The sequence below is a fragment of the Cantharellus anzutake genome, assembly GCF_015039405.1.
Source record: "Cantharellus anzutake strain C23 chromosome Unknown EI90scaffold_110, whole genome shotgun sequence".
Lineage (NCBI taxonomy): Eukaryota > Fungi > Basidiomycota > Agaricomycetes > Cantharellales > Hydnaceae > Cantharellus > Cantharellus anzutake.
This window is the reverse complement of record NW_024067060.1, coordinates 176801-247331: the sequence shown is the minus strand read 5'-3', so window position 1 is coordinate 247331 and position 70531 is coordinate 176801. Positions and strand designations below refer to the sequence as shown.

At 46.4% G+C, this 70531-nt stretch overlaps 11 protein-coding genes across 11 annotated transcripts; 2 read left to right on the top strand and 9 right to left on the bottom strand.

The window, feature by feature from the left end:
• Positions 1 to 3897: 3897 nt before the first annotated feature.
• Positions 3898 to 5374, bottom strand: EI90DRAFT_3158747 (uncharacterized protein; the record flags this gene model as incomplete). The annotated part of the gene is made up of 4 exons (XM_039066188.1): positions 5018 to 5374; positions 4745 to 4944; positions 4548 to 4691; positions 3898 to 4500 (listed from the first exon to the last, which is right to left on the bottom strand). Exons 1-4 carry the CDS (start codon positions 5331 to 5333, stop codon positions 3898 to 3900), a joined length of 1263 nt encoding a protein of 420 aa, XP_038909449.1. The 5' UTR covers positions 5334 to 5374.
• A 3284-nt stretch (positions 5375 to 8658) lies between these two features.
• EI90DRAFT_3133952 (uncharacterized protein) lies at positions 8659 to 9660 on the bottom strand (the record flags this gene model as incomplete). The annotated part of the gene is made up of 3 exons (XM_039064613.1): positions 8659 to 9198; positions 9250 to 9369; positions 9418 to 9660. 3 exons carry the CDS (start codon positions 9658 to 9660, stop codon positions 8659 to 8661), a joined length of 903 nt encoding a protein of 300 aa, XP_038909448.1.
• Positions 9661 to 24860: 15200 nt separating this feature from the next.
• On the bottom strand, positions 24861 to 25412 carry EI90DRAFT_3133946 (uncharacterized protein; the record flags this gene model as incomplete). The annotated part of the gene is made up of 2 exons (XM_039064612.1): positions 24861 to 25137; positions 25198 to 25412. 2 exons carry the CDS (start codon positions 25410 to 25412, stop codon positions 24861 to 24863), a joined length of 492 nt encoding a protein of 163 aa, XP_038909447.1.
• Positions 25413 to 27129: 1717 nt separating this feature from the next.
• EI90DRAFT_3021370 (uncharacterized protein) lies at positions 27130 to 28288 on the bottom strand (the record flags this gene model as incomplete). Its single annotated transcript, XM_039057643.1, has 2 exons — positions 27130 to 27177; positions 27200 to 28288. 2 exons carry the CDS (start codon positions 28286 to 28288, stop codon positions 27130 to 27132), a joined length of 1137 nt encoding a protein of 378 aa, XP_038909446.1.
• A 1468-nt stretch (positions 28289 to 29756) lies between these two features.
• Positions 29757 to 30315, top strand: EI90DRAFT_3085309 (uncharacterized protein; the record flags this gene model as incomplete). Its single annotated transcript, XM_039062126.1, is given in 3 exon segments — positions 29757 to 30070; positions 30081 to 30139; positions 30150 to 30315. 3 exon segments carry the CDS (start codon positions 29805 to 29807, stop codon positions 30311 to 30313), a joined length of 489 nt encoding a protein of 162 aa, XP_038909445.1. The 5' UTR covers positions 29757 to 29804.
• Positions 30316 to 30942: 627 nt separating this feature from the next.
• On the bottom strand, positions 30943 to 31775 carry EI90DRAFT_207902 (uncharacterized protein). Its single transcript, XM_039052530.1, has 4 exons — positions 31584 to 31775; positions 31468 to 31518; positions 31263 to 31404; positions 30943 to 31201 (listed from the first exon to the last, which is right to left on the bottom strand). The coding sequence occupies exons 1-4, from the start codon at positions 31680 to 31682 to the stop codon at positions 31077 to 31079; spliced, it is 417 nt and encodes a 138-aa protein (XP_038909444.1). The 5' UTR covers positions 31683 to 31775; the 3' UTR covers positions 30943 to 31076.
• A 677-nt stretch (positions 31776 to 32452) lies between these two features.
• Positions 32453 to 33161, top strand: EI90DRAFT_3085299 (uncharacterized protein). The gene is made up of 3 exons (XM_039062125.1): positions 32453 to 32512; positions 32571 to 32733; positions 32790 to 33161. Exons 2-3 carry the CDS (start codon positions 32592 to 32594, stop codon positions 33065 to 33067), a joined length of 420 nt encoding a protein of 139 aa, XP_038909443.1. The 5' UTR covers positions 32453 to 32512; positions 32571 to 32591; the 3' UTR covers positions 33068 to 33161.
• Positions 33162 to 37006: 3845 nt separating this feature from the next.
• Positions 37007 to 38025, bottom strand: EI90DRAFT_3133944 (uncharacterized protein; the record flags this gene model as incomplete). The annotated part of the gene is made up of 2 exons (XM_039064611.1): positions 37007 to 37612; positions 37792 to 38025. 2 exons carry the CDS (start codon positions 38023 to 38025, stop codon positions 37007 to 37009), a joined length of 840 nt encoding a protein of 279 aa, XP_038909442.1.
• A 1351-nt stretch (positions 38026 to 39376) lies between these two features.
• EI90DRAFT_3133943 (uncharacterized protein) lies at positions 39377 to 40072 on the bottom strand (the record flags this gene model as incomplete). Its single annotated transcript, XM_039064610.1, has 2 exons — positions 39377 to 39456; positions 39511 to 40072. The coding sequence occupies 2 exons, from the start codon at positions 40070 to 40072 to the stop codon at positions 39377 to 39379; spliced, it is 642 nt and encodes a 213-aa protein (XP_038909441.1).
• A 1454-nt stretch (positions 40073 to 41526) lies between these two features.
• EI90DRAFT_3147369 (P-loop containing nucleoside triphosphate hydrolase protein) lies at positions 41527 to 42529 on the bottom strand (the record flags this gene model as incomplete). Its single annotated transcript, XM_039065522.1, has 3 exons — positions 41527 to 41621; positions 41655 to 42135; positions 42230 to 42529. 3 exons carry the CDS (start codon positions 42527 to 42529, stop codon positions 41527 to 41529), a joined length of 876 nt encoding a protein of 291 aa, XP_038909440.1.
• Positions 42530 to 43081: 552 nt separating this feature from the next.
• On the bottom strand, positions 43082 to 44560 carry EI90DRAFT_2943471 (uncharacterized protein; the record flags this gene model as incomplete). Its single annotated transcript, XM_039055295.1, has 1 exon — positions 43082 to 44560. A coding segment is annotated over one exon (1479 nt), but the record flags the coding sequence as incomplete, so codon positions are not given.
• Positions 44561 to 70531: the final 25971 nt, after the last annotated feature.

Below are 70531 nucleotides of genomic sequence, written 5' to 3'. Positions count from 1 at the left end.
ACCTATTATAACAACAAACAATACATATGAAGGACTAGGATGCAGCAATACAAATGGGAACCAGGGGAAATGGACGAAAACCATGAAAAACCACAAAACTATGATGGACCATGGCAGGAATTTTAGGGAACAATACACTAATAAGGCAGAGAGCTCTAACACATTTGTTTGATCAATTCTTAACTACTAGCAACTCTTTTTTTTGGTTCTAAACTTGAACAATTCCCTCATTTATCATTTCAAGTCTCATTTTAACTAAATGTCACTGGATAAAAATAGAATAAATCACCTGAAAGTCATAGTGCAGCTGTACATGAAGTTTGAATTCAGAATGACCAAGTCATAGTGAACTTAATGGTAAATAAGAGGAATTTGAAATAAAGAACTGCAACAAATGCAGTGCAGTCAAGTTCTAATTAAATCATTAAAATAGCTCAGGTGAGGAAGGACAATAAGGATTCTAGGTGCAGTCTGACTGTTAGAGACCGGATGCGAGATGAAGGAAATGTCTCCATGGTGGAGGGCTTCGGCCTCAGCGACTCAGACCAGGAGCGCTGTGCCAAGTTACATGTCCATGCCCTAATTTACTTACTGGCAGCGAGAACTAAAAAGGGGAATTAACTCTACTCGATTTTATCACTGGGGTGTAACCTATCTACAAGTTATGTATATATAGTTACAGCAAGGGCAGGCCCATGAATGGCAGGACCAAGTGGAGCAGAGCTAACTGTAAGGTCAGTATAGGTGCTGACCTTGTATCTCCTCACTCCTCAAGTCCATCAAAGATATGAGCTTGAATAGAGCTATATTTCAATGAGGTAGAGGAAAGGAGTGAAACTCCATTCATCATACCCCACATCATTTATATATGTAATTACATGTGTTGTATGTTGTTTATAGCAGGGCATTCCTTACACTAATGGAGTTAAATGTTAGCCGACTGGATATTACTGATGAGTCAGGTTACGGGGTTAGCGGAATGATGGGCTACCTAGAAATGGAAAGGAAGGATAGGCCCAAAGGTAGACTTGCAGGGCAAGCAAGTCAATTGCCCAGTGGGGGTGGGAGTGCGCTAGTGGACATCGAAGCTGTCTGGAGGCCTTCAGGGTTCCATACTTAGGGAGGTGTAGGTAATATATTGAATTGAGGGGGTGTTGACCATTGAGGGAGTCGGAGGTGATTGCAGAATACAGGGGCTCTGAGGTTAGTGATGAAGGAGCAGAGGTAGTCCAGAAGGATCAGAGGTAGTGGAGGACGATGGCTGTGGATGGATCTGACACTGACCGTAGCAGAGCCGCAGTTCAGTGCAGCTGAGTGCAGTAGAACTATAGCATGAAAAATTCATTTTTATTTAGTTTGAGGAAAATACACTGTAAATAAATCCTGTAAATATGAGGTAGAGCATGAAAAAGGAAGGCAACCCAAGGAGTATAAAAGGGAGATCCTTTCTGCGACTTTGCACCCCCTCAGAGAAGTTAACAAAATAGAGTATTATTTTTCTCAAGCATTTCTGGTTATCACTCCATGTCAGGGCATGCCTTCGGGTTGCTAGCGTAAGTAGCACATTGCCACATGACCCATATCTCCATCAGCTTCTACTTCTTTTCTTCTTCTTCATCTCCAATCTGATCCAATCTGTGGCTGTCAGTTATGACGCCACATGATCTTCTATCTTTCTTGATCTGATACTACCAGTTATTAGCTAGTTGACTAGTTACCACCTCTACCATGTATATATGACCATGTGCTGGTGTGGGCATGTCCCCCAGCTTTGATATCAATTAGGTTTCTGGGGCATCCTTTGTTGTGAGCACACACGACCCTGACACTCCAGTACAAAAAAGTTAAGATTGCCACTGTAGTGAAAGGCAGCAATTAGGGAGGGGGAGATATTTCAACAGGAGAACTGGTTAACACTCCAGATTTCAAAGTGTAAACACCAAACAGTTATTTTGCTACTGTTAAAACAAGCAATAAATATAAGATAAAAATAAGACAAGGCCAAGGGACACTTCAGACACGATCTAAACCCATTAACAGAGTAGAAGCTTTGAAAATTCACCACTTAGAAGATTTATTTCAGGTTAAAATCCAAATTTAACGATCCTACACAGAATTACACCCAGATAAATTGAGAAATTATACTAGAGGAACAGCTCCACAGGGCCCTGTTTATCTGTGAGTCATTTCTCAGAAATTTTAGACTAACCCATAAAATAGAATTAGCCAAAACACTCGGATTGGTACTATAATTACAACAGATCTACTAGTACACTTCCCCATCCTAACTAAAGAACCAGGGAACAGCTTGGTGGTGGTCTCGTTAGAACCTCCCAACTGATCTTCCTTCATTCTCTCCTTCACCAGTCAGTCCAGTTACTGTTATTAGAATTAAGACTATGTTGCGTGAAACTCAGACTCGTATAAGAGATCTAAGATTGTAAATACCTATGTCACGTGAAACTGCGACAAGAACTATACATGAGTTATAGGTAGAAGATATAAGATGGTTCTCACCTCAGACTCGTATAAGAGATCTGAGGGAGAAAAGTCTAAGAACTTCCTCCCTTATATACGTGACATTCCTGTCATTGTACAAAGGGAGTTTTAAGTTGAATAAGAAGGTCAAAATGCCCCCAACACCTCAAAGCGTCCCAGAATGACTGCAACAAATAACCGCCACACAACTTCCCGATGTAAACAAAGTTGATATTCTAATAACTGTAAGGGGTTGGTGTAGGTGCCAACCCTGGTTAGCCTAGTTCCTCAGGCTGCCAACAAAAGTAACTTGTATGAAGTTATTATTTGCAACAGTATGGGAGGAAAGGCTAAGTTGCTCTTTCCACTTTCCCACACTATTGTATGTACTTTGTATATACATGTTTATTACAAGACAATTATACAATTATGTAATGGGAAATAAGGGGTGGGATTACCACTCCTTACAGTTACTGAGCCAAAGCACATGTCAGGAACCTTCATTCTCGGTTTTGGCTGTGGTAATAGTAGACTTGGGAGTAGCTATAGACATAGGTCTTTGGGCAGGGGCCCTTTTCTCACACTTGGGATGGGGCAGATTTGTGGGAGGGTCAGCAACGTTGGGTTTGTGCTTTGCAGTTCAATGCCATGATATGAAGAGGGGGATAATCAAAACTGTACAGTCCTCACCTGACTTACTGTCACAGGCAGCGGAGTTAGGAAATTTCTAAAGGCCAAGTTGGGAATGACAGTTGGGCCATGTGAGTTGAGACTCACAACTTGACACAACTGGCTGTTTTGTTGCAGTTTTGTCCAGTTGCATTTGAGTTGAGAAACTCAAGTTGAGTCTGAGTTGTGCATAGTTATGCCTTTGTGAACCCCCCTATTGTATTCTTAGGTGTTTTTCACATTTTCCATGTTTTGACTGGAGACTTCCATATTTGGAAATTGGTCTTCATGATCTCCTGAAGTGCGGATCTCAGTTCCAATGGCCGGTTCCGATGGCATTGCCACCCTCATGTTGAAAAAAACAAGGTTACGCCAGCGAGGGGAGGTTATGGAAGTAGACCGCTCAGTCTATTAACCTGATGTAAATAACCTAATTCGAGCTTGACTTCCAACACCTCATGTGTCTTTCAACATATGTAGTGCGGAATACTCGATTCCCATTACTATTATAACTTCACAACAATTGGCCTGAAACTCTGCATAGTGCTAGGACTCGATTTATTATATTTTCCATGTAAATTTTAGGTGTTTCTCATATGCATTTCTCATGAATGTCGCAATGTAGCTCACTCATGTGGGTCAAGGAAGATCTTCAGTTTGGTTGCCAATGGGGGGATTGGGAGAATAGAGCAAGTCTGGGCTGGGTGGGCCAAACATGGTCAATCTTTTACTCATTAGATGCATGACCTACTATACACCTGCATCATGGGGAACCTCATCCACCCATTCAGTGACACGAGAAGTAAATTCCTCTTCAGCCGCACAAAAATATTTGCAACCAGCTGGGGTTTTGCTCCACAAAAATAGCATCCAATCATCCTCATCCCATCCTTTATAGCCAACCAGGGGTTCCATAGTCTCAACCATATCCACTTCAGCACCTTCAGTAACCCCCCCTGGAGCTGTACCACCACCATTTCCGTCATGCACGCGTTTTTGAATTGCTATGTTCCGATCATGAACCATTCGAGAGGGGCCACTGAGTTGATGATCTACTTGAACTTCAGGACGAGGAATGTTGTTGCGCTTTGAAAGCAGATGGGCATGACAACCCCACAGCTTGACAACTGCAGCACCATAGTTGTAATGGAGTATGAGGGAAGAGGGCTTGGATAAAGTTCCTCGCAAAAAGCAAGCATCCTTGTTTGCCTTGGAAATCAGCGGGGGATCATCATCTAGACATTGGAGTGAAAACCGTGCGCCGAGCGGATACTCTAACTCCATTGCATCTAGGGGAAAGTCAGAACCATTATAAGGTGGCACATCACCAATATCTAAAATTCTATTCGGAGTCTGCATGAAGGGGTTAGGAATATCCAAGATAAGGAAAAATGAAGAACCTTAAGAATTACAAATCGACGTGCATCTATGTGCCGATGAATATCCGCTCCGACGAAGAGCCCATTACGAATGTCGTTGATGGATATAAGGTTCGACACATCCTCTTCATAGGCGTTACGTCCGGCGATTATTAGACGGAACCACTTGGACGAAGTCTGAGGCCATGCCAGCGCAATGATCAGCAATATAAACCCACCTCGTCTCCGCGAGCATACGGGATGATGTGAGCTGCTTCAGGAAATGGGTCTTGTGTGAACACGCAGCGTTTATCGCGTTTATCGAGTTCTGCGCGGAAGCCCACCCGACCCTCAGAGAGCGCCGAGTCTGAGTATGAAACGTTACTCCGCAGTTTGATGACTTCGGGATCGATTGCACGCGCAAGCACATCCGTTCCATCTGTGTGGGTGGGATGGATGGTACGGATGGTCAGGTGAATGATCCAATAGGAGTTAACGAGAACGCGAAGGACCTGCCAGAGCACAAACATAATCATAGATCCCTTGATCGGCCAGCACTCCTCCGTCCCCAATATCTTCCCCCCGACGCGTTACTTGGCCTTCGATACCCAAAACACACCAACCAAGATAGCGGAGATACTTGCGAGGATGCTGGCACAACCGCGTAATTATGCGAACAGGTATGTCAAGGTAGAAGGCTCCATCGGCATCGGGGGGGCGGCAGAGAAGGAGCCAAATGTTCCCTGGCTTGGGGGTTGGACCCCTGGGGACAGGTCGATGTCGAGTGATTTCGACGTAGGCACGGTTAGGCAGTGTAGGTGAAGTCATCCTTGCTTCTGGTACGTTTAACTGGTTGTGCTGTTGTGTGGGCTCTTGCGATTCTCGTGCTCGTGTGAGGACGAAATCCGCAATGTGAGGTCTCCAAGGTCAGCAACTCAAGCTAGAGGAGACTAACTGGTGTTGAGTATGCGTTGCCACGCGTCACAACGTCGGGTGCTATGTCGTTCAGTCCCATTGCACCTATTACTCATCACGGGATCACTATAATATGAACCTATAAGCACCCCACCTGAAGTACCCTCTTAGATATACTGTACTCACACGACCAACTACCAGCAGGGTCCCGAGCGTGACACAAAATTTTGGACCCGCGGCTCGGTTTGATGGATGATGATGATGATGATAAAATATAACAATATAACAATAAATCTATCTTATTACCCCGCGGCCTCGTGATGACGTAGCAGTGCGGCTATCCCGTCCTAACACCGCAGCGTACATGGGGGGAATGTCTCTACAATGATGGGTATTCTGGTTGGTGAGATCGGGTGTTAATGTTCCTCGGGTTTTGTGATGTCCGTGTGTATTGTCGTGGTGTTGATAATGAGAAATAAGAAAAAGAAACTAGAAATTAGAAATGGGGTTACGGTCCTCCGTCTGTCCTGTCACCACCTTGGACAACCGATATCTAGACCTATAGAGGGGGGTTCTCAGGACGTTTGAAGAGGGCCTAGAGGCCTCTTTTGTATGGGAACATCCTAGGACGTCCTGAGATGTCCTGACAATTCACTTTCAATTCAAATGTTCAAGTAACGATGTCCTTAATTCACAATCCACTTCTGGAGCTGTGTGCACGCAGAATCATGAGTTGGAGTAATAATACGAAATAAAGAGGCGATTGAGAGGAATTTATCGCAAAAGACCCGATGGCAAATGGTTGAGAACTGATGGAGAAATGTGTGATTCTCGGTTCACTCAACACCGCACGGGAGTGGCATGCGTGGGAAATGACATGCAAGGTCAAAGTTCAGTGCCTCTCAGATGTCAAAAAAATACGAGAAAATATGTCAAGTTTACTTTGAGGACATGTATTGTAGTGCACAAACTTTCAGGACATTTGGACTACTATTCAGTGAGATAGGGGAAATGCACAATGTATTCCCCGCTCCTCCCATACTATCTTGCTCATTTCTCCACCATTTGGAATGAGACCAACTGCGTTGGAAAGCTAAGGTTTAGTATAGTTGAATGGTGTAAAGTTAGAACGGTTATGGGGAGCGGTTGAGGCTTCCAACACGAGTTTGGGTTTCCAGGCCACTTTCTTATTGTTCTGTCTTTTTCAATTTCTTTTATTAGTGTTTTCCATTTTTTAAACCCAATTGGAATGTTCTTGAAGCTACCATAGCATATTATTTCTGTTTGTTTCTACAGGGAAAGGTTCATACACTACAAAATAACTATTTTTATGGATTTTACACTGTAGCCACACAGCACACAGGCCCAGTCTTTCCTCCATTCTCACATCCATTTAAGACCCACATTACTCGCTCTTTCTAATTTTTTTCTATTTTTCTGAAACCATTTTCAGTTCCTAAGCAGGATTCTCATGCACAGCATAACTTTCAACTTCTTACTCGACGGTCTCTACAACTACGCATTTACACCCAACGTTCTTATGCCCGATCGATAGAGCACGATTATCTCTCCTACCATGCCAATTTTCGTGCTGAATGGACAAATATTAGTAGAGATTCTGATTCAACACCATGCTGAATCTCACGTGGACTTGACAGCACCTGTCAATGGTGGTACCTCAAGAACCACAGGGCCAATTTGAATAAAATTGAGCTTGTTGGAAAGCTGGAGGAGAGGAGAAGTTAGTGTGGCTCAAAGAAAGGCATGGAAAGGGACGGTTTGATTTCGCGTCGACCTTCTTTCATATCAGGCTGCTCCAGCAGTATTTCCCCCATTTCTCCCCCATTTCTTCGTCGATTTACACATATTTTGTATCATTGGAAAGCTGTTATCAAAATGAGTCGAACTAGTCTGTAGCGGAGAGATTTGGTTCGGCCGTTGTGGAGATCGTCAACTTTATTCATTGTGTTGCCATCAATCGGCATAACTTGTAAATATATTGACAAAAATGCCATCGATTTCTCTCAAACTTGGTACTATAGGAAGAATATTCTCCACGGGCACTCAGGATATTTTTCCATATTTTTAAGGCTCCTGAGAGACTCTGAATGTCGACTCTTTCCCTTTTCCCACGTAATCCATGTTCGGTGAATATTCATGACAACACATCTTGAATGTGGTAATATATATGCTTACATGTGACATAACATGTGTGTTCTTCATTCTGATACCTAGCTATGAGGTTATACATTTCCTTACAGAATGTTGGCCAGAGCTTGTATGTACTTGTAAGTGATGGATTTTCCAAATCGGTGGAGATTTGACAGAGATGCCAGCCTCTCAAGCTACCCATAGTACCGGATATGGTTATCTACAATGGCTTGTAAAATCTCCAAAATCTTTATAAGCATTAAAAATCCCCTTGAAAGCACCATGGCAGAGTATAATGCTCGAAATCATTGAGAAACATTGGCCATTCCCCCGCCTCGGCCATAATTCCCTTAATATTTGATTATCTTTTCCATTTTCCTGTCTACTATTTATGTAAATAGCTGTATGTACAACATCGCGGGGCACATAGTTATCAGGACATCCTCATATTTTCCCACAGTCCATTTTTGGCAGCAAGCTGCATCACCAGGACGTCCCAGGACGTCCACATTGAAATAGGCCATTTAGGCCCTATTTGAAGCGTAAAAAACACCCCTTGATAGGGTGGGTTAATTGGCTGACTAGCCTGGTCCTGTTGTAAATCCGGAATTCCATATATGGCAACCCGCTTCAGCGGTTCACTCGCAACCCAGATGTAATATAGAAATGAGAAGAGAAACTGTAACTAAAGAACATACGCTGCTAAAGCACCCATATTTATACTATGCATTGGCAATCCGAAGCTTACTATGCGCGGCATTTACACAAGCGCTTAGTCACATCCTCCACATTATCCTCCACATATGTCCCGATCTCCAGTGACTTGCCATTTCTAATATGTCCCCTGGGTCTCCTGCTCTGCTGTTGGAGAAACACCACGCATTAACCGATCTCTATTGTCACGTGATTTGCATGTGACTTCCGATTACTGTCCCATTACGACCATAGGTTCATGTCACACGTCACAGACACTTTTTGAACTGAACTAGAGTATGTTTTGTTACATGTCACAATGGGACTTTGAACTAACGAAGCAGGAAGTGGGCACATAAATTGTAAATACAAGTTAGAGATCAAGAAATCACTATTACCACCCCTCCCACCACCTATTGCGTGCTGCCAAATCAACAACTTTCTTCACCCTTCCCCCTTGACGTGCCGGCTCCAGATCCCAATTTGAATCAGGTGCTTCATTGCCATCATAATCATCACCTGAATCCTGTTCATCTTCTTCCCTACTGCAGTGCCCATCCAAATCGTTGGCATCCTCAGGAAAATTGGGGTCCAGCTCATTTGCAAGCGTGGGTTGTGGCAGAAGGGATTGGGTGCCGGGTTCAAGCATAAGGCCTTCGCGAACCTCTCCAGTGAGAGTATGTGTAAGTGCGGCACCATAGGGAATGTCAGAACACTCATTACTATTGGGGGGGAATGGAGGCTCATCCGATCCAACACCATTTGCACACTGAGTGTGATTTTGTGGGGCTTCTGGGGCTGAGCGAGGTTTTGAAAACTCGGAAAAGAGTGTTGGGTTGTCAACATGGAGCATCCTCAGGATGTCAAGCACTGCTGAACTTGTGAGACTGGAGTGTGAAAGATTGAATTTGCCTGATTTTGCTTTCTCGAAGGCCTAAGTGGAATATGCGGAAGTGCTGCATGAGATAGCTGTGAAGAAACACACCTTAAGGACAATGTGTGGTTTGTTTATTTCATGGAATGCCTTGATGAGGATGCAAACCATCCGCTGGCATAATTCTGGAAGGCTAGCCTCCACTGCAACAATCTCTTGTTGGTCTTCCAACTGCTTGAGGACATCATTAATTGTGTTGATACGATGTTCTCAATTGACTGCAAGCTTGAATGCCCATTGAACAACAAGGTCGCATGGCTGAAAGAGGCCAGTACAACCTCCAGGGACATAATCCAGGATGATCCATGGGAAACAGCTATAGATCCATTCACGAAATTCCCGTGATGTGTGAACAGCCCACACATCAAGTTTCCAGATACAATGATAATCATCAGGGAGGGTGAGCCTTCTCTTTTGTTCCAGGAAGTACGGCACCAAAATGTCTTCAACATATTGCTTCATTGTCTCGATAGTTGCCCAGTAGGTGTCTGTGTTAGAGACAACAAAGCGAAATCCTAATTTCATAGCCTCGCTGTAGTAGGGAGATGATGGGGGGGAAGAGACTTGGAGGAGTGGCCACGGAAAATAGTCTGAAGTGGCAGCAGAATACCACTTGCCGAGATTGCAAGGTTTACTGTAATTGTGCGCTTCTCCTCTTTTCCGAAAACTGCAACCTGCTTTGCACCAATCTCATTCCATGTTGAAGCCTTTGGATCAGAGTAAACAACTTGGGTTTGATCAGAATTCACGCAAAGTTCAGCAGGTATATGGTATGAGTGGATTGACCATGCCTGCCGAAGAAGTGAATTGTGAATGAGTGTTTCAGCATCACTTGGAGCCTTTTGTGAGGCCTGTGTAGGCCTCCGGTAGCTCCAATTCATGGTGTTGCAGAGGATTGCAGTACTGAATAGTAGCAACTATCAGACAGTGTGCATCACTAAGAGATATTGCAGCGCCTATCTGTCGCAAGCCCTTGAGTTTTTGAATAATCTCAGCTGTCATCTTGGGGTAATCATCCTGGTGAGAGAAGAATGAGAGAATTACTACGATAGTCCATCATAGTTGGAATGAATGACTTACCAAAATCCCTCGCCGAGTTGTTTTACCCCCTGGAGAATCTTGTTGTGCTGCCTTCCTCAATGCTTCTGCATTCCACCCTTTTCCTTTGATGATATGTCTCCCAATTACTTGTGATGAGAGTCTCTTGATGTCAGGGCAATAGCCCCGAACCCCGAGTCACATGTAAATTAGATACATATAGTCACGTGGGCAAGCGGGAACCTCCAGGTAACTGCTTACACACCACCGTAAAATACACAAACTTGTATCACTTACGGCCTTGTGTGCTGAGCTACCCTAAGACCTCACACTTTTTTAAGTGCATGAGGTGTGTTTTACAACACAACCCACAACTCTACAATCTTAACATCTGACTCGGAAGCGCCTATGGCGCCTAAACACGCCTGCAAGGGCAAGGTCGCATCTGCAGCGACACTAAAAAGAAACGAGCGGTTTATAAAGAAACCGCAATCTCCCATCATGGGAGATTCAAACCAAAAGCCATCGTCAGACGACGACGAGGATCAACATGATCCGGCATTAGCAACCACCTCAGGGCTGGTCCCTGAAGGTTTTAGAAACTTACGTGGAGTAAGTGCGGGGCAAAATACCCCCAGAACTCCACAACATACCGATCTAACCCAAGCTGGGGAAGATCCCTCACCTCACGAGGTGATCGACTTGCGCGAAAAATGTGTAAGTGCTGAATGATCAGCCCAAAAAGCTGATCGGATAGAGTCGCAGGAAACTCCAGGGCCCCACTATCCCCTGGAGTCCCCCCTCACATCCCCAAGTCAAGCCCCAAAGGCAGACAAAGGGAAACAAAGGGAAGAGCCCCCACGTTGGCTATCCAAAAAACTACTGGACTTGTTCCAGGTTCCATCTGAATGGAGGACGGAAAGTGAAGACCAACTTCTTCTCAGGCTGAAAGCCCGAGAAGGCGCGAAAATACGCCCTGAGAGCAGGATCTCCCAGAGCGCAGAAGCTCCAAAAGAACTTCCGCTGTTTACACTCCCACACACCATGCCAGACAAGGCAAGGTCGCCAACCTCGGAGGAGGTCTCCGAGATAATGAAGAGGAGGCAAACTGAAATGAGGGAGTTCGCTGAGGAAGCCTTATGTAAAAGTAAGGAAAAACCAGCGAACAAACCCCTCTATGAAAGGGAAGCACCCTCCACAATGGCCTCACCTAAACAAAGCGAGCATGGAGTGTTCACTCCAAGAACCCATTCTGGAACCCCCAGAAGCGGAAATGTCAACTGGGGAGAGTCTCTGCTCGCCCAACCAAACTTCCTCCTGGAAAACCAGGAATCGTGCATAATAAATGCGATAAACTCGATCCAAAAAAAGATCAAGGAAACGAACCATAATAGCACGGCTCGTCTAGAGATAACTCTAGAAAGAATGGCCAACGCAATCGACGCATTGACTGAAAAAATCAGCGAACAAACAGACTTGCTGAAGGAAATAAATTTCTCACAAAAAAGTGAGGAAACAAATAAACATCCCTGGACCATGGTCCAGGACATAAATAGAACTCGTGAAAAATTCACGAAAAGAACCACCAGTGAAAGCACACTGGAATATCATCAGTGACTTGACAGAGACGCTAAGGAGATCCTTCTCCCAAGGATAGGAGAAGACAATGCCGAAAGAAGGCATCGTTCAGAGATTAGGAGGAGAATTGGCATGTACCAAAGGTTCGGCCAAACGTCCACTTATGATGGACCTCTCAAACAGAGAGGTAACTCATTCACACCCTCTCAAAACAATGAGAGAATACAAATACAACTTCAGGCAAATTCGCCTGAAACCAAAGAAACGCTGAGAGGAAGATTTCCCCCAGCAAAAACCCCCCCAAAGGAGAGATCTCCATTGGATAGTGACCCCACGAAGGCAGGGGAGCAAGAAGAGTACCTGGAGAAATGGTACGAAAAGGCCATAAGAATGGCCGAAGTGAGAATACTCACTCCCTACCCAGAAGGAGTGAAGCCAGAAGCCCTAAAGAATGGGCCGGCATTCCCTGACAAGAAATGGTCAGGGGAGAACGACATGGAATCGTTCTGGCAGTGGTTCACAGAACTACTGGGATTCCTCGCCTCGCGAGGATGCAAAGGTCCCCAATTTGACGAAGTCCACCTGGACTGCTTGATTCGTGGATTAGGGGGGCCCGCGTTCGACCTCGGAATTAGACTCTGAGACGAAACTCTCCTCAGAGGAGACGAGGGCATGTTCCTCGAAGTTCTCAACATATTGATGAGAACCTTCATCAAAGCCTCCGCCACATTGAACGCGACAAAGAAATACCGCAACGTCAAATGCGAAGCAGAAAAAGGCCTAAAACAGTTCTACTTAGAACTGTCAAAAGCAGCGTCCCAGATGGTGACGCCGCCAGACCAGGCATCCTTCAACACCAGGTTCCTAAACTACATTCCCCTCGAATGGAAGAGGGAAATGATTGCTCATGATAGAATCAGAGCAGACTTCTCCTCAAACGAGGAGATGCTAAAAGCAATATCTCGTGTAGACGAGATAATTGACGGGCTGAAGATGTCTTCAGCCTACAAATCAGGTTACTATACCCGAACAACTACCACGGCAACCACGAGCCGCAGCAGAGCCCTCCCATCAGGAAAGAAGGCGGAAGAGCTGAAACCCAGATGGAAAGAGGATACATCCTCGAAAAACTCGAGGAAAACTGACCAAAAGTCAGTTCCAATTTGCGGCAAATGCGGCAAAATAGGGCAAACGAAAGATTGCCGAAGACACAATGTAACAAGCGATGAAAAACCAAGGCACATAGCTGCCATGGAGATCGCGAACTCAATGGATGAAGAGTTGAAAGGCTCATCAGATGAGAAACCAGAGAACAACTCTGGTAACTCCGAAGCATCAAGCTTCGAAGTAGAGGACCCATATGAAGGACCTCAATACTCACCCGACTCAGAGGGTGAGGAAGTCAACGTCGGGACCATAAGAATGGGCCCAATGTCAGTCGTCAACCATGATGACATAAATTATAGAATCAAACTGGCTGTAGCACACCAGTTAGAAAACATGGCAGACAAAAAAGTTGCCGAAGCCTTGGTGGAAGCACCAAGAAAAGACGCCTTGGGGAAATACACCAAAGTACCCAAGGAAAACAAGGACAAAGGGAAGAAGGACCATAAGTCCATCGAAACCCAGTCCCCCTTGTTTGATGCGAAATTCCGCATCTCAAAAGACGCGGGAAAATACCCCACAAACAGATCGCTCTCAACGAAGAGAACGCTAACGGCTCACATAAAAATAGCAGGCATAAAAGCCTATGCGCTATTCAATAGTGGAGCCGAAACAGACGCTTTATTGCCGGACTTTGTCCGCACGGTCCACATCCCAATTCTCCAATTGGAGAACCCAGTCGTCCTTCAAATGGGGACGAAAGGAACAAGATCACAGATCCTGTTTGGAACCAACGTGGACGTTGAGATCAATGGCCACGTAGAAAAACACTACTTTGATGTAATTAACATCGACAGATACGACGCCATCTTCGGCGCCCCCTGGTTAAACAAAAACCAGGTAAGCTTAGACTTCCGGTCCCACAAAGTGAGAACGGTGAACAAGGGCAACATAGACACCCTTGGAATAAGCGAAGACCGTGTGACGAGATCACACGGATGGAAAACTCGAGCAAGAGCTCGAGAACAACCAAAAAAGAAGCCCCCCTGACAGGGAGGCGGGATTGAAACACACCTCAGGGTAATCACAAGAAAATACCCTGAAGGTTGGCCCAATCCTAGTCCGGAAGGACTAGAACTTCCAGATGTACCACACCTGGAAGGTCTCTCCATGAACAACCCCGAGTTCGAAATACTCAGGGAGTGGTGGAGAGAAAAATTTGAAACCGTAATGGCGCCAGCACCATTAGAAATGCCTCCCTTGAGGGAGGTGAACCATCGAATCCCATTGAAGGATCCAAACAAGAAATTTTGGGAAAACACCCTGAGATGTCCCACAGCACTGCAGGAAGCACTAGCGACCAAAATAGATCGCTATGTAAAAGCAGGATGGTGGTATCCTGCGAACAGCGAGCGAGCATGCCCGCTACTGTGCATCTGCAAAGCAGATGGATCTTTGCGCACGGTAATAGACGCGAGGAACCGTAACTCAAACATGATCCTCGACATCACACCAATGCCAGACATGCGACTGATCCAAGAATCAGTTGCCAGAGCAACATACCAATCCAAGATCGATATGTCAGATGCATACGAACAAATACATGTGGATCCAGACGACGTCCATAGGACGACATTCTCCACGCCCCACAGGACGTACAACTCGAACACGATGCAGCAAGGAGACTGCAACGCTCCCTGCACCTTCCAGTGCGCACTGACCTGGGAACTACGAGGAGAAGTAGGCAAACACCTACACGTCTGGTTCGACGATATATTCACCAGCACAAGCTCGGTGGAAAACCACAATAAAGCACTATTGTGGTTATTCACTCGCCTAAAAGGGGCGAAATTCTACATAAGCTGGAAAAAATTCCAGCCATTTGCCCCAATCCTAGATGTTCTAGGAAGCCGAGTGGACGAACAGGGCATCCATGCTCAAGTGGATAAAATGGAAAAAATCTGCAACTGGCGAGAGCCAGTAGACCACACAGGAGTCCTAAGATTCCTGGGAATGGTAGAATATCTATCGATATTCATGCCAAACATCAGCGGTTACACAGGACCACTGCAAACAATCTGCTCAAACAAGCAGACATTCAGGTGGACACCACTCCACCAGAAATGCTTCGACGAAATCAAACGTCTAGCATGCAGGGCTCCGATCCTGAAGCCCGTCCAGTGGAACCCACCGGAAAGCCTCTCAGAAGAAGAGAGGACCAAACTCCACGTCTGGGTCATAACAGACGCATGCCCAGTGGGCATGGGTGCATTAATTGGACAAGGCGAAAGGTGGCAGACTTGCCGCCCGGCCGCATTCATGTCCAAAAAGTTCACCAACACACAACGTAGGTACTTCACCTACGAGCTCGAGGCACTGGGTGTCCTCGAAGCACTCATGAGATGGCAAGACGACCTCATGGGAGGCCGTGAATTCACAGTAATCATGGACCACAAAGCGTTGGAATATTTCAAAGCGAAAAACCACAACTCAGGGAGACACCTGAGATGGCAAGCCTTTTTCGCAAGCTTCAATTGCGAAATAAAATATGTGGAAGGCCACAAAAACAAAGTGGCAGATGCACTCTCACGATACTACAACTCGTCAATGGACAAGGATCTGCATTTCGATGACTATGTGTCGGTGGACATCCACCTGGACAAAAATGCAGAAGACATTATCCCCGACAGAATTGAGGAATACGAAGAACTGCTACTAAGCAGTACCCTGAGTAAAAACTCAGAGAGAAAGAGACTCGCAGTGATACATGCGAGAAATACCCTAGAGGAAGCTCTAGGGGGGAGCGCCCAAAATCTGGAAGAAATCATAATTCCAGAAGAGAACCTTCGAAAACAATTCGAAGAAAAAGACCTCATTGAGGCAATGAAATCTGGATACTTGAAAAGCCAGATCCACTGGGAAATCCTAGAGAACCCGGGGAACTTCAAAAACTTCTCCGTAAAAGATGGGCTGATAACCCGACTTGGAGAAGGAGGAACGACCCAAATAGTAGTCCCGAAAGGAAACTACGAAAGGAAGTCCATTCGGGGAATAATCCTCGAGAACATCCACGAAACACTTGGACACCTAGGATCCAAGAAAACAGTGGAAACCCTCCGTCGACACTTCTGGTGGAAGTCGATGAGAAAGGACACCCACAAGTTCTGCAGGTCTTGCGGAACTTGTCAAACGACAAAGAAAAGCACCAGGAGAAATCCCGGAATGCTTCACCCACTCCCGACCCTGGAGACACCATGGTCGTCAATAGCCATGGACTTCACAGGTCCATTCCCAACAAGCTTGGGATATGATTACCTCTGGGTAATCATGTGTAGGTTGACATCCAACATCCACCTAATTCCAATAAAGACAACAATGAACGCACTAGAACTAGCATTCGTATTTCTTTGTGAAGTTGTAAGACTCCACGGTCTACCACACTCGATCATATCAGATCGAGACTCAAAATTCACATCAAAATTTTGGTGTGAACTACACTGAATACTCGGTGTACAGTTGAAATTCACAACTGCATTCCACCCACAAGGCGATGGCCAAGCGGAAAGAATGATACAAAAAGTAGTACAAATACTACGCACGATGGTTAGACCAGACCAACGCGACTGGGCAGCAAAACTGTCGATGGCAGAATTCGCAATCAATGCAAGCTTGAACACATCGACAGGATTTGCCCCGTTCAAATTAATCTATGGCCATATGCCAAAGATGTGCCTAACAGCACCACTCTCGGACTACCCAGGAGTAAATGACTTCGCTCAAAAAGTGAAGGAAAACCTCATGGCAGCACACGACGCGATAATACATAATCGTGCTGCTCAAACAATCCAGGCGAATAAGAAAAGACGCCCGGATCCACCTTTGAGAAAAGGCGAGCTTGCATACTGTCAGGGCACACCCGCCTGACCCGGTTCCACCTGGGCCCACCTGGGCCCACCTCACCCGCTCACCCGCTCACCCGCTCCCCGCTACCCATCCTTCCTCCCTCTTCCCCTTTCCTCCCTCTTCCCCTTTCCTCCCTCTTCCCTCTTTTCTCTTCCTCCTTTATTTCACTCTCCCTTTCTGTTTATTCTTTCTATTTACACGGACCACCTTCCCTTGTATCATTGTACTGCTGACCCGTCCGGCTCGGACACCCCGGGCGACCTCCCGCTACGCCCAGCACGCGCGGACGCCCTCGGGATCCCCCGCGGGGATACCCGGATGGCTGCGGCCCTCTCCGCAGATGACGTGGCACCTGTCACGTGACCCAAGCCGCATGTACATAAATGAACCTGAAGTGGGAACTGAAGAAGTAACCTTCTTCTCACGTTTTCCACTTCAGGTAAGTAGTGTAGTTCTTCCTTTTAATAACAATTCACGTTTTCCACTTCAGTCTAAGTGGCCAGGGACTATAGTCCCAGATCGGGCCCGTCAGTACGCGCGCCCGCTTCGTCCCCCGAGAGGGTCCCTCTGCCGGGTGCTACAGCCAGGCCCCCTCCACCCCGGACGCGTCCCTGACACATACTTATCCATGGATAAGCTGAACCTGCCCAAAGGCAGGGCAGGAAAACTAAAGCCCTTATACATAGGGCCTTACGAAATTCTGGAAACATTTCCAGAAACGTCAAACTACATCCTCAAGTTGCCACCACAACTTGAACAACGCGGAATCCACCCAAGATTCCATGTATCCCGGCTCATACCTCACAAGCCGAATGACCAGGAAATCTTCCCAAATAGGGAAGTAAACATATTCTACGATTTTGGGGAAGACCCCGATCGCGAAGCAGTAGTTTGCGAAATCCTAAACCACATGTGGGTTCACAACGAACTCTGGTTTAAGGTCAAATGGGAACTAGGGGACACCACATGGGAACCCCTAGGAAATTGCAACGACCTTGTCCACCTGGATGAGTACCTCACCTTACAAAATGTAAGGGAACCAGAAAAACTCCCTATCAAAGAAGACAGGGAACTCTCGGCATCACTATGCCCCCAAAAACGGAGGCAGAGGAAGTAAAGCCGAGGGACGATGGCCCACAGCCAAGAGCATGGGAAAGTTCTGGGCGAGTAACTCGCCCGGACAGCCACACTATGTACTAGAGATCACATGGGCTAGGTGAGTAACTCACCTAGACCACGTGAACCACAGGCTCACGTGCAAAAGAACACACAACTGCGGCGAATCCCACGCACGCAAGAACGAAAACTCCTCCCACCACCACGAGTAACTTAACGATGAAATGTCGTTCTCTGGGGGAGGCAACCCTCGGTTCGATCCAAACAAACCACCAGATATCGAAATACGACAACCTGGGGAGCAAGGCTCCCCGGAACAACAACAACACCAGGCACAGATAAGCGCCATGGATTACACGACGCACGCAGCACAAATGAGTGCTGCAAACCAACAACCATCCACATTGCTAACAGGCACCGCATACCCCCAGCCTCCCCAAAGAGGCTTCCAACCATATGCGGTGCAAACTGCACCGATGGCACAACAAGCGCCATTCCAGGGGCAGCATTTGCTGCTGCAGCCCCAGGCATACTCCCCAGGGAACTTCCCTGGCCAGATCAACCCCTGGATTAGCCAATTTGGCCCAGGTCCAACAACACCCCAGCCAAATGCAGGCTGGGAATCGGCCATCGCATCAGCGGTAGCTGCTCAGACAGGTCAGCTCCATGAGGAGCTGAAAGAGATGAAGTCCCTTGTAGGAGGAAGACGAGGGAGCGACAGTGGCTCCTCGTCCAGACCGTCCAAACGGGCATGGTCTGATAACTTGAGGGCATCAGAAGACGCCTGCGACCATTGCGCCCACTGGAGGCGCGAATACAACAGAGCACGAAGAGATGCTGAGGGCATCTTTGACTCTCTGAAAGACACAGAGAGAGAAGTCGATCTCCAAAAAAGGGAGATCAAATTACTGAAATGCGAGCTCAGAGAGGCACATGCACTGGCAGACCTCGCTGCCAAACCCATCATGATGGGGGCCTCCCAGGTCAGGGGGAAGGGATACGGTTCCGGGCCTCATGAGGCGCGACCCCACATGGGGACTAGCGCATCAAGGGGTGGGGCACCGACTATCCCACCACCCCGTGGGCAGGCGACTCTGTCTGGGTTGCATAAGGGCCTGCCCTCAGAGGGGCAACCCATGTCGAGGGGAAGAGGGAGAGCGGTAGGCAACCGACGGCAGACCCTAAAACGGGGACCACTGCCAGAGGCAGCGGGCTGCTGAGTATCTCAGCACCCTATGGGCAAGTTACCCTGCAGGGAAGTGTCCACATGCTATACGAGACCGCCGAACTCAATGAGTTCGGCAAAGTCGAAGCTCCAGTCGACATAACAATCGACCCCAACTTCCCCATGAGGAGAATAGCGGGGTCAGAAGCGGCGCATGATGCCGCATACGCTTGGTGGACAAGTGTGAGTGGGAAAGAATTCGTACACTGGTACGAACAGGCCAAAGCCACCTTCAAAAGCGGCAAGGTACACAGAACCCTTCGCGAAAAAGCGAAGGAAACCGAGAAATACTTCTTGGGACTCCCGAGTATCGCAAGACTTGCGGAGGAATATAATTCCCCAGAGAATAAAGGAAAAATCTCCTGGGAAAGTCTAGGCAAAGCTGCCTACTTAAAGTCCCAGTTCAAACCACTCAGGACTCCTGAGGAACATGCCGCAAGAACTGCAGAACGGGAAGCGACAGCTTCCAAATACCGGGAAAGAGATGCAAGTCTCCATGCTGGACAACCAGCCCAATGACCATCCTTCCCCACGGGAAGAACGGTAGACCTACCGTACTCTACACCTGAGCCAAGCAGCTCAGGAACACAACAACCCGCTCCCACCCAGGGAGCACCCACTTCGTCGAGCCCACAGCCCGAGAATGTAGCCCAGGCTACGTCATCGCATCTGATGCAGCAATCGGATGTCCAGATGAACAACCCAGAGGAAAACCCTCCTCCGGGGCAATGACTCCACCCTTGAGAGAAGGGAAAGTGACATGGTAATATGCCATTGAGGTGCCCGTGAAAACACCTTCCCCCAACTCGAGGCCCCACACACAATACTGTATGCAAGGAACCGCAAGTAACAATTGCGGAAATCTCCACTCCGTCAAAAGACCCACATCCACCACCGCTCATGTGTAAACACCACTTACACACGAACCCTCACAGAACAAGTGAGGAACACCAAAGACATACAACCTTTGGGTCGAAATTCATTTTCGACAAACTCCACCATTTTCTTTTCTCTCCCTGCAATACCAATGTATTGCCGTTCACTTCAAAGTAATGGCCCACACTCATTCATTCCTTAAACCCCCTCTCTTTTCTTCACCGACATGTACAAAATCGCCCACTTTAAAGTGGCGACAACAAAACACTCATTGATAATTCCAAACTCAATGTAAATCAATTATTAAAACTCTGTTTTATTCACTATCAACCTTGAATGCATCACAAATGCAACGCAAGGGGGGAGAATGTCAGGGCAATAGCCCCGAACCCCGAGTCACATGTAAATGAGATACATATAGTCACGTGGGCAAGCGGGAACCTCCGGGTAACTGCTTACACACCACCATAAAATACACAAACTTGTATCACTTACAGCCTTGTGTGCTAAAGCTACCCTAAGACCTCACACATTCAGTAATCACGTGTGTCGTTCCCATAGTCGTTCATATGCGGGCACCGTTTTCGTTTAATTGTTCAGGATTTATGATATGCGCGGGTGTTTATTTCTTTCATATGGGCTTCTGTGATTTATTTCAGATTTTTCCCTCATGATCTAAGGTTGTTTTGCACTTTCCGTGCTTTGTTTTGACCGGGCTCTTCCTTATTTGGACGGAAATTGGTCTTCGCAATCTGCTGAAGTGCGGATCTCGGTTCCGACGGCCGGTTCCCTGTGCATCGCCACCCTCACATGTCATTATACATGATGCAGATTTCTATATTCCCGTCATGGGTATAACTTCACAACGGCTGGACCGTTTGGGCTGAAAATTTGCATAACTATAGTTCCCCATTTTTAATAATTTCTGTGTAAATTTCGTTCTATGTTTTAATTATGGATCCTACGCAAACATTGTCTTTTCCCTGAGCTCGGACTTTTGATGTTGCTATTCCCATTATTGGATATCTCATTAACGCATGATCCTTTAATTATGAAACTTTGGGAGGATTAATATTAGATCCCTTCCTTTCTAATGGGCCATCAAGCTTGTCTCGGTCGTTACTAGTTAATCTTCGCGCTTGCCTTTTAGACATTGTCCTCGTTTTGCAGGAGTTTTAGTCATATCTCCGTCGTTTATGGGTAGTTTCCCCTGTAATTACTCTCATTGGGTCCGTTTGGGGGACATCTACATTTCCTATCATAAACCCGACTTTGAATTTTGCATTAGTTCCTGAGGAATCCTTGTTCCGTGGTACTTCCATCCTTGGCTACGTGTGCGGACGTGGGAAAGTAGTTTCCGTGGAGGTTCTCTGATTATTTTTATAGTCAAATCTTGGTTTAATATTTGCTATAAATTCCTCCGAGAATTCCGTCTCGTTGATGGTAAGCTTGAAGTATTTTTGCTATTTTTCTTTCTTTCGATTTATCGTGTGTAGTCATAATAATTCGTAAAAATTCGTAAAATTCGTTAAAATTCAGGTCCTTCTATTTTCTCATATCTACTTGTCATATGAGGTTTTGTGATTTATCTGGCATATTTCCATAATGGGTTTCCATAGTGTGGCCGTTATTTCTCCTACACCATACAATTGAAAAAGTAATGATGCTTTGTCAGTGGCTTGTGGTGGAACTGGCAGAAGGGTTACCTTGGTCAGATGTGATGGAGTGCCATAAAGCTGCATCAAAGATGGTTTCTCCCTTTCATGCAGAAATGGATGAGAATGACTGTCGAGAAGTGCTTGCTGGCCTTTGCACAGGATCCATTCAGTATATCGTTGCTACTGTTAGTGCTAATGTCGGAATTGACATGACTGTTACCAATGTCATCTGCGTCGATCTTCCCAACTTGGTCAAAGAATTGACACAATGGGCAGGATGGGCAAGTCGGGATGGCAGTGGTGGGATGTTAGTCATGTATGCAAACGAAGATCTCTGGGTCATACCTGCAGAGCACCGAGATTTGAAGACATATGTACCACCAAGTGAAAAGGGTCTCACAGTGGCAAAGATCGAGCGTCGTGACAAAGTACAAGCAATGGTACAGCCTGCACTGGTCGAATTCTTCAATCCTCGCCCCAGTGAATGCCCCCACATGGTGCTATGCCGATACTTTGGCAACGAGTTCATGGAAGTGGCACACTGCTGTGAGCGGTGTGAACCCGGACTGCTGGAATCTCACCTTTCCATTGTAAAAGACTACATCACCATTGTTTCCACAAGAATACCGAAAAGGAGTAAACAGGTTAGCCGCTTACCTGGGGAGAACTTCCATAAGCCAACAAAGGACCTTCGCAAGCATGCGACAGGCCAACTGTTGAGTTGGCGGTATGATGTCTGGAGAAAGCGACCATTCAGCTTTGATTCTGATATCTCACCTGAAATTATTGTCGGAGATAGTGACATTCGTGGCCTTGCAGAGCGGCTATACACCATCTCCACATGCGAGCGCTTTGACTTTGTGGTCAAAGCCTGGATATCAGTCACCTCCATGTCAGAGGCCGAGATGGACAGACTCTGGGAGAGGGTTCAAGCACTGAATGCGGAATTGCAAGAGATTATCATTAAACGCAAGAAAGTAAAGGGGGCACAGAGAAAGAAGTTGACAAAGGAGGCAAAATGCGAAAAGTCCCCAACATTGCATGCAGGTGATGGTGCCAGAGCCATGGATGGTGACAGGGGGTTGGTGTGCACGACAGGGCCCAAGGGGCCAGGGCCAACAGGGGTAAATGGAACTGCAGCCATCGAGACGGAAGATGGGGGGAGATCAAAGCGAAAGAGGGTGAGATCGGCACGTGGCCTGTTAATGGATGAAACAACACAATTAGAAAAAACAGATGCATACGCAGCTGGGCACTGATTTGTAAGTAGAATACTCACCTATCAAGTAACATATTTATCCAGAAAGTTACTCAATGCTCCATCACAGAGTTTTGCATAGCCACCCAAGAGTGTGTTGATTGCCAAGTAAGATTGGGATCGGTTTGGGTAATAGAGATGATGTCACTGAACCAAGTATGAATGACCCAGTAAGTTGATGTCCACTGTCAGTTCAGCATCGGTTCGGGTTGATATGGTTTTGTGAAGACCAAGCTGATCCTTGATTGTGTTTGCAAGTTGACCGAGTGGCATGATGTTCAAGGAGACAGCCTCTCGAATGAACCTTGAATCAAACCTTGCCAAGCGCCCATTATGCACTCACTTGATCACAAGGTTGTGGTGCTCCTGAAGGAGATCTCTCTCCTTTCGCCCTCCAACTAGCCCTGATACATTTATAATGTACCAGTCAAATACTGCCTTCTTTGTTGCTGCCATGAAATTGAACCATAGGTCAATTGCTTGATGTAGAAGTTCATGACTGTAATTGCTTGCCCCAATGCCGAAGAACCACATGCGCAGCCACTATTACTTGGTCAGTTGGTACCGCCTAATCCCAAATTCCAACTCATCCTCACCTTAATCACTTCGAATGTCCATCCTATGTCTCCTTCCTTCACGCTACTCTTGAACTCCCAGTAATACAGCAAATCTCGCCAAAGAAATGCATTGTTGTGCATCAAAATATCGCTGTGAGTGTTGTTTGGCATCTCAAAGGTGAGACATTCATTGTCGAAGGTCAAGTCGATATTCGTTGATGCCCCAATATGATCATTAGTGTTGCTGGCCTCATCATCACTTTCATCTACACCATCTTCATCGCTTTCACCCTCCTCACAACTGGCTCTGACCAAATCAGATGTGATTGAGGGTTCTTCCAGCATCGGGAAAAAAGAGTCCAGTTGAGGATTGATGAAGCGAGCGAAGTATGACTGGCCTTCACTTGCATCGGGCAACAAGGCCATGTAGCCAGAACATGTTGAGCCAAATGCGTGGTATTGTCATGACCAACAAATCCCGGGGCTCCGTCAGTGGTGAATCGATGCCAATAGGCGAATCTGCCGACCCGAAACCCAATCTAACCAGCCCCCAATCTGATGTCTGGCCCCCTGCCCTATCAACCATGCACTGCATCCAGACCTCCACCTGCATCCGGACTTCTGCCCACATCCGGACCTCCACCTGCATCTGTACCTCTGCCCACCTCCACACCCTCTGGACCTCTGCCACTCCTGGTTGCCCTCCACACCCTGTGGTCAGGCCAACACTCCCCTCCGACCTTGCTGGCCATCATGCTGCCTTTGTTTGTGACAACACTGACGGACCACCCTCTGTTGAGGACTTGTCAGCACTGCACTGATTTCCATGTCCCTTCATGGACTTGTGTCGGCACCGCACCGACCCCGCTTATTTGCGGACTTGTATCGGCACCGTGCACTGACCTCCGCTTTTCTCTGGCCATCTTGTCACTCGGCAGCATTCATTCCTTGCCAAGTGCCTATATTGTTCATCCATTCATTCGCTCAGCTTGCCAATATTGGCACTTGATCCGCTTTTGTTTAGTTCATTGCCTCCCATTTCCCAGGCTCTTGTCCTTCATTCAGTTTGACAATCCCCGCTTATTTCCATGCCACTGACCGGTCCTTCTGTGTTTCCCTCCTGCCTATTTATATCCTGTAAATACTTTTGGGGACCTTAGTCTGAAATCAACTAGAGTACCCCCCCTGTCTGGTCTGAGTCTCTCCTTCTGCAAAGGGGGCTTCCCCCCTCTGAGTCCGTGCTCGCAGAGTCTGCGCTCCTCCTACAGGTCCGCTCCGCCTGCAAGTCTTGTTTGAAGTCCGCTGTGAGTGTCAATCAGTAAATACGGGATCTCCCCCAAATGTCAAGCTCAGGGCACAGCACTCCACCTGAGTCGCTGAGGCTGCGATCCCACTCTGCTAACCTTGAACAGCACTTCCGGACGCGCCACATATTTCCGCCCATATATCCGCACACGCACTCCAACAGACCTCTGCATCACCTCCGACCTCAACTCAGACAGAACCCAATCCGTCTTCCATCCATCTTCTGACAGTTTGTCCGACTCTGACAATATTCCAGTCTCTGACAGCATTCCAGATTCTGACAGGTATGCATCATGAGCAAGTTGGCAGAGATCATCGAAACTACATGAATGGAGGAAGTTTCAAAGATTTCTGCCGAAGCATATGTCTAAAAAAACTTACAAGTGAGCTGTGAACAAGGAATTGGGAAGTAAGGAATACCAAATATAATTTAGTGTCATCGCTGTGAGTACAACTTCAATGAGTCTCTCAGCGGGATAGAAATCAACTTTGTTGGGATTTAGATTCCGGCAAAGCTTATCAGCAGCAAAACAAAGACCGATGTCACCCTTTTCAGTCTGTTCTGGCCAGTGAGCTTTAACTATGCCTTTGAGCATTGTGAACTTCATGTGCCAAAGTTCGATAAGTGGCAGGACGTAACGATTGGAAGAGAACCAAGAAGACCCTGAAGCTGTGTGATGCTTCAGGGTTCAGATGCGTGAGATCGTGGCCTGATCACCAGAGAAAGGTATGAGTCATCCTTCAACAGCATGTGGAGGGATGCCAAGCTGGCGTTCAATGATGTCACAGATTGTCTGATGGTTTCTGTCATATCCATACAATCCCAACCTCCACTCCGGGCTCCCAGAACTCCAAACTCCGACTTCTGAAGCCCTACTTCCCTTCCATCACCTTCTCCTTGCCGACAACCAAGAGGTTATCCCACCTCCGGCTCCGACACCACCTTTGGTCCAACTCTGGAACATTCCAGGTCCGACCCCAACCATAACACCTTCCAAACGAATACACAAAACCTATGCTCCTGACTCCGGACCTCCACTCTGGAATCCCGTTCGCGTCTCCATCTCCGGAACCTCCGGTCTTAGCTCTGACCTCGGACTTTGACCCCACCTCCGCTTATACCCATTGTATTGGTTAGCTCATTCCATTTAATTACGTTTGCCAATATTCCGGAGTTTAACTTCCGAGTTCAGACTTTCCGGACTTACGTCGGACCTTGCAACTATTGCATTGCTCCATTCAGTTCCACTATTCTCCCTCATTCCTATTTGGGCTACTGCTTCCTTTCTATTCAGTCAGTTAGCCATTCCCCACTCCCAACCTCCTTCCTTCCTCCTTGGGCCTTGGCCCTTCACTCCTCCTTTGGGAAACACCATTGAGTCAAACCCTTGACCCTCGGTGTTGTCCCCTCTTTCAGCTCCCTTTGTCTCCTTTAGGAGTACCCTTGCTCCTTTTGATTCTGGACCCCTCCTTATATACAATGTACATAGTAACTTGTAACCTCAGTCCGAAATCGACCTGAATTCCCCCCAAGAGACTTTCCCTCTGCTAGATCCGAAATTAGGGACCCCTAGGACAACCAGCAATGGCACAGCGCTCCGCCTGAGTTGCTGAGGCTGAGGTCCTTCCATGCTAAGTCTCTGATTCCATTCCGGAGTCGTCCGAATCCGCACGTTCTAACAGTTTCCCATAGTAGTTACCTCATCGAATCCCAATGTCTCAAGGGGGATGACTTCGGTGATTTGGTTTGGTGTTGGGTGGATTGCAACAGTTTGCCTGAAATTGTCGAAGTCGATCTTGTGTCACCTCAGGCCAGGTACGTGATTGAGTAACAGACGCAATATGTTAATGACACAGACATTTTCTAGATGTTTTCGGTTGACATCATCCCAGATCCTTGTCAACGTGATGTCATCATGTTTGACATGCCACTGGCATTCCTTGTATTCAAAACCATCAAAAGCCTCTGCAGCCATGCCAGGCTGCATGATCAAGGTAGCGGCAGTCCCACTTTCCATAGATGTCTGTGAAGAGAGAGATGGCCACCAGTCTTTATGGTACTGATTGATGTTATCATAGACAATGTGAAATGAAGCCAGTTTGTTGACCCAGTTAGTCCCTATGCTGCGAATTTTCTCAGATGCAACTGCGCTCATTGAGTATAAGCGCTTGAGGTTGAGCTACTTGCAACTGAAACCCCAATGTGGCCAGCAATTGACTGTAATGACTTTGAAGAATTCTCAGAGAACATGAGTAATCCCATGATGCTCTGGAATTTGTTTAACCCTTTATTGCAAAAGTACAGTAGTACCATCAGCACAACGGCACATCCCTTACACGATCATTAGTTATTGGCAAGTACTGAATCAAATAATTCACTCACTGAATAGGGATCTCGTACATGATTCACCCCTTGCCCCTTCCCAGAGTCACTTAATTTCCGTTCTTTTAGCTGCTCTGCTCTCTCCCCACCAATGGCAACCCATGTCAACAACATCCAGGTCACAGGTGCAACACTGATGGCCATCTTCTGGACTGTGTCAACAGAGAAGTCCAGGACTGTATCCCAGCTAAATCGGGTCGTCGCTGTGTCCCTTGTGCGCAAATAAGGGCTTTTGAGTAGAGCCCTGACTTCTGTCTCCATCCGGTCAACAATGTGTGCAACAAAGTACTCCTGTAACTTGCTGTACATGTTTTTGCTGTGTGACTGAGTGCCTGGCTGAGAACCCATCATTGGAACGACATATTCTGGCAGTGTGTCATAGGTGGATTCATACAATTGCTGGGGCCGGGCCCATGGATGACTGTATAATGCATGGACAATATCAACCGGGTGGTTCTTCAAGGTACGTCCCCCTATAAACCACTTGAGCATCTCTTTTGCTGATATACTTAAGTGTGTGGTATCCCCAAACAGTGTAATGAGAAACTTGCCAAGGGTGATGTTCTGCGATCTTAGTATCGACAGTATAAGTTCCACTGTCACCAGCGGCTTGGGCCTGGGCTGACCATCCCTCAGGTTTAATTGCTCAAAGGTAGAGCTGTAACATGTAGGGCACCTTGAGGTGCTTCGGTGTTTATCAATCTCCATTGGTGTTTGGGAAGGACTGGATGCCGTCCATTTGGACTCAGCGGGATTGAACGAGTGGTGGCTTCTGGCACAGTCATCTCTGTTATGCCGTTTTGATGGTGAGAGTGGTTCCGGTGGGCTTCCAATTGACTCTACCCAATGGTTGGCAATAACAGCAGCTCTGCCTGAATTCTCACAGATTTTTTTCATTGGTGAATCTTGGTCCTCTGCAGCTTTGCGCTTGGGATGACCTCGTGATGGAATTGAGATTGCAGGCACGTAAGTTTCATTGGGGTGAGATCTAGAAGATATCCCCTGTGGTCTGTAGCCTGCCAAATTCCCCATCTGGCCGGGCACATGGAATAGAGGTAGAGCAGGAATTTTGACTTGGAATGCATCCATTGCGGGATCGAGGCGGGAATTTGCATTTGTTTGTACTGTAAATATAAACAAATAATTTCCATCCCGAAGAGCTCCTTCTATTCACTTAGACTGTATTGCTTAAGTAACACATGGCAACGGTGAAGACCCTTTCCAACTGTGACAACCATTCAGTAAAAATCCACATTCATGAACCGGGGTTTGGTTCCAGCCTCTATATATTATTACGAAGTCATAGAGGCTGGAGTCCTGCCTAGTTCCTGGCTGTCTGGAACCCCGAGACAACGAAGTTCTGCCATGTTTGATGCAGCATTGAGGAGCTTCAATAAATATACGTGAGTTGTCAGGAGGCAAATTCCCTTCACGGGTTTTGAAGGAGGGCCGCAGTAGGTCCACAGTGTACAGCACCACGATATCTCTCATCGAGTCCTTCGTCACATTCTTGGCCATTCATAGTCTCCCATCACCCATGAATACCGACCTCGTGCTCGACAAACATGGGAACTAGCTCGATGCGATATTGGAGAAACGTTCCTCCTAAGGCAAATTCCTTCATCGATAAACACGACGGTGTCCATGCTCGTAATCTGGGCTCTAATATAATTGAAGTGCCAACCAATAAGCTTGCCGCAGGACACAACGACAAGCGAGATGTGCGAGTAATATGACTGTCGCTTATCGCACGAAAATTGTCCAAGGTATGGTTTATGTGGTCAACTCCCCCAGATGAGGTCGATTCGCATAACAATCGTGAATTGATGCCATTGTCCGCTTCGCAAAGCGAGTGTGAGATGGTGGCAACGATCAATAATACAGCCCATGGAGGACTATAGGTGCTTAGCCCTCTCCTTTTGTGTGCAATTTGCGGAAGCCGGGGAAAGGGAATATTGGTCCAAGTTGGCATCAAAAAGTGCTGATGCAAGCAATGTCACATTTTATCCAACACTTTCTGCGCTATGCTTTGTTCCGCCGCATCTCGGGGAACTGCATATTTGATCGATACGGCGATAACACAAAGCTCATAGGTATGGACGTCACGTTGCCGGGAACTGTGTCAGAGGGAGGGTGAAAATGGAATTTTTCAGATATCAAATTTCCTGCACCTTTCGCTTGAAAAGTTGCTAAAAATTACTCTAAAAACCCGGACAATGCTTCAAGGGTTGGGTCATCATCGAAGGGGGGCCGCCACACAGCTAGTAGTGGGCTGGTGCATTGTGTGTCCCAGGAAATATTACGTCCTCTGGGTTCCCCGGAAGCCAGAAGATCAGGAATACTTATGGTGTCCAAAGTCCGACCCAAAACCCAGAAGTCTGTCAGGCATTGGGTCTAATTTAGCGGAGAGAAAGTCGGGTGATTACGGTTCTGAGCGGAATTCGGGGTCCTGCTCGCAGTGGCTGTTAACGTTGTCTACTTCGTTCTGCTGTAGTATGCCGACTAACCAGCAGGCCAATCTCTGGACTAGCGCCTACCAGCATGCGACCTGGAAAGGGATCTAGATCAAATCCAAGGCCGAAAGCCCATTAGAATAGTGAGACGCATGATACCGGGTACAGAGAGAATATGGTCAGATGCTCAAATCACTTTGAAGAATATCCGAACGAATATTCACGCCGGAAAACAAACCAGGCCAACACGGAAAGAAGAATGGGTCGAAGACCACAGCACAAGGGCCCGTAGCACAATATGGGGACGAACCACTTCACAAGGTAAGCCCATCTACAATGAATCCCCCTCCTACATCATAGGATTCCAGAGGGGGCGAAGACGGAAGTGTACAAACACGCGCAGCCTGACGTACAGCCCCATGAGGCTTCAATATAATCAACCAAATCCCTGCTTTTTATTTAGCTCGAGGTGCCAATTCGCACGCGCGATGAGACAGGAGAGGTTTCAGCCGCTGCCGGGCACATCCGCATGACCGCAGATGCATCCTGGCTACCCACACGACGCGGCGGTACAGAAGGAAAACGAAAACACATCAAAAGTATACATGATGACCACTGTCCTAGGACACGGGAGTGCCGAGGCCGTCGCAAACAACTTTAAAAGAAGAGATGACATCATGTGGACAGGTAGGACATGATTTTGTGAGGAGGCAAGAATAACGGAGTTGGTCAGCGCGAATCAAACACGGACAGCCACTCACAAGCATAGAAATCATGGGCAGGTGACCAGCCTCTCTTCAACAAGAAATCAGAGAGGTCTGCGAAGTATCGTGTCGCCCCCGACCCTTTTCTTTGAATTTGTTCTATCTGCTGTTGGTCGGTGGACTTCGTCAGGGCAATGGTCCAAAGCAGAGGTTTAGGCACTACTTCATTAAGGTGATTTGGAAGATACAGAATGATTACATAGTATGCGGCGAGTATCAATGTCAGTGCTAGTGCAATGTCGAAGTGCTCAGAAATGTGACAAAAGTACTTGGGGTAACCAGGGTGCAAAATGCTTTAGGGAATCACAAAGAGAAATCTCATTGAAGGGCGTGGGTGTCCGTCATGGGAAGGTTAGATGTAGGGCTGCAAGCCGGACATCATCAACGCAGTGACCTAACAAATAGTATTGATGATGAGGACTGATCACCATTGTCGACTTCCAGCGGCACAAGGGGTATTCGTCTCCACCACAAGCTTCCAACAGCGCCGCTCCTTTGGCATAAGTTTTGGTCAGATGCGCAAGTCGGACCTTGACATGCCCTGCTGATGGCTTCTTCGAATGCGTAATTTATGTCGTCTGTGAACCTGCTCAGCTTTTTCCATGACGCTGCTTTCAAACTTTTCGTAAGAAGGGCCAGAAGTCGAGAACGCAAAATGCTTCAACCAGACAACGGGACTCGACCCAGAACAATATCAGCCCCACAAGTTAGGAATAGAGTTTTCATTAAGAGCTCACCAGTCTGGATTTCGCTGGGTTCGACACCACCATTCTTATCCCAGCATTCTATGTAACATCAAATGAACGTGAGCAACGGATAGCACTTTTGGGGTCTTCGTATACGTACTTCCATGAAAGTAACTCGGAAAGATGTCTTGATTGGTTCGATTGTATGTGCCGATCGCAAAGTTCGCGTACAGAGGTGCCACAAGACGCACCGCATCAATTTGAGCTTCTCCCAAGAAAAATTGATTATTTAAATCCCGATTCTATCGGAATAACAACGCGCGTTACACGCGTGCTTAGGTGATTCATTGTCGTGCTTCACTCACGAAAGCTGCCAGGACCTCTGCGACGGGATGTGTATAATTTGAAACACAAGCCTACAAAGAAATTTTCCTTCAGGAAGCTGCCAAGCAATGGGATACAGTCAAGATCGGAGGCTAGCTTGAGTGATCCCAATGATACATTCGCCTCCCCAAGCTTGCACAACATCCAGGAAAGCCACCTGGGCTCCTATTAAAGCTGCAATTCCAACTCTGAACATGTCCAACGGGTGGATAGGGCCAGTCGTAGAGATACTAATTGTTCCCGATGATCGTACGTAGTATCGAGATCGAGCACTAGTGGTGAAGCGACGAATTCCCCGAATCACGTGAGTGAGGTTCTGCGACGGCTTCGGTCATCGTACCACTTGTTGGATGAACAGGCCATGACGACGCGCATATAAGTAATGCTCATACCGGTTATTGATATTATGCTGTCCATGCATATGCCACGTTTCACTGTTGCGCTTACGCTACTCCGCCCCACGTGTACAGAAGGCTCCGTGAAGGCTGTATATCGCCAAAGACATGCCCGCGTTGTTGATGGATGGATTTATCATAGAGGCTGGAGCCATTTCCACTCATGTAGCATTGAGACACCCTGTATGGCACAGATATTTCTCTTGTTTCGTCGCGCATGTTTTAGACCACCTTCATGTATTGGGATAGAAGCTTTCTCGCGAAAGATATTCATTCATACCTTTTAGATATTTGATATCATCCATTCATGTGCATGACAATATAATTAATGTGTGATGGTCACTTCGCTTGCAATGCTCTTGATCGTTATTTACCTTGCTCGTACATAAGAACATTTTTTCTTCGCACCCCTCCTAAAATTGTTCCTAGTTTTCCCAAGCATGGTCAGCCATTTCTCGTGAATATCATTCATATCTACGAAACTATCTCGCCCATAAGTACAAGCGTGACACCTTAGATACGCAAAATTGTATTTTATTTCTCCTTAGACACTGTAATATTCTATATAATACTTTGAAGGATGCGCTCCCCTTCTCTTCCAACCCTCTGAGTGCACACGCCCAAAGCTGAAGTAAGTACTCCCTGATTCATATTACGTACCTACTGACGCCACGCACGTTGGGTGCCAGTATAATAGCACCAAAGTCACAATGCGATTCTGGAATGCTCTTGTCCCAATCGCCCTTGTTCCCGTTGTCGTAGCTGATTTTCACTATACCACTGCCGGGTGCTTCGACCACATGGGAGTCCCTACTATTCCATCGTTTCTGGCTTTGCTCCCCTCAAACCAAGGCGAGCCGAAGTCCAAAACGGATTTTGCTCCTGCTTAACCAATATTTGCCCAACAGACTCATGTGACGATGCAACGAACCCGAAGTCCTTGTTCTACCAGCTGCAGAATGGCCAAGTCACATACAACAACCAACTGACCACGCTGCTTTGCGGTGCTAACATTACGGTGGAATACCTCGACCCTCCCATTTGGAGCAGCTCAGATGGAGGACATGGTCGGTGTTACGGGCTTTCGGGCGGTGTGAAATCAGAGAATTGCACTAATCATGCCAATCTAAAGGGCTATTGCTCATTGCGGGATGCAGGCTTCTGCGACTCGTACTTGTGCAAATAACCCGGCGCACAGTGACCAATGCAGACGTCCGAAATCTTCGGTATCTGGACGCTGGCTGCCTTGTCACGAGACTTGTTTATGTTTTTGTTCAGAGTATTGTTGTATAAAATACTCTTGAAATGATGATTGCCATTTTCATCAAACTTTATGATTCAGAGATTGCATTCCACAGCACTCGTGCGCCGGAAATGGGGACATGACTCCAGTGAGAGCTTCAGTACCGTTGAGCAAGCGACGACGATGATGTGACACCTGACCAGCCTCTCTTAGGCCCAATTACTGTACTGACACAACCAACAACATCAGGAAACCCCCGAGGCTGATTGAGGTGATTGAGATCATTTCAATGTCACACAATTTACAATCACCACAACCAGGTCCCCTGATTACAATTACACCAATCACATGGGTGATTGAGCTGATTATACTGATTGTACTAATTGTCACATTTCTCTTCTACATGTTGAAGTTCATCGATAAAATTATTATATATTTAAAAATTATGTTATGTACATACAGGCATGCAAGTAACTAATACCAAAACACAATGGTGCAGAACAATAGGAGGAAAGCGAAATGGGTGAAAATACAATGTAATTAAACAAAGCAAACACACACCTCAACCGCTGGACCGTTTGGCACCAAACTCAATTGGAAGATGGGGCTGGATCTCCTCTATCAAACAAGCCTAGGTTCATCGGAACCAGACATGTGGTTGTTGAGTATGCGCAGAAAGAAGTTGAGGTTAGTGAAATACAATATAATTAAAGAAAGCAGACACCCACCTCAACCACTGGATCATTTGGCACCAAACTCGGTGGGAGGATGTAGCCAAACCTCTATATCAAACGAGCGTAAGTTCATCCGAAACGGAGGTGTGGTTGTTGAGTACGAGCTGTAAGAAATTGAGGTTAGTGAAATACAATATATTTAAAGGAAGCAGACGCGCACCTCAATCGCTGGACCGTTTGGTACCAATCTCTGTAGAAAGGTAGAGCTGGATCTCATCTATCGGATGAGCTTAAAATCGTCGGAAATGGATGCGTGGTTGTTGAGTACATGCAGTAAGAAGTTGGGGATAGTGTCGTGTGTGAGAAGTTAAGTTGGGGTTGGATGGAATGACTTGAAAAAAAAGAATATGGGAAGGGAGCATGTTGGGGAAGGGTTGGGTGACTGTGGAAGGGTGTTGGCCCATGAGCACAAGTAAGGAACATCAGAGTGGAGTAAAAAATATTGTGTTGCATAGTAAAGAGACATGGGTGTAGATATGAAAGGTTATCTTACTAGTTTGGGGACGGTAATGTTCCGTTCCCCCATTCACCTCAGGCCTCAGTAATCCATCTAAGTATATGCTTGATTTGGCTGTATATTGACGGGGTAGAAGTAAAGGCTAATCTCCCTTTTACAGCTACCCCGAGGGTTTATATACAATCTTATACATTCTCGGCACAAATAAATAGAGAAGCTTCCGCGACGCTAAATTAGCGTCGCGACATAATTATTACACAACACAACATCAACTGATGTTGTGGGCGGAATATAGACATGGGCCGGGGCCTCACAAGATAGCATGAGGTGGAGTGAAAAAAAAAGTTACAAGTTGCAAACCAATTCATTTGAAAACTGTACAGCACCTGGAGCAAACAAATGGACTTGCGATTGTGATGATTGAGATGATTGAGAGTAGTCGATTGGGCAGATTGGGCAGATTGAGCACTTGAATTGCTCTCAATCACCTCAATCGGCCTTGGGGGTTTCCTGATGAACTGGTCACACATCACGCAGGGCAGCCAGTCCAGTAATTTTTGAAAATGTGTCATGTCTGGTAAGTTACTAGAGTACTGACAAGCTGTCAGGACCTCAGGACATACCTCAACTCTCACTCCCCTTCTGGACCTCCTACCTCCGGACCTCCCCTACCACACCTCCACCTCCTTGTTGTTGGTAACCCTCAACTTGTCTATCCACCCTCCTTCTTACTTCTGGTCTCCATCACCTCCAGTGGTCATGTACCTCCAGTACCTCCCCACTCCTACCTTACCTCTGTTGGAAAACAGCGCGCTAGCGCGGCCGTGCGAGTTTTCGTACAGCCACATTCCCACGGCCGAGCGAGGAACTCGCCCGGCCAGCCACATCTATTTATTCATTCTTTTGTATTCATTTCGGACTATCCCGCTCCTAAACTACATGGGAATTACCGCTCATTGAATAACTTTTTCCCTTAGTTCTCTTTCGCATTACTTGCTTGAGACTGAGTTGCCCGCTTTGCTAGCAATCTCATATTACTTTAACCTCTGGTCATGTTACTCCTTATTAGTTTATCATTTGATATTTTCTACAACCCCAATATTCTGGACTATGACTTCTGGGCTCCAGACTCTTCTGGATGCCTCCCCTTGTAGTTCCCCTGCTCATTCATAGATGGGCCCAGGCCTTACCATTCAGTTGATTTCTAATTCTCCCACTCCACAACTTCAGATGTAACTTGGGCTTTTCATCTTTTCTATATTTGTCATGTGGAGTCTTTCTATTTACTTCTCCTTCCCCTTGGTAACCCTTGGTTGCCTTTGGATCCTTTTATCTCTGCTATATGTATGCATGTACCACTCTAGTAAATAGTTCCCCCCAGTTATAATATTAAGTCCTTGAATCCAAACCCTCTCCCAGGATGTCTATCGCATTCTACTCATCTGCTGCTCCACCCTGAACCAAGAACTGAGTGACAGACGTGTCTAAAGGTGCCTTGGTATAAACCCCAATGAATCGCATGACAAACGATTGACCCTTGCTAATGCCTCCATTGTTAAGTAGTGAGGGGGGGCTTCTGGCCCCCTTCCACTGGTGGCCTCGGTTCCTCCATCACCAGCTCCCCTGACAAATTGGGGACAACGAGGACGTAATGGGCACAGTGCTCCATTCTGAGTTGCTGAAGCCAAGTCCCTTCAACACCCCATCACCCTTGGAGCTCCGCCCCACCTGCAGCCTGTCTCCGACCCACTGTTGGATGACCCAGAATATCGAGCTCTGTCAGGGCATGGGAAATGTTACCGTGACTCGCTGTTGGCAACCATTAAGGTCCGCTGTCTTGGTGTAACAGCCCATTGAGGGCAGGGTTGACAATCACAGCAAAGGGGCCCGGTTTCAGCTTCAATGACTCGTCTGTGAGCATTGCACCTTGTACTTGATGTGGCCCCAATATTTCAGAGTACAGAGGGTGTGACTGAGTCAGACAAGAAGCACAGGGGGTAACCCTAGTTGATTTTCAAACTAAGGTACAAGGTAGTGTACAACCGGTATTTAAGTGTAATGGAATGAATGTGTCATATCCATCCCCAGCCATCGACTTCCGGTCCCTCCGATCCCTCCGGTCTAACTCCGCTCCTTCCTCACTAACCTCGGAGCTCCTGTATTCCGCAATCCTCTCGGTACCCCTCGATGGTCACCACCCCCTCATTTCAATTTATTACCTACGCCTCCCTAAGTACAGAGCCCCAAAGACTTCCGGACAGCTCCGACGTCCGCTAGTGCACTCCCACCTCCGCTGGGCAATACACTCGCCTGCCCTGCAGAGCCCACCTTCGGGCCTATCCCTCCTTTCCGTTTCTGGGTTATCGCCTGCCTTTCCGCTAACCCTGTGACCCGACTCGTCGGTAATATTCAGTCGGCTAATGTTTAACCCCATTAGCTCCACTCCGTTTGGCTCCGCCAATTGCGGACCCGTCTTCGCTGTAACCATATATATATCCCACTTGTACATAGGTTACACTCCAGTAATAAAATCAACTAGAGTTACCCCCCTTAGGTTCTGATTGCCAGTCAGTAAGTTAGGGCATGGACGTGTCACTAGGCACAGCGCTCTTGGCAGAAGTCGCTGAGGCCAAAGCCCTCCGCTACGGAGACACTCCCTCGTCTCGAATCCGGTCTCTGACAGAATGGGAATTAGTCACCAGATCTCATGGAGATTGTGGGTGGCTTTAAGAAGGGATAAAAACAAACAAAGAACATGGGAGAAGGACAGCTTTGCATGGCTGTCAAGAAAACAAGAGTAAATAAGGAATGAACATAGGCCCATTGTGGGCTGTGAAAAAGGTAACAACGATGGGGAAGGGTGATGGGCTCGTCCAGGCAGTGTTGAGCAGGGAGCGGAGTAGATGGGGTAGAAGCGGAGGTGGGAGAAGGGGTGGGGAGTGAGCACCTGACTGTGGGAATTTCTGGGCCATGACAAGCTCCATCAGACACACCTGCCTGGATAGCGATTGGATCTTCCCCAGGTGGGTTTGTGACACTGTCCACCTTGGCAAGGCCATCAGGTAAAGGTCTTCCATCAAGATGATCATAAACCTCTTCTAACATTACCTCTACATCATCCTCTATAGTGCAAGAGAATTCATTTTCGAATGGTACTGTAGCAGAGCTGGAATAGATAAGGTTGTTGGAAGGACACTGGCACAGCACAGCTATTGCTTGGGCTAGAGTGGCATCTTGTTGTGGGAGATTGTTGAGGATGGTACTGAGTGGAGGAGAAGTGAGGCTGGCTGTGATAGACTAAATTCACCTGAACAGCACAATTCAAAGGCCTACATGCCAATACTTATTAGTTATGGCTATATGAGAAGGTCCGGATATCTGAGTTTGCTTTTCTTGGTTGTCTGGCACGTTCCGCAGGATGTGCAGAATTTTTCGATGTCTTTTGACATCGAAGACCACCAGTAGTGTTTGCATACGTACTTGAGCATCCTTTTGGCACTGAGGTGACCAAGAATTCTGTGTGTGTGCTTGACCATGATGCCCATAATCCTCTCCCCTTGATGAATGGATTCAGGGAGGACAAGATGTGGTTTGCTTGAATCATTCAGACGAGAAATCAGGCCATCAATGATTGAGAACTGGAACTCCTCAGGTTTTGCGAGGATTCCTTTCCATGCAACATGCCTGGAGTAGCCGTCTTTCACACTCATGATGAAAGCATTGTCCTCTACATGGGGACATACTTCTGCCAATGGCAGCAGTATATCTTTGAGGGAAAGCTCCCTCCTCCCCAGACTCCTCCCCAGTTGCTCTCCGATTTGCCAAGGTTTATCTGCAACTTCGTGGGACCTCTAATCTAACAAGCGACTGGCACAACTTGTCACACGTGACATTCCCACAGGGGTGTCACCTCATGTACAAGGCATGTCAGTCTTGCGCTGGTTGGAACTCTGTATGCGTTATGCCAGCATTGAAGTGTTTGTGGCTTATGTGCAGCGTCATCAATTGTATAACACAGACCAGTGTTATACAGCAATGTCTCAGTATGGGAATTACAGTATGTTCGAGTGAATTTATGCTTGGGGTGGGATCATGAGTGATGCTTGGTGGGGGCTGAACAGGGGGGGTTGTCATATCCCGGAATCCCGACCCTGCACACTCCCACCACACCACACCTTCCTAACAACTTCACCATCCCCTACACCATGCCTCCCCACTCCCCAAGTCACCTTCCCTCCTGACTGTCTCAGCTCCGGTCTGGTTGCGGCACACCGAACCTTGGCTACTCCCATCCCGGAACCTCGGTCCCGAGTCGGAACATTTGGAGACCCCGGATTTGCTCCGATATCCCGACGGACCTCCGACATCCCATGACATGCCCTTAAACCATTCCTCCACCCACTTCATTTATTGGAGTCACCCAACATCCTTTGGATGCGCAACTCCGCTTTCGGAGCTACCCGCATCCTTCGGTGATCTCCCTCACGTTATCATTTATTAGTCACCTTCCATTCTTAGCACGACTACCCTTTTACTACCATCCAGTCGGCTAACCCCCCTTTACCCATTTGTCTTCCCCATTCATTTTCCGGCCTCCAACTCCGCCCTCCTTGGCCCGACACCTCGGTTCCCCGTTTTAGATATCGTTCGGGACCTTTCGGTACCTCTTGGTATCATTCGGTACCTTTCGGTGTTCTCCCATTTTGTCATTTCGGACTTTGACTAAAGTCCTCCCCATCCTCCTTTTTAAATACACATAGATTAGAACCTGTAGTTCCTCAGTTCTAATCTCGACTAAAATGCCACCCAAAGTCCCTCTGAGTGATTCCTGTTCCTGTTCTACAAGACACCTCAGACATAAGAAATACAAGGACTAACTGAGACGTAACGGAGGCACAGCGCTCCCTCCGAGTTGCTGAGGCCGCATCCTTCTTAGAGCCTCTTGTACCATCCAGCAGAACCGGGCTCCCTGAGAAGCTTCGGTTCACTACCGGAGCCCTCGGACTCCCCTCTAGTTGAGCCCCGCCTGCATTCGGACTCACGCATTTACCCCCCCTTCTGTCAACACTCGGGTTTTTGACAGGGGTCTGAACTGGCAAGCGGAGGTGCAGGCACCTTCTTAGGGCATTGCGGATTAGACTCTAGAACACCGTATATATCAATATGCTAGGGATGAGGAGTAATGTAGTACTTACTATTATGACCGAAACCCTGACAAGTGCTGCATCGCTGACTACCCGGGCCTTTTTTGACTCGTGGCTTTGCATGAGGTTTGGAATCAGAAGAAGTACTGGCTACATGAGACATGGCAGAATGGTCATCCGATGTGATTGCCACTTCTGAGATCTTGTTGCTGTCCGGAAGAACCGCTGCCGGGGGCGAATGCCCATAGACATTGTGAATGATACCAAGAAGAGTGGTACCATGGTCATCCATCCAATTCCACTTGAAGTTATTATGAAGATCGTCAACAGTGGTCAGTGGTCCCGCGCTTGCAAGGTTGCAGAGGAGTCGAATGTGTGAGCGGTTGAGAAATATGTGCGGCCCAAGGAAATGATCTTCCATGTCTTTCCACCACTCGGTGTGAAGCTTCACTCGAAATTCTTTGAGCCTATGCTCAAGCTCCACATCAAGTGGTGTCAGTTGCCGATTTTCATCAATTTTGATTTTGTTGGGGTTGCGTGTGGATTTTGGGATGGGATCTGCAGTGTGCATCTTTTCAGTGTGAATGGAGTCACAGAGATCACAGCATGACATAGGTGGATGGTGGGTACAGCGTTCACAACAGAATGGCTCCTTAGCTTCACATGGGTTCAGTTTCCATGGTATGTGCAAATGAAGCAATAGATACTCACCAACTGAATTGTTTTCATATAGGAAATCAAGCACTTTCCATCGGCAACCTTTGCAAAGGTGTCAGGGACCGACCCGGGGTCGAGAGCGTCTGGGTATACCGCTCGGGGCTGAGGGCCCGGCAGGGTGGGGCGCAGGCATGCATAACAACGGGCCCGAAGCAGGCAAGGGTCCCTGGCCACTTAGACTAAAGTGGGAAGTGTGTTATTATTATTAGCAGGGGAATGTAAGCTACTTGCCTAAAGTGGGAAGTGTGAGAAGAAGGTTGCTTCTCAGTTCCCACTTAGGCTGTGTTTATGTACATGCGGTTGGAGGTCACATGGGGAGCGCCACGTCATCTACGCACACAGCTGCATCTGCCCGGGTATCTCCGTAAGAGGTCTTGGGGGCGTCTGGTGTGTAGGGCGTCACCCGGTGTGTCCGGGTCCGGGCATGTTGCGTGTTAATGGTACATCGAGCAAGGAAGTCGTCTGTGTAGTAGAAAAGGAAAGAAGGAGAAAGAAAGGAGAGAAGAAGGAGAAGGAAAAGGGAAAGGAAGGAGGAGAGAAAGGAGGAGGGAGGATGGGGGCAGCGGGTGAGGATAGTGGGATCGGGTGGGGTCGGACCGGGTGGAGTGGGGTCAGGCAGGTGTGCCCTGACAGAAGGTCACAATTTGAAAGTACTGAGTTATAGACAAAGGCAGCAAGATGGCAATCCAGCTCCTCTGAAGGGGGTTTACGCTTGCGGGAAGGTTTCTTTGCTGTGCTCCTGCTCTTCACCCCCGTTTCTTGGCATTCAGGCAGAGTGGAAGCTAATCCTTGATGCTGATCAGTTGTGCTGACCTTCCCATCCTCATCTCCCTCATCGCTCCTTTCTTCTGCGTCGTCATCGGTTCTGCCGCCCTCACCACTTTTGGGTGCCTGGTCATCTGGGTCAATGCTCATTTCAGCCCACGCTTGTAGCTCTTCTGGGCTTGCTTTGGCGTTCAGTGTGTCCTCAATCACTTTGTCTATGGCCGGGGTATTTCCTCTTTCTCCGAGGACAGTCCGCTTTTGGGGACTGACTGTAGCTTCATCTACCGTTTTCCGCTTTGTAGGGACAGTCAAAGGCATATCTTCAAATCTTGAAGCCCAACGTTCCAATTCCGGCTTACTGAAGTACGTTTTCTCAACCAGGAGGATAGCAGTTGCTTGGATTGAGGAGTCACGTCCTGCGCGCCCAAAATGCTGTACAATGGCATCAATTTTCTTCGGGAGTCGGTACTGGACAACAATTCTGATGCGACGTAAATCAAGACCCTGTAGATGAGTCTTCAGACCACATTGGCGAGCTTGTACACAAATTACTGACCATCCCACAGGCGTCTGTACAGCAGAGGCCTAATATTCCCCCCTCTCATATTCCTCAATCGTCTCCTTTTTAAATGCATCTGACATCCCTGAATGATACCAGACAATCCGATGATGAGCATGCACTGGTACGTGGCTTCATAAGAAGAGTGCCGTACTTTCAGCATCCACTCGTGAGTTACAGTAGATGAGGAATTGCGGAATATTTTGTCTGACCCAGTCTGAGTTGTCAATCTCAGGATTCAGCGGCACAAGGAATGCAAGATCAAGGTGAGAAGTGATAGAATACTTCATCTTCCACACACAGAGATGGATGTTTGGCCTATCATTGGAACGACAGTAGATCATAGTATTCCGGTGTAGCCCGATTATACGGAGGGTGTCTTGGAGCACATGTGAGTGAAGTGTTGCTGATGTCAAATACCAGGATACTTCTCCCAGGACGGCATGCAGGCAGGAGAGATGTAAATATGATGATCGGAAGTCTCTTCCCCACTGACTGACACAGTGGGCTTCATCAATAATTACGCGATTTATCTTTTTCTTGATTTTTGGTTCATTCCAGATGCGCATGAAGTGTGGGTCGACTGCTAGCTCAGGAGATAGGACAACTGTTCGGAACTGCAGGCACTTGATCTCCTAGGTTTTACGTATCAGTCTTTGTGAACCTAATGTAAGTTCATTCCCATACTTCGAGCAATGTCGGTGACTCTCCCAACAGCTCTGCTGTCACTGACACAGCGCAGAATCCCCTCCAAGAAGATTCATCAGCAAGCTGCTGTCCTAGGTTCTTCAATGGAACAACAATTATTGTGAGTCCATTCTCATATAGCATGGGAAGCCAGAAGATAAAGCTCTTCCCAGAACCTGTAGCAGAAATGGACACCAAATTTCTCCGATGAACCAGTTGGAATGCAATATCACTTTGCCATCGACAAGGTCTCTGACCAAAGCGGCTTGTGCTGTCAAGCTGTAGCTGTTCTGCAGTGTGAGGCTTTGCTGGAAATGGAGGGGTAGGCAGGGGAGGCGGCATGTGCTTCCCAGAGACAAACAAGGAATGGCAAGTGCCAAATTTCCCTTTTTGCGCCACATCTCTCCTTGACCTATTTGTTCTCATTATTAAATGGGCTCTTCCTAGGAACATCACATCACATCGCCTCAAGATCATCCATCTCTAAGGCCCCTAACTCTGTATCCCCTTTTTCTAGATCGACCTCCTTGGAATTCACCCGATAGTACTCTGCTAGCCCATCGTTAAGAATATCTGGTACTTCGGCCTCAACATGTGAGCCTGGGACCAGGGAATGGCAATGGTAGGATCTGATTTTCTTGCATAGTTCCTGGAGTGTATTGGCCATGTTAGTTGGAGTGTGCCGAGTGCTATTAGGTGTGACAGCGAAATTCATCTCAATATTTGTGTGAACTGAGCGATATGTGTCAATCAGTGAAGACTGATTGATTATGTGTGTCAAGGTTCGGTTTGAGCCTTTGCCACAAAAAATTACCTGGGGAGTGTTACTTGTTAGTTGATCTTGGTATGATATCTACATTGACGCACTTTTGTATAGAGATTATTCAATTCTACTCACCAGTCTACACCTCTAAACCCATCGGGCATGCCTGTTGGATTGCACAACCAATGCATTTCGATAGTATGGCTCAGCCTTGCAGGGCAAGTGTCGTGTAAATCTCGAAGGAATTTGGAGAGATGTGCCACATACTTATGTTTTCCACATGCACAAAACATCGGCACCCATATCCATAGGAGATCTTTCATGAAACCAACTGCTCCAGTGTTTGATGCCTGGGCTAGTAACACATACATCAGCCCATCCCGATTAAACAGCAGCTGATTTTCCAGCCTCCTATCGCATTTGGAGTTGGGTAGATCCTGTAAGTCATTGAAGTTGTTTCCCGCAAAGTGCTTGATAAAGATTTGATGTGCCAGATCATCGATTGTATCCCATGCCGGTTCGGTTTCAGAAAATCCTTGCAGATCGCTGTTCCCAAGCACCTGCTCCCAGCACACTGTTATATGCACTTTCACGAGGTGCATGATCCCATCATTCAGCATATGATAACTTGGATTCCTACTAAGTTTCGTGAAGTCTCGAGGGCGGAGGGTTTGAAACAGTTTGTAAGTGCCACCTTCATTTGATTGCAATGCATGTCCACTAATATGTGTTCTCCAAATGGCATCAACGGCTGCCATCCGAATGTGGAATACCCCCGGTACTGTCACAAGCCACTGTAGTCTATTCTGACTACTATTCTCGATTGCATGGAAGAATGTTGTGCTGTCATGACGTTCTTGTGTGCCCAGGTCACCATGGCATAAACGTATGTATGAGTCATACCATTCACTTTTTGTACCCAGCTGGCGTTCAAGATTATCTACAATCTCAACGTTCCCGTCGTTGCTTGATGCCTTTATGTGCATTGCGCGTGCTGGCTGCTGAGTTGATTTCTCAACACCTATCCACTTTGATGATGGCATCGGACCAAGAAGGTCCTTGTATGATGAAGGAAGGTACTCCACAATTACACTCTTGATGTACCACTGCATTGCCAGCTCTATGTGTGGGATTGACTCTCCCACTCGCTTTAGGATATACTTCTGTGATGGCAGATGCGAAGGAGTGACATCCTTTGTGCCTTGCGGATTTAATGAGCTTTTCCTCCATAGCTCATCTGAGAACCGTAAGTCATCCAGTGTTGTGCTGTGTCCCAATGGTATGAAAGTACCAGTTGTGATGCTTTCAAATGTACCAGGATTTTCTAACGTGGCCTCCTTTGGCTTGAAATCGAAATCAAGATTGTCATATGCCAGTGCACATAGACCATCCTTGGATAGATCACGTATGATTTTCTGTCGCTCGACTGTTAGCGACTTCACCATATTCATCATGGACATCACAGAGACACTCCATCCACCATGGGCAAGCACATTTATGACTCGCTCCGGTGTGTTTACTGATTCTAAGAAGAATCCTTGGACAGCTTGGAAGGCATTGCACCGGGAATTCGTACTATTTGCGAGGATTGATAGAATGACGCATCCTTTCTAGTATCGAATGTGAGCTGCACTTCATTTCAATGCTGATTGCTTACAATAGATAACAATGCACCATTTTCGGCATCAACGGCATCATTATTCTCCTCATCTGACCCTCCATTTCCACTCCTAATACCCATCGGTATTTCATTTAACTGCCCTTGTCGGTTGCGGTGGCTTTCGGGGTCAGTGGCTTTCTTGTAACCCCTCCATCTGCGATATCGGATACTTGAGTTTGCATCCAGCAGTATCTGGACAAGGTTCCAGGTCAACGGAGCAGCATTTCCAAACTTCTCCGCAATCCCTCGAAGATCAAATCCCACAAGGTCGGCAGAGCAAGCATGTGAAGCATTGAAATGTAATCCTGACTCAATGTCTGATGCTCAGATGATTTCCTGTCTTAGTACATCTTGGGAAATGCTGATTGCCCATTCTGTGACTGTAGGTCGAGAAGCACATAAGAGGGAGTTGAGAATGAGATGTATGCCAGGTGGAGATTTAACTGCTGCAGCTGAAGCCCGATATTCTTCCCTCTCACTGTCCAGGATATGACAGGGAAAATTAGGCAAATCATGTAGCGGGGACATTTCAATCTGCTGGAGGATAGTGGCTATCGAGGGCCAGCTCATCTAGTACAAGCGCAGATTTGATGTAATGGGGTTGTATAGATTACTATAATTATTGGCCAAGCTGGTGAGGCTGTTGTTACTTATATACAGAGTTCCAACCAGCACAAGACTGACATGCCTCGTACACGAGGCAACACCCCCGTGGGAATGTCACGTGTGACAAGTTGTGCCAGTCGCTCGTTAGATTAGAGGTCCCACGAAGTTGCGGATAAACCTCAGCAAATTGGAGAGCAACTGGGGAGGAGTCTGCCTCCCTTGATGATTGTCAGGGGGATTAAGCTTGGATGCCTCAAGATCCCATGGGTCCTGAATGTCTCTGATAGAGCAAGATGCAGCCAGCTGTATGCGCTGCATCCTTAATGTGTGTAGGTGTAATAATTCTCGTGCCTCTTCAGCATGCACCAAGGGCAAATTGTCGCCCTCTTTATCAATCTGTATATCTGCGGACATGTAATTGTCATAGTGGACATCCTTATCTGACGAGGATTCATAGTACCATGATAGGGCATCAGCCACTTTGTTTGTGCGGCCCTGTACATACATGATGTCACAATTGAAACTGTGAAAGAAATTTTGCCAGCAATGTAGGAGAAATAATGGTCACACTATGGAAACCCATTATGGAAATATGCCAGATAAATCACAAAACCCCATACAACAAGTAGATATGAGAAAATAGAAGGACCTCTGAATCTTTACGAATTATTACGACTACACACAATAAATTGGAAGAAAGAAAATTAGCAAAAATACTTCAAGCTTAGCATCAACAAGAAGGAATTCTCGGGGGAATTTATAGCAAATATTAAACAAAAATTTAGGACAATCGACCAAGATATGACTATAAAAACAACCAGAGAACCTCCATGGAAACTACTTTCCCATGTCCGCACACATAGCTGAGGATGGAAGTACCATGGAACAAGGATTCCTTAGGAACTAATGCCAAATTAAAAGTCGTGTTCATAATAGGAAATGTAGGTGTCTCTCAAACGGACCCAATGAAAGTGATTACAGGGAAAACTACCCATAAATGATGGAGATATGACTAAAACTCTCGGAAAATGAGGACAATGTTTAAAAGGCAAGCATTGAAGGAGAGAACGAAGGAAGGTCAGTTGGGAGGTTCAAATGAGACCACCACCAAGCTGTTCCCTGGTTCTTTAGTTAGGATGGGGAAGTGTACTAGTGTTATTTATTGTAAATATAGTACCAATCCGAGTGTTTTGGCTAATTCTATTTTTATGGGTTAGTTTTAAAGTTCCTGGGAATTGACTTACAGATAAACCGAGCCCTGCGGAGCTGTTTCTTTATTGAAATTTCTTAATTTGTCTAGGTGTAATTCTGTGTAGCGTTGTTTAATTTGGATTTAATCTTCTACTTGGTGAAGTTTCAAAGATTCTAATCAGTTAATGGATTTGGATTGTGTCTGGAGTGTCCCTTGAGTTTGTTTTATTTTGGTCTTATTTTATTGCTTGTTTTAACAGTAGCAAGATAACTGTTTTGTGTTTACACTTTGAAATCTGGAGTGTTAACCAGCTCTCCTGTTGAAATATCTACTTAATATTTCTCTCCTTAATTGCTGCCTTTTACTACAGTGGCAATCTCAACTGTATATCACTTTTTCGCACTGGAGTGAAAACCAGAAATGCTTGAGAAAAATAATACTCTATTTTCTTACTTCTCTAAGGGGGGTGAAAAGTCGCAGAAAGGGTCTCCCTTTTATACTCCTTGGGTCACCTTCCTTTTTCATGCTCTACCTTCTATTTACAGGATTTATTTACAGTGTATTTTTCTCAAACTGAATAAAAAATGAAATTTTCATGCTATAGTTCTACTGCGCTTGTGCTGCGCTGAACTGCGGTTCTACTGCGGTCAGACTGCACCTAGAATCCTTATTGTCCTCCCTCGCCTAAGCTATTTTAATGGTTAATTGGAACTTGGCTGCACTGTATTTGTCGCAGTTACCTATTTCAAATTCCCTATATATACCATTAAATTTGCTATGACTCGATGATTCTGAATTCAAACTTCGCATTACTATGCGTATGGCTGTGCTGAGACCTTCAGCTGATTTATTCCAATTTTATTTGGTGACATTTAGTTAAAATGAGACTGAAATGATAAATGAGTGAATTATTCAGGTTTAAAACTGAAAGAAAAAGTTGCTAGTAGTCAAGAATTACTCAAACGAATGTGTTATAGCTCTCCACTTCATTAGAACATTGTTCCCTAAAATTCCTGCCATGGTCCATCGTAGTTTAGTGGTTTTCGTGAATTTCGTTCATATTCCCTGATTCCCCTTTGTATTATCACATCCTAATCCTCCATATGTATTGTTCGTTGTTATAGTAGGTTGTCCTTGAAGATTTCATATTTTTATCTATTTTATTTAGGACTCTGGACCTCTTGAAGCTGTCTTCCCACGCGTTTTCAGGTTTCTAACTTCATGTCCTTGTATCTCATTCATTTCTGGATGTTTTCTCACGTTCTTGGTATCATAAATTTTTATTTATTCCCACCTTTCCAATGGTACTAAGGTTGTGTCCTATTTCCTGGTATTTGTTGAGTTAGCAAAGATTCGCGCGCACATTCGGTAATCATGTGCATCGTTCCCATAGTCGTTTGTATGCAGGAGCCGTTTTCGTTTAATTGTTCAGGATTTATGATATGCGCGGGTGTTTATTTCTTTCATATGGGCTTCTGTGATTTATTTCAGATTTTTCCCTCATGATCTAAGGTTGTTTTGCACTTTCCATGCTTTGTTTTGACCGGGCTCTTCCTTATTTGGATGGAAATTGGTCTTCGCGATCTGCCGAAGTGCGGATCTCGGTTCCGACAGCCGGTTCCCTGCGCATCGCCACCCTCACGTGTCATTATACATGATGCGGATTTCTATATTCCCATCATGAGTATAACTTCACAACGGCTGGACCGTTTGGGCTGAAAATTTGCATAACTATAGTTCCCCATTTTTAATAATTTCTGTGTAAATTTCGTTGTATGTTTTAATTATGGATCCTACGCAAACATCGTCTTTTCCCTGAGCTCGGACTTTTGATGTCGCTATTCCCATTATTGGATATCTCATTAATGCGCGATCCTTTTATTATGAAACTTTGGGAGGATTAAGATTAGATCCCTTCCTTTCTAATGGGCTATCAAGCTTGTCTCGGTCATTACTAGTTAATCTTCGTGCTTGCCTTTTAGACATTGTCCTTGTTTTGCAGGAGTTTTAGTCATATCTCCGTCGTTTATGGGTAGTTTCCCCTGTAATTACTCTCATTGGGTCCGTTTGGGGGACATCTACATTTCCTATTATAAACACAACTTTGACTTTTGCATTAGTTCCTGAGGAATCTTTGTTCCGTGGTACTTCCATCCTTGGCTACATGTGCGGACGTGGGAAAGTAGTTTCCGTGGAGGTTCTCTGATTATTTTTATAGTCAAATCTTGGTCGATTGTCCTAATTCTTGGTTTAATATTTGCTATAAATTCCCCCGAGAATTCCGTCTCGTTGATGGTAAGCTTGAAGTATTTTTGCTATTTTTCTTTCTTTCGATTTATCGCGTATAGTCATAATAATTCGTAAAAATTCGTAAAATTCGTTAAAATTCAGGTCCTTCTATTTTCTCATATCTACTTGTTGTATGAGGTTTTGTGATTTATCTGGCATATTTCCATAATGGGTTTCCATAGTGTGGCCATTATTTCTCCTACGGCATGAAGAACAAGCAGTAACGACCGAGACGAGCTTGATAGCTCATTAGAAAGGAAGGGATCTAATCTTAATCCACCCAAATTTTCATAATAAAAGGATCCCGCATCAATGAGATATCCAATAATGGGAAGAGCGACATCAAAAGTCTGGGCTCAGGGAAAAGATGACATTTACGTAGGATCCATATTTAAAACACACTACGAAAGTTACACGAAAATTATGATAAATAGGAAACTATAGTTATGCAAAGTTTCAGCCCAAACGGTCCAGCCGTTGTGAAGTTATACCAATGACAGGAATATAGAAATCTGCATCATGTTTAAAGACACGTGAGGGTGGTGATGCAAAGGGAACTGGCTGTTGGAACTGAGATCCACACTTCAGCAGATCATGAAGACCAATTTCCATCCAAATAAGGAAGACCCCAGTCAAAACAAAGCACAGAAAGTACAAAACAACCTTAGATCATGAGGGAAAAATCTGAAATAAATCACGGAAGCCCATATGAAGGATACAAACACCCACGCTGTAGGTGGGATAATTGCCCACATGCAGAGCCGGCTTGGATACCCGCTTCCACAATTAGAAAACCACTTCTATTCACGTGATGACTTGGTCCGGATTTGATACCTAAAAATAGTGCTAATTCGTACGATTCCGACGGTATCAAAAACGTCCCAATTGGTGGAGATTTGACAGAGTTCTAAGTTAGGCACGGCAGGTCATGGGCATGTGTGGGCATGGGAATCTCAAGCGGCAAACCAGAATTCCAGCCTCACTCGTTCCTACGGCGTCTTATAAATTGGTAAAAATGCTTATCGGCTGCGTGAGAGTTATCTCCAGCTACATTTCCAATTTCGGCTCTTAATTCCGTAAATCCGTTGAGAAATCGCTTATTTTCATATATTTTCATATTTTGCCATCATTTCAGTTATTGATCAATATTCTTGTATTGTTACTGTTACCCTTTTTTTATTATTTCGCCTAATAAGGTACCCAGGTGCCATATGGTACCAATATTCCTCATCAATTATTTCTGAAAATAATCACTTCTTATAATCCTGTACATACCGGATTAAGAAAAGAAGTGCTCCCCTCCCCCAAAATTCTCTAAGGTGCTAGGACGCGCTAGAAGTGGGTGTGAGTGAGTGGAATTCCAACAGTAGGAATAAGGGCAGCTGTCTAGCTCACAACAAGTGAGTAGTGGACACTGAGCCCGGACCTTGCGGAAATCCCGGAGAACCCACACGGAGTTAAGGATCAAGAACGTAGCGAGTTTAGTGGAGAAAGTAGAGTTTAGGGAGGGTTTTCCCCCATGAGCTGTGTCAGCATAGAGAGCTGTGAGCCCTCTTTCAATGCATACCATAAATCCTGAACAATTAAACAGAAACAGTGCCCACATACAAACGACTATGGGAACGATGCACGTGATTACCGAATGTGCGCGTGAATCTTTGCTAACTCAACGAATACCAGGAAATAGGACACAACCTTAGTACCATTGGAAAGGTGGGAATAAATAAAAATTTATGATACCAAGAACGTGAGAAAACATCCAGAAATGAATGAGATACAAGGACATGAAGTTAGAAACCTGAAAACACGCAGGAAGACAGCTTCAAGAGGTCCAGAGTCCTAAATAAAATAGATAAAAATATGATATCTTCAAGGACAACCTACTATAACAATGAACAATACATATGGAGGATTAGGATGTGATAATACAAAGGAGAATCAGGGAATATGAACGAAATTCACGAAAACCACTAAACTACGATGGACCATGGCAGGAATTTTAGGGAACAATGTTCTAATGAAGTGGAGAGCTATAACACATTCGTTTGAGTAATTCTTGACTACTAGCAACTTTTTCTTTCAGTTTTAAACCTGAATAATTCACTCATTTATCATTTCAGTCTCATTTTAACTAAATGTCACCAAATAAAATTGGAATAAATCAGCTGAAGGTCTCAGCACAGCCATACGCATAGTAATGCGAAGTTTGAATTCAGAATCATCGAGTCATAGCAAATTTAATGGTATATATAGGGAATTTGAAATAGGTAACTGCGACAATACAGTGCAGCCAAGTTCCAATTAACCATTAAAATAGCTTAGGCAAGGGAGGACAATAAGAATTCTAGGCGCAGCCTGACCGCAGTAGAACCGCAGTTCAGCGCAGCACAAGCGCAGTAGAACTATAGCATGAAAATTTCATTTTTTATTCAGTTTGAGAAAAATACACTGTAAATAAATCCTGTAAATAGAAGGTAGAGCGTGAAAAAGGAAGGCGACCCAAGGAGTATAAAAGGGAGACCCTTTCTGCGACTTTTCACCCCCCTTAGAGAAGTAAGAAAATAGAGTATTATTTTTCTCAAGCATTTCTGGTTTTCACTCCAGTGCGAAAAAGTGATATACAGTTAAGATTGCCACTGTAGTAAAAGGCAGCAATTAAGGAGAGAAATATTAAGTAGATATTTCAACAGGAGAGCTGGTTAACACTCCAGATTTCAAAGTGTAAACACAAAACAGTTATCTTGCTACTGTTAAAACAAGCAATAAAATAAGACCAAAATAAAACAAACTCAAGGGACACTCCAGACACAATCCAAATCCATTAACTGATTAGAATCTTTGAAACTTCACCAAGTAGAAGATTAAATCCAAATTAAACAATGCTACACAGAATTACACCTAAACAAATTAAGAAATTTCAATAAAGAAACAGCTCCGCAGGGCTCAGTTTATCTGTAAGTCAATTCCCAGGAACTTTAAAACTAACCCATAAAAATAGAATTAGCCAAAACACTTGGATTGGTACTATATTTACAATAAATAACACTAGTACACTTCCCCATCCTAACTAAAGAACCAGGGAACAGCTTGGTGGTGGTCTCGTTTGAACCTCCCAACTGACCTTCCTTCGTTCTCTCCTTCAACGTTCAGAGTCATGACAGTTTGCCACTCTTCACCCTGTGTGAGGATGGCCCTGATGCCAGCTGGGCAGGTGTCAGTGATGACCCAGACACAATATTTGCCTCGGTCTTCAGAAGGTACTGAATATGGTATATCCCAGAGTCAGAATCGGTGTCTTGCATGTGATTGCTTTGATCTGCATGAAACATTTTTTGTGTAGGGTGCTCCAGTGAAAGGGCATGTGGTTGGTGCATATGGATTGCAACAGTCCAGTGTAGGCACTGATGTTGGGTAAGAATTTGGTTAGGTACTCTATGAGACCCAGGAACCGAAGAACCTTGGTGTGGTTCTCTGGTGTTCGCCAGTTTCTTATTTTGTCCAATTTATCGGAATCTGTGTGGATTCCATTGGAGTCCAACTTTGCACCCTAGTATGTCAAGTATGGGGGTGAATGGCTCAAATTTCCTTGGACTCATGTAGAGCTTCTCGTCTTTTAGATGAGTATAAATCCACAAGAATTGTTTGTTATGTTGTGTTAGAGACCAGATCGAGATGAAGGAATGTCTCCGTGGTGGAGGGCTTCGGCCTCAGTGACTTATGCCAGGAGCGCTGTGCCAAGTAACACATCCATGCCCTAACTTACTAACTGGCAACCAGAACTAAAGGGGGTAAACTCTAGTCGATTTTATTACTGAGGTGTAACCTATGTACAAGTTGAGTATATATAGTTACAACGAGGGCAGGCCCGTAAATGGTGGGGCCGAGCGGAGCGGAGCTAATGGAGTAAACGTTAGCCGATTGAATATTACCGACAAGTCAGGTTACAGGGTTAGCGGAATGGTAGGCAATAACCCAGAAACAGAAAGGAGGGATAGGCCTGAAGGTGGGCTTGCAGGGCAAGCGAGTGTATTGCCCAGCAGAGGCGGGAGTGCGCTAGCGGACATTGGAGCTGTTCGGAAGCCTTTGGGGCTCTGTACTTAGGGAGGCATAGGTAATAAATTGAAAAGAGGGGGTGGTGACCATCGAGGGATACCAAGGTGATTGCGGAATATGGGAGCTCCAATGTTAGTGGAGAAGGAGCGGAGGTAGTCCGGAGGGATCAGAAACGGTGGAAGTCGATGGCTGTGGATGGATATGACAGTATCCCCTTCTTAGGCCTGAACCCTTGAAGGCCCAGAATTAGTAAGGTGAGGGGAGCTGTTAAAGAAATGGGTTATGGGTAATCCATTTCTTTCTGTGCTTAAAGATGACTTGGAATCGTCGACCTTGTGTATGTAGGGTGGCCTAGTCGTGTAATGAGTATTGTCCGATAGCCTTGGAGCTTTTGACAGAAAGCTGGGACCTTGCGGTGAATGGGAGTCTGCTACGACAGATACTTGGCACTCATTACATGAGCATTGTAGGAGGGCACAGCAAGTACCACACAAACAAGGCCAGAACCACGTTTTTTCGAGGCTCCAACGAGCACCCTCAAGCCTCCGACACATTCACAATGCCCACGGCACATTTCCCCATTTTTTCCAATTTTTTCCATGCTTTTTTCTCAAGACTCATATTGCCACTTCCCCAAAATTCACAGATATCCCCCATTTCCCCCATATCTCCACCAATTTTCCACCAATTCACACGATTTTGAGCTTGAAGGACAGCGACGGATCAGGAAAAGAGGATGGAAGGACGGGACGGGAGTTAGGATGACGGATATGCGGTGGAGAAGCGAGATTGATGGCTGATATTGACCTTATGGGCCTCAATCATTGATTTTATTGTTACCTTGTGGACATTTTTTTGCCTTATTGTTTCTTAGCCGAACTCTCAACATTCTTCCTGTTTCCATCGCCACCATCCATCGGCTATTTTACTTGTTTTTTTGTTCTGATTTCTCTTTTTTTTCTATATATACACCCAGTTTGCGTTGTACTTACAGTTGTTGGACCCCTCATCTGTGCTACAAAGACTGTGGTGTTGAGCGACCCTTCCATACGTTTAAAGAGCTTAGTCTGACTCCCTGACGACTGTCCAAGAAGGACCAGGGTGAGTTCTGAGTTTTCAAAGAGTTTATTAGTATCGTGCACTTGCACCGGGACCATGTGCGGCCTTACCGGTAGTAAGATTTTCTTTGCCCCCCCCTTTTTCTTTTCTTGTTTGCTGCTGGGTTACATCCCTAGCACGCTTACAGCGTACTGTGCATGGGTGTATAGGGTCACAGGCAAAGGGGATATCCAGAACTGGACCAGTCGAGGACAAAGGGCTAGCAGATACTTGGCGCTTGAGGGAGCGTACTGGTAGCGAGTGATATAACAGCTCCTTGATGGAGCTTCCTGAGATTTGGTTGATGGGTACTTGGCACCCAGATGGGTGTACTGGCAACGAGTGAGATTTCAGCTCCTTGAGGGAGCTACTTGAGGCTGGGTTGATGGATACTTGGTGCCTGGATGGGCATACTGGCAACGGGGTATGAGACCGTTTGTTTGGTGAACGGTCTGTATTCATGTCAATGGGTACTTGGCACTCATATGAGCGTACCGGTGATGGAGGGGTTAGTCGATCATAGGTCAAACGACACGTGGTGGGATCGATGGCTACTTGGCGCTCACAAGAGCATACCGGTGATGAAGGGAATGGGCTTGTATCGAATACCACTCCGTCCATAGAGTTAACCAGATGCTCACCATAAGGTGAGACAGATGTGAGCCCAGTACCTGGGCGAGCGATGTGAGTCATAACAGAAGGCATTTGCACATACCTGAGTTGAGTCACACACAAACTTGATGATCCATGGCCAGAGTCGTCAACCTCGGTAGGGATGTCCCATATAGATGGTGACCGAGACATATACAATCTTACACAGATGTTACAGTGTTGGCACAAGGAGGTTTACAGTTGTTGCACAGAAGGTGAGGGTGTGTTATTCGTTAAGTTCCGTCTTTCTCGGCTGTAGCCGTACATGAATGTGATGCTAACTATTGAATAAGAAATGATCGTGAGAAATCTCACAAAATAGAATAAATAATCCAGCCAGCACCAAAACCCAATAAGGGAAAGCTTAGCATGGAGTGAGTGTGTAAGAAGGGGGGAAGTGGGGAGAATGTAAGGAAGAGATGGGAGGATGTGGAGAAGGAGGACCTGCTGTGGTTGACATTCAGTCGACACGGTCGCGAGAGACTCCATTCCTATAACAGGAGCTGTACTTACAGAAAAGAAAAAATGAAGACAGAAGTGAGGAGTGGAGAGGAAGGGAGAGATGGGAGAGGAGTCAGGGTTCCTAAGGAGCTTCAGGTCCAGGCTTGTCTGGGTACCAAGAGTGGAACGCCTCGACGAGGTTGGAGGCTTGATTGAGTTCACTGGCAAGGAGCCATTGTGTCTCCTTTCGAGGTACTCTCCAAAAGTGTAATCCTGCGTCATGAAATCATGAGGTGTCATGACATGTCATGACAATTGAATTGAATCAGACATTTTTTACATTGAAAATTTTGGATTTCATGACAGTTCATGACAAATTGTCATGAACTGTCATCAACCATCATGTGCTGACAGGGTTCATGACTGCTGGTGACACAATATGACATGGTGCCTCATGGAGGTTCATGAGTGGTCATAATGTCCATGAACCCTCATGACCTTTCATGACAAGTCATGAAGGTTCATGGAGTGTCATGGAGTGTCATATGTTTATTTTGACCTTTCCCCATCATCTAAAATGCTATAATGTCCCATGATGCATCATGGACATTCATAATGCTCCATGAACATGTATGATGAGTCAATGCATGAGATGTCACAAGCACTTATGAACTGTCATGTGACAGACCTTATTTGTGACAGCACTGACTGATCAACCTCCAACTCATGGACTTGTGTCAGTGTCATATCCATGCATACCCGACCCCTACCCGACTTCCGGACCTCCAACCTCTTCACCTCCGGAGTCATACCCTACCGCTGCCGTTCCGATACTCACCTTCGGTCCTGGCAACACACCTCCTTCTACCCCCCACGCCACCCCTACTCCTCTTTCCCTCTCCTACCCTATCTCCGTCCGCTCCGATACTCACCTTGGACCGAACACCACCCCTCTCGCCACCCTCCTACTACTTCTCCACCCTCCTACTCCGCTCCTCCTTCACAACACCTCCACCCTCCCGTCACCCTCCTACGCTTCCTCCGTCCGCTCCGATACTCACCTTCGGACCTGACAACTCTCCTTTCAGCCACTCCTTCTTCCTTCCCTTTCCCCTCTCTCCTCCCTCTGGTACTCCTCCGCCACCCTCCTGCCAAGTTACGACCTTCCACCACTGTCCCATACTTTGTACTCGGACACCGCTCGTACCTTTGCTCTGAGCCTCCATCATAGTCCCTACCTCAGACTTTGACTCCACCTCAGTCTTAGTCCATTGCATTGGTGACCTCATACTACGTAAACACCATTGCCAATATCCCTCGGACTTTCAACCCCACCTCCGTAACCTCCGTAAGCTCCGCAACCCCCTCGCGGATTGCCTTCGGCACTTTTGCTGCTTGTAATGTATCTCTCGCGTTTACCCCTCATCCCTATTTGGACTACTGCTTCTTCCTATTCTAGCCAGTTAGTCATCATCCCCACTTCTCCTCATCCTCCTGCCCCTCTGGGCCTCGCCCTCCCTACCTCCTTTTGGACGTATCACAGGTCCTGCCTTATGACCTTCAGTACCGCTCCGCTCCCTCTACCCTTTGTTCCCGTTCGGACATCTTTGTTCCGATTCGGTTACCCTTTGTTTTCCTTGTGCTTTTGCCCCCTCCATTATATATATCGGCGCTTGTACATACTCGTTTTGGTTCAGTCCAAAATCGACCTGAAATGCCCCCTAGAGACTTCCTGCTCACCTACTGTGAAATTAAGGACCAAATGGACAAACAGCAATGGCACAGCGCTCCGCTTGAGTCGCTGAGGCCAAGGTCCCTCCACGCTAAGTCTCCGATTCCACTCCGGAGTCGTCTGTTTCTGCCCGGTTCTAACAGTCAGCACTGCACTGAACTCCGCTTTTCCTCCAGCCACCTTTGCTGCTTGGTGTCAGAAACAGTGCTTGAGGGTATTCATGGGAAGTGGAGCAGAGTATGGCAGTGTGAGTGATCACTTAGCTGATAGGTTACTCCATTGCAAGGCATCAGGGGGTTGGGATGTTGGTTTCAACAACTCAGTGGGAGCATTGTGCCACATGCTCTAGGCTATCCTGTATTCAGGTGTAGTGGAGGGAACCTGGTGGTGATGTAGGCTCAAGTGAAGATGAAGTCAGAGGTGAACTATTGTCAGGGCATACCCTGCCTGACCCCATGCCGCACTGTGCTGCCCTACTCCACTTCCCCTGCCATTGCTTCTTGCTCCTCCTATCTCGCCTTCCCCCCTCACCTTTCCTTTTTCCTCTTTCTCTATGTACCACCAGTGCACCCACATACCTGGGAACACTGCACACCCCTCCTGTACCACTACACCCTAATGCCACTGCCCGTATCACTGCACCCACTGCACACATTCCCACCCACACAGTGGCCACCCCCAGGATCTCCTGCAGATACACCCAGAGGGGTGCAGCTGTGTGCAGAGATGACATGGCTCCTTCCATGTGACCTCAGCCACATGTATATAACAGCACCTGGGGTGGGAACAGAAGAAGCAGCCTTCTTCTCACTTTCCCACTTCAGACTAAGTGGTCAGGGATGCTCACCCCATGACAGGACCACTGCTATGCATAGCTGCTACTCGTCCCATCGAGTCCCCCATGCTGGGACTTTGCCACTTTTGGAGCTGTCCCTGACAACTATGGACAAGAGGACTTGGGGGGTATTCTAGTTGACATTCAAACTGGGGTACATAAGTAGTATACTATCTACAATGCATAAATATGAAAGGGAGAACAGAAGAGGGGCTGGTCAGTCTGGCACCTGAATGGGAGGCAGAGCGGTGAACATGACAAACTAAATGAGGGATGAGAACCAGGGAGACAGAGAGTGAGAGAATGAATGAGAGTGGAATGAACAATTAAACAAAGAGGCAAAGTAGGGAGGCAACTGACAACCTGGGTGCCAATATAGTAGCAGATCAAGTGTCAATATTTTACTTATTCATTCTTCACCTGGGTTCTTGTCTTTGATAATCCCCACTCATTTCTGCACTGGACTGACTGGCCCTTCCCATGATTTCTCTCCCTTATTTATACCTTGTAAATGCTTTCAGGGACCTTAGTCTGAAATCAACTAGAGCAACCCCCTCTTGTGTGATGCTTTCAACTTAAGGGTAACATGTAATTAACCATTATGCCCCAACTGTCATTGTTGTATTAAGAATCCTAATTTATGATCAATCACAATGATTCTTGGGAAGACTCATAGTGATTCATGAAGGTCCATGAGGGTCCATGATCCTTTATGAAGGCTCATGACACTTCATGACACTTCATAGACAGGCATGTAACCACTCAAAACCTGCCTGGAACCACTTAAGTCATGAGCAATCATGACCCCCCATGCAGGTTCATGACATCTCATGAAATTCCATGATGGTTTGTCATGAACCAGCATGACTGTGTATAACACTTCATGCTGCTTCATGAAGTTTGGTGACCATTCATGAAATGTCATGACTTCCATGATGGTTCATGAACCGCCATTACACTTTTTGCAAGTTACTGCTCCTTTCATAGCCTAGCCACTTGACCAGGTAGAGCAACTTGTTGTGTCTATGTCGGTTGATCTTGGAGTCGAGTATCTCTTCGATCTCGAACTTGATCTCGCCTTCAATTTCTATGGGAGGCAGAGGTGGCTGGTGGCGGTTCAGAATGATGTTCAGGACGGAGGGTTCGATCTGCGAGACATGGAATACCGGGTGAATGGCTTGCATGTTTTCTGGCAGGTGGAGAGTGAGGGAGTGAGTTCCAACATGGGCAATGATCTCGAATGGGCTGAGGTTCTTCTCAGAGAGCTTTTTGGAAGGTTGGGTGGAGCAGAAATACTTGGCCTTTACATAGACCGAAGTTCCTACCTCAAAAGCTGGGGCAGGACTCTGACAGGAGTCTGCCAGGCCCTGATAATGTGTGAGGCCCCAGCCCATGTCTATATTCCGCCCACAACATCAGTTGATGTTGTGTTGTCTAATAATTATGTCGCGACGCTAATTTAGCGTTGCAGAAGCTTCTCTATTTATTTGTGCCGAGAATGCATTAGATTGTATATAAACCTTCGGGGTAGCTGTAAAAGGTGGATCAGCCTTTACTTCTACCCCATTAATATACAGCATATCAAAGCGTATACTTAGATGGACCAACTGAGGCCTGAGGCGAATAGGGGAATGGAATGTTATCGTCCCCAAATTAGTAAGATAACCTTTCATAACGGATCTGAGTGAGGTGCATTTCCTGGCAAACAAAGTGGTGGAGGGAGTTGAGATCTACGGAGTACTCTTGGGCACGTACTGATGTTAGGTCTCGCTCTGGGTGAACGGTGATGTTCGGATGGTAGCCTTTGTTGGCGAAGAACGGAGAGACGCCTGTGGTGGCATTTGGAGCATTGTTGTAAACGAACTCCGCAAGAGGTAGGAGTTCGGACCAATTGTCCTGCTGGTAGTTACTGTAGGTAGATGTGCAGGTACTGCTCGAGCATCTGGTTCATCTGTTCAGTCTGACTGTCTCCTTCTGGATGATAACCAGAGGTGAAGTGGAGGCAGATGTTGAGGGCCTTACCAAATGAACGGAAAAAATGAGAGACAAACTCCGGACCCCTGTCGGAGGTGACGTGGGAAGGAACTCCATGCTTGGAGAACACATGGAGGAGGAAGAGCTTGGCCAGTTCCGGAGAGGTGATGGTATTGTGGGTAGGAATGAAAATGCACTGTTTGGACAGGTGGTCCACGACGACCAAGATGGAAGTGAATCTGGAAGAGGAGGGTAGCTGTTTGATGAAATCCATGGAGATGGAGTCCCAAGGACGTTCGGGGATGGGGAGTTGTTTGAGCAAGCTGTAAAACTTATGACAGGGGACTTTGGCACAGGCACAAGAAGTGCAGGAGGAAACGTAGCTCTTGACAAAGTTATGGATGCCCGGCCAGGTATACTCACAACGTACTAGATCCAGAGTCCGGTTTTGACCGAAGTGTCCGGAAAGTTGGTGGTCATGTTTGTCTCGCAAAATGCGGAGATGGAGATCGTTGGAATCCAGAACGTAAATGCGGTTATCCAGCCTTAACAGGCCTTCAGCATCAACGGACCAGTGGGAATTGGGGAGGTTGGGGGAAGCGAGATGAGAAGAGATTGTGGTATCGGAGGAGAGGGAGGCTAGAATGTCTCGATGGAGAGCCTCTGTGTTGACAAGTATGGCTGCTCAGATTACTGTGGCAGCTAGGAACATAGCTCGTAAGGATGCAGTGAGCTGCTCCGAAGTGAAGACTGGTCAGAAGTTCTGTGGATTGACATGGGCATAGTCCATATCCCCTTCTTTGGGATAGACGTCCCAGCGTCTAGTCAACACATCTGGTTTTACTCTGAGTCTTCCAGGACGGAATTGGACAGTGAACTGGGAGAGGAACTCTGACCAGCGGGCTTGCCGCCGGGTCAAGAGTTTGGTGGTGGAAAAATACTCGAGGTTTTTGTGGTCGGTAACGACTTCGATTGGAGTACCTGAGCCTTTAAGATAGTGATGCTGTAGGAGTGCATAATGGGTGTGCTCAAATTCATGGAACCTTATGCAGCAAATACGTCAAAATTGGGCTCCCACCCTTGTACATTATTAGGAAGAAAGAATGATAGAGGGAAGTAATAGGAAAGAAGAAAGAGGGTTTTCGTACGAACCGAATGAGCCTTTCCGCGAAGGAATTGGTTGAGATTTGGTGGTGAAATTCAACCTGAGATGTCCTCATGAGCAAAGTCCGTGCACTTGACCGCAACCATGAGAACAAGGTCAAAAGCTAACGGAAGAGGACAATCTTGGGGTCATTAAATCAAGAAAATGCCCAAATACTCAGTGTTGAATTTCACCCTAATCGGTTCAGTGGTTGTGGAGATATTCTGATTATCAGGCATGACGGGAGTCATGGGACAATATGAACTATGTGGAAGCTCACATGCGAGCTAGTCTCAGTGAAATTCCAGGAGAATATGGGCTAATTAAATGATACAAATGCTAAAGAAGACATTGGAGTCTTGGAATTGTGCATATTATTTGGCCCAAGTTTCCCTGTGCACAGATAATCAAGATATATATTCTGTTTCTGAGAATTCCCGTTCTCAGTCAAATCTCCACCAGATTTCACAAAATCGGTATCAATAGAAAGCTATGGATGAGGAGAGTCGAGTGGGATAAAGGGACGGAGGTTTGATGCAGTGTTTGGAGTGGTATGAGGAAGTTTGTGTTTTTCTTTTCAATTTCTTTTGTTGTTTGGAATTTTATTCTAAGCCAACGGCAGCCAAACCCATATATTTCGGACTTTTTTCACAGATTGTATGTTTGCTGTATGGGTATATGTACATAGCGATTGAAACAGATCAGAGATTTTCCCCCTCCTGCTACTTTTGAAGTCCGTGCACTTGGGTGCTGTGAGTGGCCACATGATTGGTAAAGGGCTATCGTGGCCTTTAGGAAAATCCACCACGGAAAGAAGATAAGCAAGAGTTATCAGAGTTATATATATTTCCCCAAAATTTCCCCCCCCCTCCCGTTGATTATACAGACCTGTTCATACCGCAACACCCCTTTTAGCCCCCTTTCTCTTTCTTCCCTAGCTTTTGGGGAGTGAGTTGGAGTGCTACCCTCCGTTTTCTGGAGACAGTAGCCAATTTCCCGCTTGCAATGCCATGATCAGAACGCATCATGAATGGTGAGCAGTTCTGTCAAAAACCCATGATGGAAGAGGGGGTAAATGCATGAGTCCGAATGCAGGTGGGGCTCAACTAGAGGGGGGTCCGAGGGCTCCGGTAGTGAACCGAAGCTTCTCAGGGAGCCCGGTTCTGCTGGGTGGTACAAGAGGCTCTAAGAAGGATGCGGCCTCAGCGACTCGGAGGGTGCTCTGTGCCTCCATTACGTCTCAGTTAGTCCTTGTATTTCTTATGTCTGAGTCTGAGGTGTCTTGTAGAACAGGAATGGGATTCACTCAGAGGGACTTTGGGTGGCATTTTAGTCGAGATTAGAACTGAGGAACTACAGGTTCTAATCTACGGGTATTTATAAAGGAGAATGGGGAGGATGGGGAGGACTTTAGTCAAAGTCCGAAATGACAATTGGGACAACACCGAAAGGTCCCGAACGATATCTAAAACGGGGAACTGAGGTGTCGGGCCAAGGAGGGCGGAGTTGGAGGCTGGAAAATGAATGGGGAAGACAAATGGGTAAAGGGGGTTAGCCGATTGAATGGTAGTAAACAAGGTAGTCATGCTAAGAATGGAAGGTGACTAATAAGTGATAACGTGAGGGAGATCACCGAAGGATGCGGGTAGCTCCAAAAGCGGAGCTGCATATCCGAAGGATGTTAGGTGACTCAAATAAATGAAATGGGTGGAGGAAGGGTTTAAGGGCATGTCACGGGATATCGGAGGTTCGTCAGGGTATCGGAGCAAATCCGGGGTCTCTGAATGTTCCGACTCAGGACCGAGCTTCCGGGATGGGAGTGGCCTAGGTTCGGTGTGTCGCAACCAGACCGGAGCTGAGACAGTCAGGAGGGAAGGTGACTTGGGGAGTAGGGAGGCATGGTGTAGGAGATGGTGAAGTTGTTAGGAAGGTGTGGTGTGGTGGGAGTGCGTGGGGTCGGGATTCCGGGATATGACAAGGTCCTTATCATGGGTGTCGTAATTGAGCTCCAGTGCCAAGAGTGTTCTAGAGTGGAAAGCGACAGGGTGAATCTCTCTGTCATCACAACGGATGGACAGGATTCTGGAGATTGCGTAATCGGAGGCGTCGGTTTCTACAATGGGGGGCATCGGGTAACCAATGTGTCAGGATGGGAGCAGAAGTAAAGGCTTCTTTCAAGGTGTTGAAAGCAGAGCGACAGTCATCAGAGAATAGCCAGGGGGCCCCTTTATGCATAAGGTGCATCAAGGGGACCACAATGTTGGAGTATTGGTGGATGAAATGCTGATAGAAGTTAGCGAAGCCAAGGAAGGACTGGACATCCTTGACTTTACAGGGCTTGGGCCAATCTTGGACAGCTTTAACCTTCTCGATGGACATGGTGAGTCCAGAGGGAGAAAGGCAGTATCTGAGATATTCCGTAGTGTCTGTATGAAATTCGCATTTCTTCAGATTGGCGTATAGGCCGTGTTTGCGGAGTCTCCTAAGAACTTCTCGGACATGCTCCTGATGCGAAGCCATGTCTTCCGAGTAGGTAAGGATGTCATCTAGGTAGACTACCACAGAAACGTCCAAGAGTTTGGCAAAGATTGTGTTGACGAATTGCTGGAAGGCTGCGGGTGCATTCGTGAGACTGAATGGCATGACAAGCCACTCATAGGAACCATAGCACGTGCAGAAGGAAGTCTTCCATTCGTCACCTGCTGCAATGCGAACCAGGTAGTAAGCATGCCGGAGGTCGAGTCTGGTATAGACTGTGGCACGGCTAGGGGCGTCAAGGAGGTCAGAGATGTGGGGAAGTGGGTAGCGATCCTTTTTGGTGATCTTGTTCAGCCCTCGGAAGTCAACGCAAAGACGGAGGGATCCATCCTTCTTGCAGAGGAAGAGGACCAGTGCCACGTGAGCAGAAGTAGTGGGACGAATGAACCCGGAGGCTAGGTGTTCATCTAAGAATGCCCGGTAGGCCTCGAGTTCCAAAGTAGAGAGAGAGTACATAGTACCCAAGGGTGGTGAAGTGCCTTCCTCAAGGTCGATTTTCAGGTCGTGCTCACAGTGCGGTGCCAGTGTCAAGGCTTTGCTCTTACTGAACACATCCACAAACTCGTGATACTCCTTCGGAACGGCCGAGAGGTCAACGGAATCAGTGTGGGATGAGGCAGCCCTCAAGTGGCTGTCCTTGGAAGGGATGGTTAGGCTGAAGGATACCGATCCTTCAAGTCGACAAGCCTTCGCGAATGCAGAACGGTTGATGAACTCGATAGATGGTAACGGAGGAAAGGGAGCCTGTGACTGAGGTGCTGGTGGAACATCAGATGGTTGGATGTCGGACGACGGCAGTGGTGCCAGAGACGACGGGGGAGAGCTTGGAGTAACTGTCTTGGTAGGTTCAGAAGTTCGGAACGTAATACTGCTTGAGACCCAGTCAATCAACGGATTGTAGCAGGTAAGCCAGTTGTGTCCTAGGACTAGGGAACATGATCCATCCAGCGATGTGACAAAGAAAGTCGTGGGGGTGATGTTTCCGGAAGCAAAGTGGAGGGGAATATCGACGGCACAGGTTATGATTGAGTTGGTGCTACCATCGAATAGGTGTAGTTGTAGGGGTTTAATCAAGGCCAACTTCTTTATGAATGTGTCATCGATGAAGCAGTCCAAAGACCCAGAGTCTATGAGTGCGGGTACATTCTCATAGGAGCAGAAAAGTTTATTTTGTGTCCTATCATTGGATGGAGGAGAAGGGACAGGAGAAGAGAAAGAAGAGAAATGGAGAGAGGTGGATCGATCTACAGAAGTAGTGGAGGGGGTGGAGGAGAGAGTGGTACATCAGCAACACTATCTACAATGGGTAGAACATTAACCGGAGGGTCAACATTGAGAGGAGAAAATAGACCATTTGAAAGAAAAAAAGAAATGAGAATATGGAGGGAGGATAAGTCGGAGATGGAAGACGTGTTTAAACACACTTCTTTAAGTGCACAGAGGGAAGAATCGCAACCCCCGGTCCGTGCGGAGTCCACGGGGGTGCGGACTAATTTTTTGCTTCTGCGGAAGCGGATCCTTGCTCCTCGGTCTGGGCTGAATGGGCCTTAGACATGCGAGAAGAAGACTTGGGACAGTCCTTGACCATGTGGCCAGACTGGCTGCAGAACATACAATCTTGTCGAGACGATGCTTACGCTCTTGTGGCGTGAGCTTGCCATTGTCTCCGAGTTTTGATGAAAGGTCCGGTTTAGCGGAGCTGGCCTCGGACTTCTTATTGTCCTTCGGAGGCTTGCTACTGGAAGCGGAGTTGAAAGAGGAGGAGGAAGGGATGGGGTCGGAACAAGAAGCGGCGGTGGACTTGTCGAAAACCTTAGAGGAGGAGGGTTCGTCTGAAAGAGTAGAAGGTTTACCTACTCTGGCAATATTGTCCTTGATACATTCCAGCAATCTGTTATAGAAAAAACGATGAAGCGCAGCTTCTCTGTAACCATGAAGTTGAGAGGCATGTCGGTTGAACTTGACAACATACTTATTGATGTGGTGCCCGTCCTTCATGTCCAGGGTCATTAGTTGAACTTCGGTGTCACCCACAGGATTGTGAGGACCAAAGCTGGTTTGACGAACTCTCGATAGTTATTCATCCATCGCGGATGAAGCATAGAATTTTGATCGAATAATAGATCTGGCTCAAACCAATCGAGGGCCATTCCCTTGAGGTAGGACTGCGCGAAGATGACCTTAGCATGGTCGCTAGCAAAAGTGAGGGGACGGTCCTGGAAATTAAGTTTGCATTGGACCAGAAATACTCGGAGTTCTTGGGGATCTTTCCCATCGAACTGTTCGGGCTCACGGACCTTGGTCCAGAGAGCGGAGGATGGTGGACATGGTGGACGTCCGGTGTGATGAGCCAAACTGGCAATGGCTTGGGCTAGTTGTGCAATAGCCACGTTGGGGATGGGTTGGCAGTTGGGACAGTGGGGATGGGAGGATCAGCAGGAGGAGGGTCCACGAAGTTGGGGACCTCAGAACCGAGTCCAAAGAAGTGAACGGGGTCTATGGGTTGTTCTGTGGTGTCTCCGAAATCGGAATCTGCAACTGGTGATCGATTCCTAATGGGATGCATGATCGGAGTCGATGGGAGAGGGGTTTCTCGCCAATCGGCTAGGACCAGGCTGTGAGGGTTCTGGGGATGGTGGGGCAGAGTTGGGAACTAATGTGCATAGTTGGGAACGAGTGCGAGGGGCTTTTGGTGCCATACAAGACATGTACTAGTCAGGGAGTAATCTGTCAGAGACCAGGTTGAGATGAAGGAGTGTCTCCGTGGCAGAGGGCTTTGGCCTCAGCGGCTTATGCCAGGAGCGCTGTGCCAAGTAACATGTCCATGCCCTAACTTACTAAACTGGCAACCAGAACTGAAGGGGGTAAACTCTAGTCGATTTTATTACTGAGGTGTAACCTATGTACAAGTTGAGTATATATATAGTTACAACGAGGGCAGGCCCGCAAATGGCAGAGCTGAGTGGAGCGGAGCTAATGGGGTTAGACATTGGCCAATTGAATATTACCAATGAGTTGGGTTACGGGGTTAATGGAATGGTAGGTGATAACCCAGAAACGGAAAGGAGGGATAGGCCCAAAGGTGGGCTTGCAGGGCAAGCGAGTGTATTGCCCAGCGGAGGCAGGAATGCGCTAGCAGATGTTGGAGCTGTCCAGAAGCCTTCAGGGCTCTGTACTTAGGGAGGCGTAGGTAATAAATTGAAAAGAGGGGGTGGTGACCATCGAGGGGTACCAAGGTGATTGCAGAATATGGGAGCTCCAAGGTTAGTGAAGAAGGAGCGGAGGTAGACCGGAGGGATCGGAGGGAGCAGAAGTCGATGGCCAGGGATGGATATGACACTTTCTTCCCTTTCCTTTATTTCATTCTTAATTCTTTCCATCACTCTCTTCCTGTTTATTCCTTCTATTTACATGGACCACTTTCCCTTGTATCACTGTACTGTTAACCCATCCAGCCCAGACACCCCAGATGGCTTCCCACTGTGCCCAGCATGCACACCTGCAGTGGATGCTCTCAGGATCCCCTGTGGGGACACCCAGATGGCTGCAGCTGTCTCCAAGGATGATGTGGCATCCATCATGTGACCCAAGCTGCATGTACATAAATGTACCTGAAGTGGGAACCGAAGAAGTAACCTTCTTCTCACCTTTTCCACTTCAGTCTAAGTGGCCAGGGACAGCTGTCCCACATCAGGCCTGCTAGTACACATGCCCGATCCACCTCCCATGAGGTCCTCAGCACTGGGTGCTACACCTGGACTGCCTCGACCCTGGATGCATCCCTGACAGATTGTAGAACCTTTGAACAAATGATCAGCTTTATGCATTGGCAAGATAAATGAAATATGTGGTCAGGGTGCTTTGTTAAATCAAACTGAGTGATGGCATATGGACTTTCAGAAATTATGCAGTGCAGTAGAGTCTGGGTCCACAACTTCACCCAGTCTCATCAGACAATGCCAGCTGGTAAGAACCATTGCAATGAACAATTTGTCATCATGGGCAGGGGGTTGTGGCAGGTTGTTTAGTATCAGAATGAGATTGTCCTCCATCAGCGCCCTCTTGCAGATTGTTGGAGCATTATGCAGCTTCATACAGCCACTCAGGCAATGCAATACAAAAGGGGAGTTTCTGATTGAGCGAGTGTCAGGCCAAGTGCTTTCCAGCTCCATGCAAATCCCTGACAGGTAACTTTTGATGGATGATGGTTGGATGTAGTGGCACATGTAAACAATGTAGAACCTAAGCATGTTTTCTGATGGTTTCAATGGGAAACCGTGAGTCTTGCAGAAAGCGGCATAGGACATGAAGGCAGAGATATAAGTCTTGTGGGTACTCCGTTCCAGGGAGGCCCCCAAAGCGCATGCCCATTGAAGGAGAGAATGAAGGAAGGTCAGTTGGGAGGTTCAAACAAGACCACCATCAAGCTGTTCCCTGGTTCTTTAGTTAGGATAGGGAAGTGTACTAGTGAAATTGTTGTATTTATAGTACCAATCCGAGTGTTTTGGCTAATTCTATTTTATGGGTTAGTCTAAAAGTCTCTGAGAAATGACTTACAGATAAACAAAGCCCTGCAGAGCTGTTCCTCCATTGTAATTTCTCAATTTATCTAAGGATTCTGAGGGCATCTCAATTGGAAGCATTACACAAAGATGCTCAGCAGATGAACTACATGAAGCTGGTATACATACATCGCATTAATTTGTTTTGAGAAGTATTCATCAAATGGCAAACATACAAGCATGGACATCCCTCATGACCTGATGACATAAACCATGGCCACCATCTTTGCACAGAGTCTACCCTCAAGATCCCCCCAAGTTCCAATTTCCATTCCTCCCAAAGTATCTATTTACAACCTAGGGTGTAAGTTTTCAGGGGAAAAGGGTATGAGATATTTTCAATTTGACGTGAGATTCAATGTGGGACTCCTTTACTGGGTCCAGGGTGAGCAGAACTTAGTGCTAGAAACAAAGACCTCTTAACATGAGAAGACCTAGATGGGAGCTTAGAGATGGTGGCAGGATGGAATGTTTGTGGTGACAAGTCGAACACTTGTAGCTAAATCCGTTAGTCCGCTATAACTCCGTTAGTTCAGACCTGAATGGACTGAGACACCCAGTCCGACCCCAATCTGACCTGGAGTCCCTGTGACCATGAGTCTGACTCGGTCTTGTGCAACACTGATGAGGAGAGAGCTGATGCAAGAAGATCTCACCCCACCTCTTGGCCATCACTCAATTTGATGTGCAGGCTATTTGGAACTGGAGTTGACAGACAAACCACGAAGCCCCTCACACGTTGGGGTGCACAGCCTGGTCAAAAACCAAGATCAGGCAGTCCAGGGAGAATGCATTGAGGGCATTAGGGGTGCAGATACATGAGTGGAGACAGGCAGAGCAGCCAAAAAGATGCAAATGTGAGAAAGCAAGAGGCATATGGTCTTGCGGTGTAGGAGAAATAACAGTCACACTATGGAAACCCATTATGGAAATATGCCAGATAAATCACAAAACCTCATACAACAAGTAGATATGAGAAAATCGAAGGACCTGAATTTTAACGAAATTTTACGAAATTTTACGAATTATTATGACTATACGCAATAAATCGAAAGAAAGAAAATTAGCAAAAATACTTCAAGCTTACCATCAACGAGACGGAATTCTCGGGGGAATTTATAGCAAATATTAAACAAAGAATTAGGACAATCGACCAAGATTTGACTATAAAAACAATCAGAGAACCTCCACAGAAGCTACTTTCCCATGTCCACACATGTAGCCAAGGATGGAAGTACCACGGAACAAGGATTCCTCAGGAACCAATGCAAAATTAAAAGTCGTGTCTATAATAGGAAATGTAGATGTCCCCCAAACGGACCCAATGAGAGTAATTACAGGGGAAACTACCCATAAACGACGGAGATATGACTAAAGCTCCTGCAAAACGAGGACAATGTCTAAAAGGCAAGCGTGAAGATTAACTAGTAACGACCGAGACAAGCTTGATAGCCCATTAGAAAGGAAGGGATCTAATCTTAATCCTCCCAAATTTTCATAATAAAAGGATCATGCATTAATGAGATAACCAATAACAGGAATAGCGACATCAAAAGTCCGAGCTCAGGGAAAAGACGATGTTTGCGTAGGATCCATAATTAAAACATACAACGAAATTTACACGGAAATTATGAGAAATGGGGAACTATAGTTATGCAAATTTTCAGCCTAAACGGTCCAGCCGTTGTGAAGTTATACCCATGACGGGAATATAGAAATCCACATCATGTGTAATGACATGTGAGGGTGGCAATGTGCAGGGAACTGGCCGTCGGAACCGAGATCCACACTTCAGCAAATCGCGAAGACCAATTTCCATCCAAATAAGGAAGAGCCTGGTCAAAACAAAGCACGGAAAGTGCAAAACAACCTTAGATCATGAGGGGAAAATCTGAAATAAATCACAGAAGCCCATATGAAAGAAATAAACACCCGTGCATATCATAAATCCCAAACAATTAAACGGAAACAGTGCCCGCATATGAACGACTATGGGAACAATGCACATGATTACCAAATGTGTGCACAAACTTTTGCTAACTCAACGAATACCAGGAAATAGGACACAACCTTAGTACCATTGGAAAGGTGGGAATAAATAAAAATTTATGATACCAAGAACGTGAGAAAACATCCAGAAATGAATGAGATACAAGGACATGAAGTTAGAAACCTGAAAATGCGTGGGAAGACAGCTTCAAGAGGTCCAGAGTCCTAAATAAAATACATAGAAATATGATATCTTCAAGGACGACCTACTATAACAACAAACAATACATATGGAGGATTAGGGTGTGACAATACAAAGGGGAATCAGGGAATATGAACGAAATTCACGAAAACCACTAAACTACGATGGACCATGGCAGGAATTTTAGGGAACAATGTTCTAATGAAGTGGAGAGCTATAACACATTCGTTTGAGTAATTCTTGACTACTAGCAACTTTTTCTTTCAGTTTTAAACCTGAATAATTCACTCATTTACCATTTCAGTCTCATTTTAACTAAATGTCACTAAATAAAATTGGAATAAATCAGCTGAAGGTCTCAGCACAGCCGTACGCATAGTAATGCGAAGTTTGAATTCAGAATCATCGAGTCATAGCAAATTTAATGGTATATATAGGGAATTTGAAATAGGTAACTGCGACAAATGCAGCGCAGCCAAGTTCTAATTAACCATTAAAATAGCTTAGGCGAGGGAGGACAATAAGGATTCTAGGCGCAGTCTGACCGCAGTAGAACCGCAGTTCAGCGCAGCACAAGTGCAGTAGAACTATAGCGTGAAAATTTCATTTTTTATT

Bases quoted from the DNA above. Each gene is read 5' to 3' on its own strand.
- EI90DRAFT_207902 (XM_039052530.1), bottom strand. From the start codon at position 31,682: ATGTTCAGAGTTGGAATTGCAGCTTTAATAGGAGCCCAGGTGGCTTTC. The intron at 31,405-31,467 runs GTGAGTGAAGCA...TTATTCCGATAG, and splicing joins CAGAGGTCCTGGCAGCTTTC to AATCGGGATTTAAATAATCA. The intron at 31,202-31,262 runs GTACGTATACGA...GATGTTACATAG, and splicing joins TCCGAGTTACTTTCATGGAA to AATGCTGGGATAAGAATGGT.
- EI90DRAFT_3085299 (XM_039062125.1), top strand. From the start codon at position 32,592: ATGCGATTCTGGAATGCTCTTGTCCCAATCGCCCTTGTTCCCGTTGTC. The intron at 32,734-32,789 runs GCGAGCCGAAGT...TTTGCCCAACAG, and splicing joins TTTGCTCCCCTCAAACCAAG to ACTCATGTGACGATGCAACG.